We start from the raw sequence: 69,839 nt of genomic DNA, 5'->3' as shown, positions 1-69,839 counted from the left end.
TGTTAAGAGGTTTGACGTCACAGTATATCTTTGTAATCTAGTTCAGCGATTCCCAAACTGGGGTTCGCGGCCCCCGAGGGGACCGCAAGACAGGATAGGAGAAAGCCAGCCGTTCCGGGAACGAAAATTATCCCATCAGGATAAAATCCGCCCCGGGCGGGAATCGAACCCGCGGCCTAGCGCCTACGAGGCAGACACGCTACCAACCAAGCTAACTAGTCTGGCCGTTAGAAATGATTAGCTCATCCCAGAGAGGATTTGGCTGAAAAATTACTGGTTCAATTTCAATCCCTGGAGACATTCAGGCTATGCCACTAACTGCCTGAATACAGTTACCATGGAAACAACAAAGAAGCAACTTGAATAATTATTATTAAGAAGCCACAACAATGAAAAAAGAAAGCTCCTTATCGTGTTCAACATCAACCTAACCCTATAATAACAGTGGTCACTGCTCTAATTGTGAAGGCTCCCTTTTGGGTTAAAGTAATCCTATAATGACACTGCTTATTTGTGACAGCTCCTTTTTTTTTAACAATTTTCCATTGACGTGACTTCCGAACAAGTACCGCAACTTGTAAGTATAAATTTTTTGACCATTTCTAAAATCTTTGTTTAGTCCGTCCTTCCTTTATTATTACAATAGTAATAAAAAGGTATAAGGGACGGACTATTGTATTCGCTTCGGTGTCTGTCACTCTGTCGGTCTGTCTGTCCCCATAGAAGGACTTATCCAAACCTGGTTCACTAATGCGCCCACCCATTCTTTCTGGTTTCAGCCTCACCCGGTTCACAATGGGGTTATTCTCCCTAGTGGGTCTCATCTACCTCATTTACATCATCGTCCAGGGCCTCTTCCTATTGGCTGTCGATTGTGACCTGTACTTGTTCTTCATAGAGAAGATCAACAAGAGGTTGAATTACTTCAACAATAAAGTCGTCTGGATCACAGGTAAATTGACTTTTTTTTTCGCTTTCGGGACGATAATACCTTGGCAGTTACAGTTTCTTCTATCAAATAAATGCGTCTATCTATTGAAAGACCAGGTGGGAACACCTGGCTGGGAGACAAATCTTCGCGTATGGACCGGGCTTTAGATTCCATAGAGAAGATGACAGAATGACAGGAGTGGAAAATAATCACACATCAAGTCTCATCTTACGGTTAAAGGGGGTGACACCTTAAGGAGTGTCCTTCAATTATTTATTGTGAGTCTGATAGCACACTAGACTGTGAAGTACTGTGAACAAATTGGGGAAAACCCTCAGGAACTGAGCATCAGATGAAACAAGAACCGACTTGGTGGCGTAGTGGTCAAGTCGCTCGCCTGGTAAACAGAAGGACGCGGGTTCAATCCCAGTCGAAGTATGAAATTTTACCCTCACTTATTTGAGAATTTGAGCAAACAATAATACAGCTTAAGGGTTAGGTGGTAGAGGACGCCTCCGGTATTAACGTCACCAAGTGGTTACCTTAATTTTCATGCAAACGAGCAGTGACCAGTGTTATTATAGGGTTAGGTTAAATACGAAAAGGAGCTTTTCTTTTCCACGGACGTGACTTCTGCATAATTGCCCTAGTTGGGTAACTAGCTAAGTAGTAACTATAACTACACTTCATATCAGAAGTTGACATGACACCCATATCCCATATGAATCAGACATTAAAATAAATGACCTTACGTGTACTTGAACAGACAGCATAAATAAGCACTATTGTTACCTTAACAGACAAGTTTTCCCAGCACTGATAAACTAGTCTGTACTGACTTGCCAAATGACAAGTCTGAGAATCTCTCAAAATACTTGATGTGTTTCGTTTTGCTTTACACCAGTAGGTATAAGTGGTTCCAAACATGCAACATACGGCCAGCACTGATAAACTAGTCTGTACTGACTTGCCAAATGACAAGTCTGAGAATCTCTCAAAATACTTGATGTGTTTCGTTTTGCTTTATACCAGTAGGTATGAGTGGTTCCAAACATGCAACATACGATCCCAATAAAGTTCCCTCATCAGATGGGCGAGAAGAGACACAATACTTCAATACGAGAACACCAGAAAGTAATCAGTTAAAATAAGAACTTTGACTACTTAGTTTGAAACTACACTTCTGGTTGTGCACTAGAAAGCGTAAAACAGCGCGGTATTTGCTACAGAAACCTTCCATATCCTTCAATACGAGAACACCAGAAAGTAATCAGTTAAAATAAGAACTTTGACTACTTAGTTTGAAACTACACTTCTGGTTGTGCACTAGAAACTCTAGAAAGCGTAAAACAGCGCGGTATTTGCTACAGAAACCTTCCATATCCTAATCTTCTTTTTCTTCGCGTTTTCCCGTGTACAGACGGGGTTGGCGTTTTTCGTCAGTTTCTCAATCAGTCCTAACTAGGGTGATTGCTGTGGGCTGCCGTTTGCTTTTGGCTACAAATTTTACGAGTGAATGCCCCTCGCACTCAACCTTTGCTATTTATTTAGCAAGGGAAATTCAGGCTGGTATACTCCTTGTCCCCAAGCCAGACTATTCCATGTCCTAATAATTGACATTTCATTTCACCCCACAGGAGCATCCAGCGGGATCGGCGAAGCGCTGGCTCTCCAACTGTCCAAATGCGGCGCCAAGCTGGTTCTCTCCGCGCGATCCAGCTCCAACCTCGAACGCGTCAAGAACCTATGCGTACAGGCCGGTGCTCACCCGCAGTCCATCTACACTCTTACGCTAGACGTGACGCAAACGAAGTACCACCGGCGCTGCTTCGATGCGGTGATCCAGCAGTTTGGCTGCCTCGACATTCTAATCAACAACGCCGGGCGATCGCAGCGCGCCGCGTGGGAGGATATCGAACTAGAAGTAGACCGGGAGCTGTTTACCTATGCGTACAGGCCGGTGCTCACCCGCAGTCCATCTACACTCTTACGCTAGACGTGACGCAAACAAAGTACCACCGGCGCTGCTTCGATGCGGTGATCCAGCAGTTTGGCTGCCTCGACATTCTAATCAACAACGCTGGGCGATCGCAGCGCGCCGCGTGGGAGGATATCGAACTAGAAGTAGACCGGGAGCTGTTCGAACTAAATGTGTTTAGTGTGCTGAGTTTGTCGCGGATAGCGACGAGTTACTTCCTGGCGAGGGAACAGGGGGGTCATCTGGTGGTGACGTCCAGTATTGCGGGAATTGTCGGAGCGCCGTACTCTGGATCTTATACAGGTAGGTGATTTTCTTTTTTACATACTATTCTTTAAACTCCCTCAAGTGTACGGTTTTTGAATCCCAGGCCTATAGGTCTCCTGTGGAGAGGTAGATTCGTAGAAGCTTAACCCATCCTCTAGGGCTGTTTGCCCCTACACCTAAGCCTCGGAGTGGGCTTTGGTCCTTTGCGTGAGCAGGCGCATGAGAAATGCCAAAAACTAGCTATAGCCCTCCCGGCATACCTGTTACAGAAGTGTCTATAGCCGGTCTAAAGAAATATGTATAAAGGATATGGGTTACATGGGTACCATATTTGTGAAGTCAGGTCAGTTACCTCCGTGCGTTTTCGATTGTTACTCGATCAAATCAGTACTTCAGTAGACACTAGACGACCAGAGATTAGACACATTCTAACTTTGTGATTAAAACTCCAAGTCTTCAAGAGCATAGACGAAAGGCAAAATCGCAATCTTCCTAAAGAAATATGTATAAAGGATATGGGTTACATGGGTACCATATTTGTGAAGTCAGGTCAGTTACCTCCGTGCGTTTTCGATTGTTAGGAAGTACTGAATTGTTCCTCGATCAAATCAGTACTTCAGTAGACACTAGACGACCAGAGAACAGACACATTCTAACTTTGTAATTAAAACTCCAAGTCTTCAATAGCATAGACGAAATGGCAAAATCGCAATCTTCAACAAGACCAACGCGACGTGTCATTTCCACGATTGAAGATAACAATTTCACTATTAACTGGAAAATGATAAATTTCATTATTGCCTATTGTCATGTCCAATTTTAAAATGACACGTCCCCAATCCAATTTCAAATTGGCACGTCTGTGTCTCTTGACCTGACTCCTTCGTTTGGCCATTCCTTTTCAACTGGTTCTTCCATTACAAGCCGGAGATTTGTGAATTCGTCTCGCGTTAAGTACATCACGTTATGACTGAAATTGAAGATCTTGCTGATCCTGACAATTGACGTCACGGGCGATGACTTGGCAGAAATCTTCGAAGATCCTATAAATATACATTGCGAAATGTTCTTCCATTACAAGCCGGAGATTTGTGAATTCGTCTCGCGTTAAGTACATCACGTTATGACTGAAATTGAAGATCTTGCTGATCCTGGCAATTGACGTCACGGGCGATGACTTGGCAGAAATCTTCGAAGATCCTATAAATATACATTGCAAAAGTTATACCCATTTATTCATATAACTTGCAGATCATTTATAACTTGTAGAATTGAGTATTTGTTTCAACTCGAAAACACTTGAGACTTAGGAGGTGAAAGCCGGAAGGTGTCAATAGAGTTTAATATATTCCTTGATCATATGTCATCTTTAATCTCTATAAAAAGTAAAAAAATAAATAGGGATAGTAAAAATAAAACAGTATTAATTGAAAAACGTAAAAGATATCAAGGAGTTGATGACAATGGCGACGAAAATAGCGATGGTAACGATTTTATTGGATAATTACTTTAAGATCAATAGATGTGTTGTCTTTATTTTGATAAATCGATCTTGAACTTCGTTCGTAAGGTCCGTTGCACACACACCGGTTTTGGACGACCGATTTTTACCGGTCGTCCAAATTCCAATAAAAAACGTAAAAGATATCAAGGAGTTGATGACAATGGCGACGAAAATAGCGATGGTAACGATTTTATTGGATAATTACTTTAAGATCAAGAGATGCGTTGTCTTTATTTTGATAAATCGATCTTGAACTTCGTTCGTAAGGCCCGTTGCACACACACCGGTTTTGGACGACCGATTTTTTACCGGTCGTCCAAATTCCAATAGTGACCGGCACCGATCACCGGTCGGCGTGTGTGCAAGGTCCCATTCCGACGTGTGCTTCACTATTGGAATTTCGTCCAAAACCGGTGTGTGTGTGCAACGGGCCTAAGTGCTCGAAATTAATCGTGTCATGTATAGTGGGAACACTCTCATTTAAATTACATTACCTACAGGACATACGATCATACGAAAAAAAAATCTGATAAAACTCACGACAAGTGGGAATGGGCCTTATGAAGGGGAAAAAATAAGAAGCAATAGAAAAATAGTCACTCCTCCAGTAAAGAAATGACTTCAGCTGTAATGAAAGAATTGCCTCACCGGCTGTAAATATGGATTACTTCACCGCCACATAATCAGCTATGTTAAGACTTGAGACCACACCGCAGCGTTAGTCCTAGGTGAGGATGACACAATATAAAGCCCGGTATACAAGCAACCTACTACATGTCCTAAGGTGCTAAAATTTTGTTATATCATGTTATTTAACCCATAAAATAAATGTTGTTTAGACTGCTGGGGTAAAGGGACTTTTTAGTCTCATTCGAGCAGGATAAACAAGGTACATAATATTCTATTCTCTTCTCTTCTCTTCCCTTCCTTTCCCTTCCCTTCCCTTCTCTTCCCTTCTCTTCTCTTCTCTTCTCTTCTCTTCTCTTCTCTTCTCTTCTCTTCTCTTCTCTTCTCTTCTCTTCTCTTCTGTTGTTGTTGTTGTTGTTGTTGTTGTTGTTGTTGTTGTTGTTGTTGTTGTTGTTGTTGTTGTTGTTGTTGTTGTTAACTAATGCAAAGGAATTGATTATTATGTCATTTTCCTAAATTTACAATATTACCTATCTACAATATACCTAACAATTTACCTACCACTTAATACCTACTACCTACCCATGTACTGATTGTTAACCCTCTATTAAAACTGTACCTATATATATTGGAATTTTTTTTGTTACTTTTAAAACCAAATGAAGTGTGTTGAAAATGTTTGTGTCCTTTTTTACGAATAGGTTATTATTATTGGAACTTGAGACCACACCGCAGCGTTAGTCCTAGGTGAGGATGACACAATATAAAGCCCGGTATACAAGCAACCTACTACATGTCCTAAGGTCCTAAAATTTTGTTATATCGTGTTATTTAACCCATAAAATAAATGTTGTTTAGACTGGTGGGGTAAAGGGACTTTTTAGTCTCATTCGAGCAGGATAAACAAGGTACATAATATTCTATTCTGTTCTACATGTCTCCCAACGTGTAAACGAGAGATTTTTTTTTTAGAAGGAACTGTAACGGCTATAGGAGAAAGCCAGCCGTTGCGAAAACGAACATTTTGCGTTCAGGATAAAATCCGCCCCGGACGGGAATCGAATCCTCGACCTAACGCCGGGAATAGAGAAATTTGTGGGTTTATCAAATTTATCAAGCGCCTAGCCAGAGTTAGCTTGGTTGGTAGTGCGCCTGCCTTGTAAGCGCTAGGTCGCGGGTGAGACTCTCGCCCGGGGCGAACCTTATCCCAAATAGATAAGGTTCGTTCTCGGAACGGCTCGCGGCTGTGGCTTTCTCCTATCCTGCCCTTCTTTCTCTCTTCGCTTTCGGGACGATAATACCTTGGCAGTTACAGTTTCTTCTATCAAATAAATGCGTCTATCTATTGAAAGACCAGATGGGAACACCAGGCTGGGAGACAAATCTTCGCGTGTGGACCGGGCTTTAGATTCCATAGAGAAGATGACAGAGTGACAGGAGTGCAAAATAATCACACATCAAGTCTCATCTTACGGTTTAAGCGGGTGACACCTTAAGGAGTGTCCTTCAATTATTTATTGTGAGTCTGATAGCATACTAGTCTATGAAGTACTGAAGTACTATGAACAAATTGGGGAAAACCCTCAGGAACTGAGCATCAGATGAAACAAGAACCGACTCGGTGGCGTAGTGGCCAAGTCGCTCGCCTGGTAAACAGAAGGACGCGGGTTCAATCCCAGCCGAAGTATGAGATTTTACCCTCACTTATTTGAGAATTTGAGCAAACAATAATACAGCTTTAAGGGTTAGGTGGTAGAGAACACCGCCGGTGTAACCTCACCAAGTGGTTACCTTAATTTTCATGTAGGTCTTCTTCTTTTACTTTGTCTTTTCTCACCCAAGTGGGGTCGACATTTCGTGTTTGGGTTTTCTAAGCTGCTCGGTTCTGGGCGAGGCTGCAATCCAAGTTTTTCTCCTTCAAATCTTCTTTGGTCTTCTCCATATATCTCATTTTTATGTCGGTACTTTACTGAAATGTGAGCTGTACCTACTACGGTGCAAATCGGGCTTTAAATAAAGCTGAATTTGTAGATAAATACGGTTTATTGTTTAAAAACATTAATGATGACATCTTCACTGATTAGGGCGTAGTAAGGTAGGTCCTGCGATGTTTCTTTTATGTAATCATACTGAAATGTGAGCTGTACCCACTACGGTGCAAATCGGGCTTTAAATAAAGCTGAATTTGTAAATAAGGTTTATTGTTTAAAAACAATAATGACATCTTCACTGATTAGGACGTAGTAAGGTAGAGTCTGCGATGTTTCTTTTATGTAATCATTGATCACGGAATCTACACTCGATGACACAGGGCGTGGCCGTGGCACACCTTCCACTTCGCGTCTTCTACCGACACGTTGTTTACTTGTGTTGTTTACATTTCGGGAACACACAATGAAATTCGTTCCCATATTGCGACACAAGGTACATAATCATTCGATCTTATAGAACTTGATTGTTAAATCGCTTAGCGTTTGTTTCGGGACAGGTTTGGAAAAGAAGTTAAAAATAGGTACATATTAGGTTTAAAAAATCTAAATGTTTTGTCTCCTTTCGTCTTCATTACTTAAATCGACATGTTCATTCCTCTTCATTTCACAAACTCCGCCAGTCCATCACTTCATTAACAAACCACGTGGGCAGACGTTTCATACGGGTATCCAGCAATCAGCATTTAAGCAATTATTGATCAGGGAGCACAGCACAGCAGTTATTAGTACATTACTTTAATAGAGATGAACGCGAGTAGAGACTAATTTGTCGTTATTAAAAGATATTACAATCCACCCCTCCTCTAGATTCCCCCCTCTCTCAGGGTCGCGTACAAGGGGGTCTCATCCGGTACCATTTATTCTGGAGCTAGGCTCTTCAAGGAGGCCCGGAACTAGCAGAGGCATCCATTTGGTTCCTAATTCAACGGAAAGCCCATTATTGGTATTGTGGTGGGTCCAGACCATGGGGACTTTTGAGACAAGAAAAACTGTTTTTACATGTATTTTTCCTATGGCGCACATTAAAAGTGGACACACTGTATACCTACTCCTACTACCTACTGTAACCAAGGTACCGATTGTTAACCCTCTATTAAAACTGTACCTATATTTATTGGAACTTTTGTTATCTACTTTTTAAAATCAAATGAAGTGTGTTGAAAATGTTTTTGTCCTTTTTTTTACAAGTAGGTTATTATTGGACTTTGTTACTTTTTTAACCAAATAAAGAAGTTTATACTCAAAATGTTTTGGTGTATCTTTTTACCTCCTTTTATGTTGGCGTGTACTATTTTCATTTCAGAATCGATAACGCACAAATAAGGTGGTTAGTAAACTAACCACCGCCCTTGAAATGTGAAAGAAAGTGTGTTTTTTCTGCCCCTCAAAGAGTTTAAAGTAAAATAAATAAATGTCTTTCTTTGTGTTATTATTTCACAACTTTGGTGCTCACTGCAGCATTGTAGGATTTTTCCCAATACATATATATCGCAATAATCCAGCTCCCAATTACCTACCATGCTGGCACCGGTCGCTATGCGCATTTATATTACATAGCTACTCATTTTCCTCACGAGGCTGAGTGGGCCCCGTAACAGCCAGTCACGGAATCAAACATTTGCATTATACAAATTTCTTGACCCCGCCGGGAATCGAACCCGGGTCTCCCGCGTGCAAGGCGAGCGCAGTGACCACTACGCCATGGGAGCTGACTGACCACTACGCCATGGGAGCTGACCAGTCTTTTGTTAAAGATGTTGTTGTTCTGTTTGAATCATTGCGTGAATAATTGGCTACCCTCCCTCAAAATTGATGGAATGATTGGGATTGGAATTTTTTCGGTGAAGGAGCTCAGACGAACCAATTTATTCAAACATAGGATATCAAAATGTGTGATAATATTGAAATTTGACATGGGAGTTTTGGCATCTCCACTAATAATAATTAAATGCAGTGGCGTAGCGTGGTCTAAATTCAAGTGTAGGGCCTTGTAGGGCTCATGAAAGATGTTGTTGTTCTGTTTGAATCATTGCGTGAATAATTGGCTACCCTCCCTCAAAATTGATGGAATGATTGGGATTGGAATTTTTTTCGGTGAAGGAGCTCAGATGAACCTTTTTATTATTCAAACATAGGATAAAATGTGATAATATTGAAATTTGACATTGGGAGTTTTGGCATCTCCACTAATAAGAATTAAATCATTGCGTGAATAATTGGCTACCCTCCCTCAAAATTGATGGAATGATTGGGATTGGAATTTTTTCGGTGAAGGAGCTCAGACGAACCTATTTATTCAAACATAGGATATCAAAATGTGATGATATTGAAATTTGACATGGGGAGTTTTGGCATCTCCACTAATAATAATTAAATGAAACATGGAGTTTTGGCATCTCCACTAACAAGCTTACGTTCAGACTTTCAGAGAGTCATTTTTGGAGGACAAATTAACAGGAGGTACAGCAGCACCCCAAGAAATCTTCTTCTTCTTCGCCTTTTCCTGTGGTTAGACGAGGTCGGCGTTTTTTTTTTTTCTTCTTCTTCTTCTTCTTCTTCTTCTTCTTCTTCTTTTGTCAGCTCTCAATCAAGGAGCCCTCAATCAGGGAGCAGGGAGATCGTCAGAAGAAGAAAAAGTCAGAAAAGCTGACGGAATCATTGAATATTGGATCGTTAAATAATGAAGCATGAAGGTAGGTACTTGAAAAAAATACTAAAGATCCATTGTACTGATAAGACCTGCATAAACGTTGACAAATAACGCTATGATCAAGTAGGTAAAGTAGGTCTGCGCCCTATTATTTCAGCGTTAAGCAGATGGGAACACCAGGCTGGGAGACAAATCTTCGCGTGTGGACCGGGCTTTAGATTCCATAGAGAAGATGACAGAGTGACAGGAGTGGAAAATAATCACACATCAAGTCTCATCTTACGGTTTAAGGGGGTGACACCTTAAGGAGTGCCCTTCAATTATTCATTGTGAGTCTGATAGCACACTAGACTGTGAAGTACTGTGAACAAATTGGGGAAAACCCTCAGGAACTGAGCAGATGAAACAAGAACCGACTCGGTGGCGCAGTGGTCAAGTCGCTCGCCTGGTAAACAGAAGGGCGTGGGTTCGATTCCAGTCGAAGCATAAAATTTTACCCTCATTTATTTTAGAATTCGACCAAACTAATGGAGCTTTAAGGGTTAGGTGGTAGAGAACGCCGCCGGTGTGACCTCACCAAGTGGTTACCTTAATTTTCATCTAGGTCTTCTTCTTTTACTTTGTCTTTTCCCACCCAAGTGGGGTCGACATTTCGTGTTTGGGTTTTCTAAGCTGCTCGGTTCTGGGCGAGGCTGCAATCCAAGTTTTTCTCTTCAAATCTTCTTTGATCTTCTCCATATATCTCATTTTTATGTCGGTACTTTACTGAAATGTGAGCTGTACCTACTACGGTGAAAATCGGGCTGTAAATCTTTAAATAAAGCTGAATTTGTAGATAAATAAGGTTTATTGTTTAAAAACAATAATGATGACATCTTCACTGATTAGGGCGTAGTAAGGTAGATCCTGCGATGTTTCTTTTTGACGGAATCATTGAATAGACGAAAGCATTGAATATTGGATCGTTAAATAATGAAGCATGAAGGTACTTGAAAAAAATACTAAAGATCTATCGTACTGATAAGACCTGCATAAACGTTGACAAATAACGCTATGAGTAGGTAAAGTAGGTCTGCGCCCTATTATTTCAGCGTTAATCGCGGATAGCGACGAGTTACTTCCTGGCGAGGGAACAGGGGGGTCATCTGGTGGTGACGTCCAGTATTGCGGGAATTGTCGGAGCGCCTTACTCTGGATCTTATACAGGTTGGTGATTTTCTTTTTTACATACTGTTCTTTAAACTCCCTCAAGTGAACGGTTTTTGAATCCCAGGCCTAAAGGTCTCCTGTGGAGAGGTAGATTCGTAGAAGCTTAACCCATCCTTTAGGGCTGTTTGCCCTTACACCTAAGCCTCGGAGTGGGCTTTGGTCCTTTGCGTGAGCAGGCGCATGAGAAATGCCAAAAACTAGCTATAGCCCTCCCGGCATACCTGTTACAGAAGTGTCTATAGCCGGTCTAAAGAAATCCTGGCGAGGGAACAGGGGGGTCATCTGGTGGTGACGTCCAGTATTGCGGGAATTGTCGGAGCGCCGTACTCTGGATCTTATACAGGTTGGTGATTTTCTTTTTTACATACTATTCTTTAAACTCCCTCAAGTGTACGGTTTTTGAATCCCAGGCCTAAAGGTCTCCTGTGGAGAGGTTGATTCGTAGAAGCTTAACCCATCCTTTAGGTTTGTTTGCCCTTACACCTAAGCCTCGGAATGGGCTTTGGTTTTCTGCATAAGCAAACGCATGAGAAATGCCAAAAACTAGCTATAGCCCTCCCGGCATACCTGTTACAGAAGTGTCTGTAGCCGTCCTAAGAACTATGTATAAATGCTATGGGTACCATATTTGTGAAGTCAGGTCAGTTACCTCCGTGCGTTTTCAATTGTAAGGAACCATCCTCAAGCAATTCAGTAGACGACCAATACTATCAGACAGCAGAAAGACATCCTATAGATCTATAGAACAATTGACTAAGACCAGAACACGGACAACAGTCATATTCTTTGTAATTAAAACTCCAAGTCATCGAAAGTACAGACGAAATGACAAAATTGCAAACTTCAACAAGACTAAAGCGACGTGTTTTTTTCCATGATTGAAAATAACAATTTCACTATTAACTGGAAAATGATAAATTTCATTATTGCCTATTGTCATGTCCAATTTTAAAATGACATGTCCCCAATCCAATTTCAAATTGGCACGTCTGTGTCTCTTGACAGTCTTGACCTGTTAAAGGAGAAATGTGTAAATATACTTACACATTTCTTTCGAATGAACAAGAAATAAATGGAAAACAATGCTTGGAAGCAGGTAACCAATGAACAAGCGTTATTTACTAGGTCCAAGTACTAAAAAACGAACAAAAGCCCAACACGTAACTACCAATCTACTAAAAATGAACAAGCATTATTTGTTTGGCCCAGGTTCCCAGGTATGAAAAACGATCAAAACCACAATGTGTACCTACCAATCTACTACTGAAACTGTTTTTAGCTAAATCCCCTCTAGGGAAAATGTTTTTAGCTAAATCCCCTAGGGATGATCTATTTTAGTTATAAGGTTAGACTGAAACAGTCCTCTCTAGAGTAGCCTTTGTGTCAGGCTGACCACTATTACGTTATCAATGTATAATAAGTAAATAACCATTTACTAAAAAAACGAACAAAAGCCCAACACGTAACTACCAATCTACTGAAAATGAACAAGCATTATTTGTTTGGCCCAGGTTCCCAGGTATGAAAAACGATCAAAAGCACAATATGTACCTACCAATCTACTACCTACTGAAACTGTTTTTAGCTCCCCTCTAGGGGAAATGTTTTTAGTTAAATCCCCGTTAGGGATGAGCTATTTTAGTTATAAGTTAGACTGAAACAGTCCTCTCTAGAGTAGCCTTTGTGTCAGGCTGGTTTGAGATATTGGGAAAAATCCTACAATGCTGCAGTGAGCACCAAAGTTGTGATATAATAACACAAAGAAACTGCATTTACATTACAATCTACTGAAAATGAACAAGCATTATTTGTTTGGCCCAGGTATGAAAAAAGATCAAAAGTACAATATGTACCTACCAATCTACTACTGAAACTGTTTTTAGCTAAATCCCCTAGGGATGATCTATTTTAGCTAAAAGTTAGACTGAAACAGTCCTCTCTAGAGTAGCCTTTGTGTCAGGCTGGGTAATCTATCTATGGCTGAAACTTTTGTCTGTTTGATTTTCGTTGTATTTAGAATGCCGGCAGGCACATAATCCGAGGATTTGAATCAAATGATTTACCAATCATTCTGGCTGGTTGGTCTTAATTCAGAGTCTAAAATGCAGGCTAATTCAGTCTATTTAGCTTCGAAGGAAGAGCGCCTGCTTTGTAAATGCTAGGTCACGGGTCTGATTCCCGAACAAGACGGACTTTGGATTCCCGCCCAATTTTACTTGGATTAATTTCAATCTCAAAACTGTGGTCCCTAGCTCCCTATCATAGGCATCTGAGTAAGAATCTAAATTAGTTAAATTAGCAACCTGCCTCAGTGGTATAGAATAAGATAGGAATTGATGGCCTTACTCACCCAAATTATGAGAAGTTGAAAACAGGTGGTAGAAGATTCGGTAATTCAGAGAAGATTCTTCTTTAGAATGCTGAAAAAAAGGATACTTTGGGTCGAATTTTAAAACCGGATTACCTTTTAGGGGCGGTTAGGCTTAGAGTGTTTGGAGAGGTTTTAAGATTTTTTTTTTTTTGAAACTACTTTCAGTTCCTGTCTTAGTTAGTCAAACTAATTGTGCAACATTACTTTCCCACATAGAATAGCTCTCCTAGAACCTAATCCTGACCAGGATTAAATGGTAATCCGAGTTTAAAATTCGGCCCTTATTCTGGAGCTAGGCTTTTCAAGGAGGCCCGGAACTAACACAGGCATCTATTCAGTTCCTAAATCAACGGAAAGCCCATTATTGGTACATATTAGTGCTTTATTTAGACTGTCGAATTAGGACATGTAGTCCACTAGTCCCATTATCTCAACAGTTCAATTGGACTCCGGGCTGAGTTAATCCCGAGTCCCACTGTAGTGCAGCAGATTCGTAGAAGCTCAACCCGTCCTTTAGGGCTGTTTACACCTACACGTAAGTCTAGGTGTGGGCTTTTTGTAGTGCAGGTCACAGTACAGTCAAAATACCTACCTACCTATTCTTTTTTTTTCTCGAATAAGGAAGGTTCTATTTTTCTAATACCTTTTTCTCCCTCCTTTGTTTTTCTCTTTTCTTTTAATGTCAGCTATTAAGCTGACAAAAAACGGTTGGGTGGAAGAGCTCACTAGGTGAGAATCCTGCCATTAAAGCCTAAAAAAAGGCGTTTTAACCCTGGAATACCAGGTTATTCACGCCGATACCTATTCTTACTAGCGATTAAATGAGACTATTCACATCTGTCGAATAAGATGGGTACTCACTACTCACTCCCATCTAATATCGTGCAAAAAATTGGCTGGTAGTCCCTTACCCCCCTACACCTAAGCCTTAGAGGGGGCTTTTTGTAAACGGCCCTGCCTCCTCTCCCTTACCCCCCTGATATCACCGTCTGTTCCAAGTGTCCCTTAAGGAACATGTGGCTTCCCTGTGAACGGGAGCAAGTTCAGTTGTTTTCCCAATCTAACAAGGAAACATCATACCGGGGCTCATTGTGTTTGCATATGGAGTGTGCAGTTGTTCACGGAAAATGGCCAGCTGTTTCGAGAAAAACGCAACAGTCGAAGAGCAGCCGTCCCCGGTATGTATTGACGAGGGGTACCGAGCAATTTGATGAAAATTTTATCGGATGTTTTAGGTAGTCGAATCACCTTTGGGTGCGAACGACCTAATGTCCGTTGTGTTAAACTGGAATCAACTTTGTACAAGAGTTGGATACATAGGGGTACCGAGCAATTTGATGAAAATTTTATCGGATGTTTTAGGTAGTCGAATCACCTTTGGGTGCGAACGACCTAATGTCCGTTGTGATAAACTGGAATCAACTTTGTACAAGTGTTGGATCCATGACTTTTTTGACTTTCATTTCGAATCCAGGACTTACTTAAAGTGTATGAAAAGCTGGTGGCTATGAGCTAGTGATGTTCTATTCCATTACAAATCACATGATCCTTGATTAAGGGCTTTGACATCACTGATGAATCAAACCGGAATTTTCAAATTTCGTCTAGCGGACTCCCTGTGCTCTCAGATTTAGTCATACAGGTGAAGGCGAGGCGGAATTAAGTTAGGGCAAAACAGCACTTAACTAGATATTGGACAGAAACCATTCAGTACAAGCCGAAAGGTCTGCATTGGGTGTCCTCACACATGGACCTCATCGAGGCCCAAATTCGCCACTACACACACAACGGTAGAGACAAAAACCCAAATACCTGTATATCACCTCCTCAAACTTCCCCTCTCTAGCGGTATCTCCTCACAAGGCTCATCATATAATCTCCTCAAGGTGAACAACTCGTAAATGAAATGGGGACAGAAACCATTCAGTACAAGCCGAAAGGTCTGCATTGGGTGTCCTCACACATGGACCTCATCGAGGCCCAAATTCGCCACTACACCCACAACGGTAGAGACAAAAACCCAAATATCTGTATATCACCTCCTCAAACTTCACCTCTCCAGCGGTATCTCCTCACAAGGCTCATCATATAATCTCCTCAAGGTGAACAACTCGTAAATGAAATGAGAAACTTTAATATCATCATCATGAGGATCATCAGTGATTTAAATACCACGGTGAAAACAAACGAAACGAATAGGACTGGCGCAGAGATTTACTTGAGATGGAATTCTTGAACCAGAGCCGTAGGTGAGAGAATTGACTAAAACGTTTGAAAGGGGAAAGCAAAACATTTGTATCCACGTACTTCATTGCTGTATAGCGTGAAAATGCCGTATTCTTTGAGGGTATTAAAGGAGAATGACTATGTAAGCACGAACCCTGACAACATTTTTGGTACGATATATCGTAAGGCCAACAATTACCCAACCAAAAATGTTGTTAGGGAAGATACTCTTTATATACAATCGGTGAAAACAAACGAAACGAATAGGACTGGCGCAGAGATTTACTTGAGATGGAATTCTTGAACCAGAGCCGTAGGTGAGAGAATTGACTAGAACGTTTGAAAGGGAAAAGCAAAACATTTGTATCCACGTACTTTCATTGCTGTATAGCGTGAAAATGCCGCATTCTTTGAGGGTATTAAAGGAGAATGATTATGTAAGCACAAACCCTGACAACATTTTTGGTAGGTACGATATATCGTAAGGCCAACAATTACCAACCAAAAATGTTCTTAGGGAAGATACTCTTTATGTACAATCGGTGACAAGCTGACAAGCTACCTAACATCCACTAGCCTGAGTTGGCCGGGAAAAACCACCAATACAAGATTGCCCAGATGGTCACCTCTCTGGATTCCAACCACGTGTCATGTTATTTAACATCAGTGATCCATGGGGAACTGGTGGATTCGACTGTCCATTGTCGCGCCGAGCGCCGTTGCGATGGCTAGTTGAATCCTATGAAAGTCGTCAATGAACTTTTGTGTCCAATCTTACGACATTAAATCATTATGCAGTCCATTGGTGTATTGGGTTATTGGGTCTCAGCGTTCTTTTCATGACGTTGTTGTGTTTTACTCCATGCCAAATCAGTACAGTACGTCCTACGTTCTACATCTTTATAATTGCTTTTGTGGTTTCATTACGTCCCAATTCCAGTAACTCCAGTTCATTGACTGAGTGGGCTGTGTTTTTTTGTGATATAATCAAATTTCTTTTCTTCCTCAATCATCAATTCATCAACAATCTCTAGAAATGTATAAAACACTCAAAATCTAACAGAATGAGCGAAATTACTGAAATGAGATAAACATCTGTTGTGAAATCGATCATACTCAATAATCTCAATTGATAACTAAGTACCTATTTACTATTTTTCAGTATGATGAAGTGTTGGTTTTTGGTTTTTTGTTCCTAACAATCGCTGTCTGGACTGAGAAAATGACTTTGATTTTGAAAAACCCTGTGAAAAGTAAACAAGAAAAAAACATTTATGAAAAACTAATGCTGGTCGATCATGATTATCAAATGCAATGTGTGTCATTCAATAGCTTTTAACGGATGAAAGTGAGCAGCTGCCTTTGGATTTTGATCAGCTTTTTTCCCAACTGATATGAACACTTGGACATTTGTTTGTTTGGTTGTAATATTTAAATATGGGTAATGAGGGAGTTTTTATCGAGATTTCTCCCTAATAAAAACAACGGATTGTGTGTCAAGTCAAATGAGTTGGACTTGTTTTGAAGAGTTCTGGTCGTTTATTTTGGAGAAAATCACAATAGTTATAAAAGTTCTATCATAAAACCAATAATAAGGAAAACCTCATTTCATTTTTGATTGATAATAGGAGAGAGTAGTTAGATACTTAGTACTCGTACAGGAAAAAGCCACCTATTCCTTTCATCTAATACCTTTTACTTTGAAAGGTAAATTTCTGATGTCAATTTCAAATTTCGAGTTCAACTATTGAAAATTTCTGGTTGTAACTTGTAACCCCTCCTCTCAATTATAAAACCAAAAACCTGTCAATACCATGGTGCCTTCCTGGAGCCAATCTAATTGGGGGGAAAACAATGTATTGAAACATAGAAATCGATTTGGGCATCCTCAATAGTCCATCTTAATTTGGGTACCCTCCAGGGCTTCGTGTTTTGATGTCACAAAGGCGTTTGACTCGTTAAGGTTCCACAAGGTCGCTTTGTTTTTAGGGTGTCAAAGAAATTGATTGAAGGTCCCCTTGGCACCTTGGCAGCAATAAGAATTCTTCCATGTTATTCAATCATTTGAATCGCTTGTTTGTACAGAATTGGAGAGGGTAATTTATGGCCTGTTTGCAGGGTTCGTCTGTTTACGTGTTTGCAGGGTAATTTACAATTCATATCCGGTCCCTGTTGAAAAAGAACTATGTAGATGTAATAAAAGAACTGGAAACAATGAAGAAAATGAAGAACGACTAATAAAAGAATTAGTAGGAGTTCTCATACCAAATCCCATTGTCAAATCATCTCTAGTTAGTTCTTCTGATGTTAGTTCGGTAAGTTGCGTTCTTGGTCTCTTTAATTTTTCAATAACAGTAAAGGGTATATCAATTTCATGGCATTCAATAAAGAAACACTAGTTCAAAACTTCAAAGAATCGAAATCAATTTAATCAATGAGGAGTTACACATATGTAGGTAACTGATTTAAAATAAAAATAAGATATTATTTTTTTGGCACACTATAATAAATATAAATAAAGATATTATTTGGTGTAGTGGCCTCACTACCTAGATATCAAATAAAACAAACAAATGGATAGGTGGATAAATAAATAAATACAAGAGAGACAATCAATAACAAAGGAGGAAGGAGGAATTTTAATTGTGTTGAGCATAAATGCCTACTTCGGTTCCGACCTCATCAATGGTCGTGGGAAAAGAATGTTGATTCTTTTTTTATCCTTCATGACCAGTGGTGTATTATTTATTTCTTCTTCTTCGCTGTGGCGCATCCATGGAAGCTAATGAACGCCGATTCTTTCTACGGTTTTGTCAACCCTCTTTTTACCATCTATCGAAAATATAAGCGATTTTTCAGCCGATCGCGTTATTTTAAAACCACCTAAACGCAATCATTTATCCTACCCCTCGATACCGTCCTAGGTATCTAATGTGCTTCCTCCCTTTTTCTTCCCTTGTCTCTCAAGACTTCCAGGATTTTCAGTTTGAAAGCCCCTACCTCCAGATTGGCATACTGTATTTGAAGCTTCCCCTCACCAGCAGATCGGCATAAATATTTGGATTTATAGCTTCCCATATTTCTACGCCGCTATTTTCGACCAATAACTTCTTGTAAACCTGAGTGGATCCACTACTGGTGGTATCCTGGTAGAAGCGTTGTGTAGATTGTCTTGGTGGTATCTTGGCTTTGCTTGGTTCCACTTGATTTGGTACAATATCTTGGATAATAGAGAGACGAGTTTCACTTTTGTTGTTATATCTTCAAAATAAAAATTGAATTTTCGACCTTTTACAGTTATTTTTTCGGAGTTTTGACGTCAGATTTGGATTTTTCCCAACTTTTAACATAGGAATCGGCCATTTATTTATAATTTTTACCCATATGCAACCGCTCCATTAAATGGGGAAAAAAAAACATGGTTAAACTGTCTCTTCCTGCTTCGTTTTACTAGTTTTATATGCGAAAAATACACTGTTTAACTCTTCCTTAGTTGACTTGCAGGCAAGTTTGGCACTAGTTTAGGGGGCACGGTTGGTCCAGTGGTAGCGCGCTTGCTTGCCATGCAGAAGGTCCCGGGTTCGAATCCCATCATCGACGAAAATTTGTACTCTTTTTTCGATTGCAAATATTTCAACGGGTTACTTTCTGGTGTTCTCGTGTTGAGCCAGCACCTAAATGGGAAGTATTGTGTCTCTTCTCGCCCATCTGATGAGAGGCATACTACGGGATGGGCATGCTACGACACAGACCACATGCGTCCAATGTAGCAGTTGTTTCATTGCTACGAAATAAAAACGGCGGTGAAACACTCATCTTTAAAAAAAAAATCTAAAAAAAAAGACCCTGATAGTTACAGTTCCCTCTATGAAACCTCTAACCTCTTCAATAGAGTCCCTTTACTGTAGTTCTTGTACATTCCATACCTCGGCTGCGATTGAACCCAAGTCCTCACAGGAGTTCACCAGGCGATCGTCTTGACCACTACACCACCGAGGCTGATCGAGACAAGAGAGTAACCTGAAGAGAAAGCAAAAGCAAAAGATGAGGCCGAAGATTAAATCGTCTCCCCACAAGACTACCATCAGGGGGGCTTGAAGTTGAACAAGTTATCTATTTTGTATGTTTACAAGAATCACAACAATAGAAGAAGATGGAGAAATTTGTAGTCTGGTTTCAAGTTTCAAAATGAAGATGTTAACTGTCCCGGGTTAGGCTTGTGATTTATTTGAGGTAGAAAGTTGGAATGGGATTGAGACAAATCTAGTATTCCAGTTTAAAGATAGATGTAAGAGTACGAGCCTACAGAATGCCTTGGAAGTTTGTTAGTATAAGTCTTAATATGACTGAACCCGGAATTTGTTAGGTATTTGGTCACAAAATACTTGAAGCCACCCAGCTAGCTTTGGAGCTAAACGAATTTAAGCAGGACAGAATGTAATAAACTAATTAGTAATAGAAAGTAACAAAGGAAAGACATTTTTATAATTAGGTTAAATACGTAAATAGGGTACAATACCCCACTATGTGCATGAAATACTCTAAAAAGAAACATAGTTGTGCGTTGTTAGGACACTAAAATAGGATAGAATCAGGAATGAAGGAATTCAAGGAATCAAAGAGATAAAATTGGATTTCAGAATAATAATCCAAAACACCATTTTTCAAAATCAAGCCCCCCCAAAAATTTAGGCAAGAACCGCCTATGGACACAGGGCGTGGCCGTGGCACACCTTCCACTTCGCGTCTTCTACCGACACGTTGTTTACTTGTGTTGTTTACATTTCGGGAACACACAATGAAATTCGTTTCCATATTGCGACACAAGGTACATAATCATTCGAGCGATCTTATAGAACTTGATTGGTAAATCGCTTAGCGTTTGTGTTCGGGACAGGTTTGGAAAACAAGATCGTGTTTTGGCACTAAAAACTGACCATCGAAATTTTGACCCGATTACATTACTTTCCTTCCTATAGGATAAGGAAAGTAATAGGTACATATTAGGTTTAAAAAATCTAAATATGTAGTTGAGTATTGGAACGTGCTTTTCAATGCATTGGTAAATTGGTACACATACGTAACTGCTAAGTAACAAAACGTAAAGGTTTTTAGTTTCACCTACTTCTCTTCTGGTTCCAGGTTCCAAGCACGCCATTCACGGCTACTTCGACGCGCTCCGGCGGGAAAGCGTTTGTGTTCGGGACAGGTTTGGAAAACAAGATAAAAATAGGTACATATTAGGTTTAAAAAATCTAAATGTGTAGTTGAGTATTGGAACGTACTTTTCAATGGATTGGTAAATTGGTTTCACCTACTTCTCTTCTGGTTCCAGGTTCCAAGCACGCCATTCACGGCTACTTCGACGCGCTCCGGCGGGAAAAGCAGGACACCAAAAAGCTCACGGTCACCCTCCTCTGCCCCGGGCCCACTCTGACCAACTTCCTCAAGGAAAGCTTCACGGGCCAACCGGGCGTCAAGTTCAACCAGTCCGCATCCGTCCAGGACAAACGCATGTCGGCGGAGCGCTGCGCTTACCTCTCTTCCGTCGCGATAGCCAACCGGCTGGACGAAGCGTGGATGGGCAAGTTCCCGATCCTGCCGATGGTGTATATCGCGCGCTACTGTCCGAATATTGCCCACGTGTTGAGCCGATATGTGAGCGGGTCGGCGATTCAGAAGCTGCGGGACAGTAAGACCACGGTGGACCCGGCCAAGCACGGCCAAGGCGGGAGTAGGCCGACCTCACCCTCATCACCCACGTTCAAATGAGAGGCCGAATAGAAGGCCCGGCTCTGCGGCCGAGTGGTTGCAAGGACTGTTGATCAAAGGTATCAGGTGGAAATCCCAACCCGGGGCGGAAATTTTCACCCATGTTCAAATGAGAGTCCGAAAGCCCGACTCTGCGGCTAAGTAGGACCAAGAAATGTTGACAGGGAGGTCTCAGCTAGAGTCAAATTCAGCCCAGGGCGCAAATTTTCTGACCAAAATCTGTCTCTTCAAGGAGGGATAAAATCCGAAAGCCCAAATCTGCGGCCACTGTTGACTGGAGGGTGTCAGGTTCAAATCCCATCCAAGGTGGAAATCCCAACCCGGGGCGGAAATTTTCACCCATGTTCAAATGAGAGTCCGAAAGCCCGACTCTGCGGCTAAGTAGGACCAAGAGGTCTCAGCTAGGTTCAAATTCAGACCAGGGCGCAAATTTTCTGACCAAAATCTGTCTCTTCAAGGAGGGGGTGAAATCCGAAAGCCCAAATCTGCGGCCAAGTGGTTGCACTGTTGACTGGAGGGTGTCAGGTTCAAATCCCACCCAGGGCGCAAATTTTCTGACCGCAGTTGGTACGTTCCCGGAGGGTCCTGGGTTTGCGTAACAGCACATGTGAAAGAATAAACTCTTGGCTATCCCATTTTGATCTCCGAGGTAATGGGCTCATTTTGTGTGGAAGGAAAATTTGGATAATGTTAAAGGAGAAATGTGTAAATATACTTACACATTTCTTTCGAATGAACAAGAAATAAATGGAAAACAATGCTTGGAAGCAGGTAACGAATGGAACAAGCGTTATTTACTAGGTCCAAGTACTAAAAAACGAACAAAAGCCCAACACGTAACTACCAATCTACTGAAAATCACAGACATATCCAGGTGATTTGTGGAACCCGTTTTCACTTTTTAATTCTTTTTCAAAACTTGCTAACTTGGTACAGAGATAGAATTACCATTCAAGTGATTCAAGAGCTTGTTATATGGATTAATAGTCTACAAGACTACTAGCAATGGGCACAGAATCTTCAGTTGCTGTTCACATAAATGTTCGTGGATGAGATTGTTTGTGTTTCACATAATTCTTCATTTGTTCTACGATGTAATTTTATATGTGGAATTGTTTAAATACGTAAATAGGGTACAATACCCCACTATGTGCATGAAATACTCTAAAAAGAAACATAGTTGTGCGTTGTTAGGACACTAAATAGGATAGAATCAGGAATGAAGGAATTCAAGGAATCAAAGTACCTAGGTTAGTTCTCATAAAAAAGAATATTGATGGATAGTTGGATTAGTTGAATATCGAATATTTCCAATTATTCTCAATTGTAATTCTCTCATTACTGCACGAAAGTTTGAAACGTATCCTAGACAAAACAATCGAGTTCTTCATGAATATTATCATTGTACCTTGCTCTGTATTGATGCTGCTCAATAAACCCATTCATTGCATCAAAAATACCATCAAATCACACCCCTTCAAGTAAACCTTCTATCAAAACCAAAGATCTTACTGATGAAAACAAAATAGGAAACCAATAAACCCTCTCATAAAAAAGAATATTGATGGATAGTTGGATTAGTTGAATATCGAATATTTCCAATTATTCTCAATTGTAATTCTCTCATTACATATAGTTTATTAAATCTCTTCAAATCCCATAGAGGCAATTGGGATTAGGAAGATCGCAGTAGGAAATCCCGCATTCATTTTTCACAATAGTAAAATAACTAAATATCACAGCACAATAGTACAATGGGGCACATATAAACAGCAATCTGCAATTAACCAACATTTGTAGAAGCCGCTTTTACCCGTGTGAGAACGGGACTCGAGAAAAAATCTCAGTGCCTAGGCCTACCTCTACTTCTATTGTTTCTGGACAACATTGTACTTGTAACACGTGAGAACTGAGGAGGGGCAATGGATATTAAGTAGGTAATCTGATTGGAGGGGGAAGGCGTATATAAATCCGACACATGCGTGGAGGGGAATCATTCAGAAATTAGATCTCGAGTAAAGCGCATCTCCGTTTTGTTCTTCTCGAAAACTGTGCCAGTGAACTTGTGTCGAAATCTCGTGTTTACGTAATTTAATTTTTATCAATATTTTATCTTGAATATTTTTTCCTTTTAATTAATTTTATCTGATTTTTCTCTGTGTCTAATGGAATTCCGGATTTTCTGATTTTTCATCATCATTACTTGGAAATAATGACATTACTAATGATTGTGTAAGGTACCTATTAGAGATGTTTTAAGATAGGTAACTGACAGTTAGTAAAAAGCCCGCGTCAATCGGGACACGGGAAAACAAAATGAAACAATATTCAAACAGGGAAAACAATAATAAATTCAAACAATAAACAAAAAACGTTTATCGAAAGCGATCTGCACAAGGTGCAAGGACAACAGAAACCATCGGGCGCATACAATAACGGCGAGAAACCGGGTAAAATCGAACAGAATGAGCGAAATTACTGAAATGAGATAAACATCTGTTGTGAAATCGATCATACTCAATAATCTCAATTGATAACTAGGTATTTACTATTTTTTATTTTTCAGTATGATGAAGTGTTAGTTTTTGGTTTTTTGTTCCCAACAATCGCTGTGTGGACTGAGAAAATGACTTTGATTTTGAAAAACCCTGTGAAAAGTGACTTCAATAGAGTGGGAGGTAAACATAATTATTGATTTTGGCTCAAGATATTTTAGAAGCTGAAAGGGGGCTTACTTAGGTAAGTCTAGTTTTTTCTTGGCCTTCAAAAGAATCCAGAAGAAATTTGAAAAGAAGGCGAAAGATGAGACAGAAATTATCGCTTAATTATAAGGTCAGTATGTGCCTGATTCGATTCGATATCCATTCAAAGTAATTTTTATAAATGTTATAGGTACCGTCGCGCCGAGCGCCGTTGCGTTGGCTAGTTGAATCCTATGAAAGTCGTCAATGAACTTTTGTGTCCAATCTTACGACATTAAATCATCATGCAGTCCATTGGTGTATTGGGTTATCCAATTATTGGATCTCAGCGTTCTTTTCATGACGTTGTTGTGTTTTACTTAATGCCAAATCAGTACCGAGTACAGTAAGTCGTTGAATCCTATGAAAGTCGTCAATGAACTTTTGTGTCCAATCTTACGACATTAAATCATTATGCAGTCCATTGGTGTATTGGGTTATCCAATTATTGGATCTCAGCGTTCTTTTCATGACGTTGTTGTGTTTTACTCCATGCCAAATCAGTACAGTACGTCCTACCTACGTTCTACATCTTTATAATTGCTTTTGTGGTTTCATTACGTCCCAATTCCAGTAACTCCAGTTCATTGACTGAGTGGGCTGTGTTTTTTGTGATATAATCAAATTTCTTATCTTCCTCAGTCATCAATTCATCAACAATCTCTAGAAATGTATAAAACACTTCATTACTAATGATTGTGTAAGGTACCTATTAGAGATGTTTTAAGATAGGTAACTGACAGTTAGTAAAAAGCCCGCGTCAATCGGGACATGGGAAAACAAAATGAAACAATATTCAAACAGAGAAAACAATAATAAATTCAAACAATAAACAAAAAAAAACGTTGATCAAAAGCGATCTGCACAAGGTGCAAGGACAACAGAAACCATCGGGCGCATACAATAATGGCTAGAAAGCGGGGTGGGCTGTGTTTTTTGTGATATAATCAAATTTCTTATCTTCCTCAGTCATCAATTCATCAACAATCTCTAGAAATGTATAAAACACTCGAAAAAATGAGAGAGAAAAACATTTATGAAAAACTAATGCTGGTCGATCATGATTATCAAATGCAATGCGTGTCATTCAATGGAGAAAAAAACATTTATGAAAAACTAATGCTGGTCGATCATGATTATCAAATGCAATGTGTGTCATTCAATAGCTTTTAACGGATGAAATTGAGCAGCTGCCTTTGGTTTTTGATTAGCTTTTTTCCCAACTGATATGAACACTTGGACATTTGTTTGTTTGATTGTAATATTTAAATATGGGGTAATGAGGGAGGTTTTATCGAGATATCTCCCTAATAAAAACAACGGATTGTGTGTCAAGTCAAATGAGTTGGACTAATTTTGAAGAGTTCTAGAAGTCATTTATACTGGAGAAAATCACTATAGTTATAAAAGTTCTATCATAAAACCAATAATAAGGAAGACCTCATTTCATTTTTGATTGATAATAGGAGACGAGTAGTTAGTTAGTTAGTACTCGTACAGGAAAAAAGCCACCTATACCTTTCATCTAATACCTTTTATTTTGAAAGGTGAATTTCTGATCTCAATTTCAAATTTCGAGTTCAACTATTGAAAATTTCTGGTTGTAACTTGTAACCCCTCCTTTCAATTATAAAACCAAAAACCAACCTCAGTGGTGTAGTGGAGAAAGCGGGTTTTTCGCGACTCTCAAAACGCATTCGACAGAGTCACAGAGACTCGCCAGCTGTACACCTCATCTGCAATGGAGTTTCCCAGATGTCTCGCCCGTGAAGCACAACTGGGAAAAGTCGAGAAAAACAAATGGAAGGGGGGATGTAACCCATTTCCAATCATTCCCACCGTTTAAACAATGGCATTTCGCAAGGAGGGGTCCGGGGGTCACATGGATTTTCATCACAGCTGATCATGAGATGCAGTTGTCCCTTCCGAGTCTTTTTCGAAGCACCTTTTCCGTGAGGGTTTTCATATTCAGATGGCCTCGTTTTTCGATCCAGCTGTCTGCGCTTACCTTTTCACAGACATATCCAGGTGTTTTTTTATTCATATACCGGGAAGGACGGTTGTCTTCCGTGTTGATTGGGAATTCACATGGTCTGCGGGTCGATGATAATGAGAGGGGGCACGGGGGTCGATATTCAGGGGGTTAGTTGGTGCAGGTGTCGCGAAAAAAAGGACGAAAAAAAATCGTTATGAAAATGAAGTACTGTCCTCTTAAGGAGTTTTTAAAACTGATTTTTTTTTTTTTTTTTTTGCTCCATTTTATCTACATACCTATATATTTTCCGTGTTTTGCTGTTGGTATTTCTGGACTGACTTTCCTTCATTCTTTCCTTTCTTTCTTCTTCATCTCGTTCAGTTGTATTTAATCTTTGCTTTCAGCCTTTTTCTTCTGTACCTACTTGTACTTAACCTCTGTCTTTTGTCTCCTTTCGTCTTCATTACTTAAATCGACATGTTCATTCCTCTTCATTTCACAAACTCCGCCAGTCCATCATACTAAAAAAACGAACAAAAGCCCAACACGTAACTACCAATCTACTGAAAATGAACAAGCATTATTTGTTTGGCCCAGGTTCCCAGGTATGAAAAACGATCAAAAGCACAATATGTACCTACCAATCTACTACCTACTGAAACTGTTTTTAGCTCCCCTCTAGGGGAAATGTTTTTAGTTAAATCCCCGTTAGGGATGAGCTATTTTAGTTATAAGTTAGACTGAAACAGTCCTCTCTAGAGTAGCCTTTGTGTCAGGCTGGTTAATCTATCTATGGCTGAAACTTTTGTCTGTTTGATTTTCGTTGTATTTAGAATGCCGGCAGGCACATAATCCGAGGATTTGAATCAAATAATTTACCAATCATTCTGGCTGGTTGGTCTTAATTCGGAGTCGAAAATGCAGGCTAATTCAGTCTACTTAGCTTGGAAGGAAGAGCGCCTGCATTGTAAATGCTAGGTCACGGGTTCGATTCCCGAACGAGACGGACTTAAAAAAAAAAAAAAGGTTTGACAGAGGAAACTGTAACTGCTAATAACTGTACTTTTTTAAGCGAATGCAAATATCAAGTTTTTTTTTAAAGAGGTTTGACAGAGGGAACTGTGACTGCTAGATCGTCCCGAAATCGAAGAGAGAAGGAAGACAGGATAGGAGAAAGCCAGCCGTTCCGAGAACGAACATTATCCCATCAGCATCAGGATAAAATCCGCCCCGGGCGGGAATCGAACCCCCGGCCTAGCGCTTACAAGGCAGACGCACCACCAACAAAGCTAACTAGGCTGGCGAGACGGACTTTGGATTCCCGCCCAATTTTACTTGGATTAATGTCTATCTCAAAACTGTGGTCCCTAGCTCCCTATCATAGGCATCTGAGTAAGAATAAGATAGGAATTGATCTATGTAGGCCTTACTCACCCAAATTATGAGAAGTTGAGAACAGGTGGTAGAAGATTCGGTAATTCAGAGAAGATTCTTCTTCAGAATGCTGAAAAAAACAGACAAAAAGAATCTAAATTAGTTAAATTAGCAACCTGCCTCAGTGGTATAGTGGTCAAGACACTCGCCCGGTAAACAGGAGGACGTGGGTTCCATCCCGACCAAGATATGGAGTCAAATTATTATGTAGTCAAATTCTCAAAATAATAAGGATAAAATTTTATTCTTGACCACTACGCCATCAAGGCACAAATAAGTAAATAACCATTGTTGTTATCTTTATCATCTATTTTTATTGAATTTGTCAATTATGTTAATTTACAATAATTATAGAGATAGAGCGATCAGTGTGTGAACTATGAAATGTGAAATGTGAACTGTGAACTGTGAATGGATCTCGTTCTTATAATATAAGATTGCACACTAGACCATAAAAGGAATATTCCTACCCAAATTTCAGCTTTCTAGGTGTTGTGGTTCTAGAGATAGAGCGATCAGTGTGTGAACTATGAAATGTGAAATGTGAACTGTGAACTGTGAATGGATCTCGTTCTTATAATATAAGATTAGTGCTTTATTTAGACTGTCGAATTAGGACATGTAGTCCCATTATCTCAACAGTTCAATTGGACTCCGGGCTGAGTTAATCCCGAGTCCCACTATAGTGCAGCAGATTCGCAGAAGCTTAACCCGTCCTTTAGGGCTGTTTACACCTACACGTAAGTCTAGGTGTGGGGCTTTTTGTAGTGCAGGTCACGGTACAGTCAAAATACCTACCTATTCTTTTTTTCTCGAATAAGGAAGGCGTTTTAACTCTGGAATACCAGGTTGTTCACGCCGATACCTATCCTTACTAGCGATTAAATGAGAGTATTCACATCTGTCGAATAAGATGGGTACTCACTACTCACTCCCATCTAATATCTTGCAAACAATTTGGCTGGTAGTCCGTTACCCCCCTACACCTAAGCCTTAGAGGGGGCTTTTTGTAAACGGCCCTGCTCCCTCTCTCTTACCCCCCCTGATATCACCGTCTGTTCCAAGTGTCCCTTAAGGAACATGTGGCTTCCCTGTGTACGGGAGCAAGTTCAGTTGTTTTTCCCATTTCGGGAAGAAAAGACCCTGATAGTTACAGTTCCCTCTATGAAACCTCTAACCTCTTCAATAGAGTCCCTTTACTGTAGTTCTTGTACATTCCATACCTCGGCTGCGATTGAACCCAAGTCCTCACAGGAGTTCACCAGGCGATCGTCTTGACCACTACACCACCGAGGCTGATCGAGACAAGAGAGTAACCTGAAGAGAAAGCAAAAGCAAAAGATGAGGCCGAAGATTAAATCGTCTCCCCACAAGACTACCATCAGGGGGGCTTGAAGTTGAACAAGTTATCTATTTTGTATGTTTACAAGAATCACAACAATAGAAGAAGATGGGGAAATTTGTAGCCTGGTTTTAAGTTTCAAAATGAAGATGTTAACTGTCCCGGGTTGGGCTTGTGATTTATTTGAGGTAGAAAGTTGACCCACAAGACTACCATCAGGGGGGCTTGAAGTTGAACAAGTTATCTATTTTGTATGTTTACAAGAATCACAACAATAGAAGAAGATGGAGAAATTTGTAGTCTGGTTTCAAGTTTCAAAATGAAGATGTTAACTGTCCCGGGTTAGGCTTGTGATTTATTTGAGGTAGAAAGTTGGAATGGGATTGAGACAAATCTAGTATTCCAGTTTAAAGATAGATGTAAGAGTACGAGCCTACAGAATGCCTTGGAAGTTTGTTAGTATAAGTCTTAATATGACTGAACCCGGAATTTGTTAGGTATTTGGTCACAAAATACTTGAAGCCACCCAGCTAGCTTTGGAGCTGACCGAATTCAAGGAGGACAGAATATAAACAAACTTAATAAACTAATTAGTAATAGAAACTAATTAACGAAAGTAAATTTAAAACGGTGAATAGGTCAACAATATGCCACTATGTAAATGCCCTAAAAAGAAACATAGGTATGCCATGTTAAAATACTTAATAGGATAGAATCAATAATGTAGAAACCCAATAAGTAGGTTAGTATTCATAAAAAGAAATATTGATGAACATAAAACATTCTCAATAATCTCAATTATTTTCAATTGAGAATCTCTCATAGTTTATTAAATTTGTTCAAATCTCATAGAGGCAATTGGGATTACAAAGATCGCAGTAGGAAATCCCGCATTCATTTTAGTAAAATTCACAATAGTAAACTCTCTAAATAACTAAATATCATAGCACAATAGTACAATGGGGCACATTATAAACAACAATTAACCAACATTTGTAGAAGCCGCTTTTACCCGTGTGAGAACAGGACTCCAGAAAAAATCTCAGTGCCTACCTCTACTTCTATTGTTTCTGGACAACATTGTAACACGTGAGAACTGAGGAGGGGCAATGGATGTTAAGTAGGTAATCTGATTGGAGGGGGAAGGCGTATATAAATCCGACACATGCGTGGAGGGGAATCATTCAGAAATTAGATCTCGAGTAAAGCGCATCTCCGTATTCTCCGTTTTGTTCTTCTCGAAAACTGTGCCAGTGCACTTGTGTCGAAATCTCGTGTTTACGTAATTTAATTTTCATCAATATTTTATCTTGAATATTTTTTCCTTTTAATTAATCTTATCTGATTTTTCTCTGTGTCTAACTGAAATTTATTTTGGATTATTTTTAACTTGCCTGTGGATTATTTTTTGATTGTGAATTGGAAGTTTGGTGTTTTCATCATCAAGTGATCCTTGGATTTTCACGTTTTGTGAGATTATCGATTAAAAAATATTTTGTCTATAAATTTCTCTTTGAAAATTTAACATTTTTCTAACTATTTATGTGTGAAGTTTCAAGTGAAATAAATTAAAATTTAAATTATTTTTCTCCCTATTTTGAAGTAATTTTTAATAACTATCTAATCATGAAGGCCATACCAGCTGAAATTTTGTCTAACAATAACAACATCATCAATGGTAAAATCAACAAACCAAATAACCACAAAACCAAAAACATAGAATTACACGCTTGATTAGATTGTGTTTGTACAACATTAGTACGGTCCGCATTATCGATATTGGGTACTTCGGTTCCGACCTCATCAATGGTCGTGGGAAAAGAATGTTGATTCTTTTTTTATCCTTCATGACCAGTGGTGTATTATTTATTTTTTCTTCTTCGCTGTGGCGCATCCATGGAAGCTAAGTAGTGATGTTCTATTCCATTACAAATCACATGATCCTTGATTAAGGGCTTTGACATCACTGATGAATCAAACCGGAATTTTCAAATTTGGTCTAGCGGACTCCCTGTGCTCTCAGATTTAGTCATAGCGAGGCGGAATTAAGTTAGGGCAAAACAGCACTCACCTAGATATTGGACAGAAACCATTCAGTACAAGCCGAAAGGTCTGCATTGGGTGCCCTCACACATGGACCTCATCGAGGCCCAAATTCGCCACTACACCCACAACGGTAGAGACAAAAACCCAAATACCTGTATATCACTCAAACTTCACCCCTCCAGCGGTATCTCCTCACAAGGCTCATCATATAATCTCCTCAAGGTGAACAACTCGTAAATGAAATGAGAAACTTTAATATCATCATCATCATGATATTTATGGGCATTAGAGTGAACTTTTGAGTTGTATGGCCGCCATACACGCCATACATACACGCTACGCCACTGATTAAGGGATGGATTAAGGGTTTTATGGACAGCTTAGTTAACTTGGAGGTTATTACACTAGTTAGCATCGAGAGTAGAGCGTCTGCCTTGTAAGCGCTAGGCCGCGGGTTCGATTCCCACCCGGTGCGGATGTTATCCCGAAACAGATAATGTTCGTTTTCGGAACGACTGACATTCTTCGATTTTTTTTTTTGAACCCAGACCTCTTCGTGTGGAAAACGAGTACACAACCGTCAGATTCAGTGCTCTTGGAATTGTCACAGTGAGGATCATCAGTGATTTAAATACCACGGTGAAAACAAACGAAACGAATAGGACTGGCGCAGAGATTTACTTGAGATGGAATTCTTGTACCAGAGCCGTAGTTGAGAAAATTGACTAAAACGTTTGAAAGGGAAAAGCAAAACATTTGTATTGTATCCACGTACTTTCATTGCTGTATAGCGTGAAAATACCGTATTCTTTGAGGGTATTAAAGGAGAATGATTATGTAAGCACGAACCTTGACAACATTTTTGGTACGATATATCGTAAGGCTAACAATTACCCAACCAAAAATGTTGTTAGGGAAGATACTCTTTATGTACAATCGGTGACAAGCTACCTAACATCAACTAGCCTGAGTTGGCCGGGAAAAACCACCAATACAAGATTGCCCAGATGGTCACCTCTTCGGATTTCAACCACGTGTCATGTTATTCAACATCAGTGATCCATGGGGAACTGGTGGATTCGACTTCAAGAATTAAAATTCATTGCCTCATCATCTCGATTTTAAATTCTCTTAAGAGCACACTCAAAACAGAAATAGACAAAAAAATGTTTGAGAAGAATTGTGAAATGTAGAAGTGTACTTTGTATGGGTACCCTATCACACATTCTAAACACTCTACAGCACCATTCAATTCACAGAAGGTCTGCAGTACCTACTATTCAATACTATTCAATTTACAGCCTTCCATGTTACGTTCGCTATTCAATTACCACCACGTAGTGTAAGTGCCACATTGACCGTAATGAGGTCTCGAAGTACCACTAGTACCAGCGTAGGGCGAAGAGAAACATCTGCACAACATGGACAATCTTCATCGGGCTAGTGCCAGTAAGAATCGGCTATTAAAATGTACTTTGTATGGGTACCCTATCACACATTCTAAACACTCTACAGCACCATTCAATTTACAGAAGGTCTGCAGTACTATTCAATTTACAGCCTTCCTAGGTTACGTTCGCTATTCAATTACCACCACGTAGTGTAAGTGCCACATTGACCGTAATGAGGTCTTGAAGTACCACTAGTACCAGCGTAGGACGAAGAGAAACATCTGCACAACATGGACAATCTTCATCGGGCTAGTGCCAGTAAGAATCAAGGGCCTATCTTTGAAACTAATGTCCATAGAATTATTACTAGTCACAGGAGCAGGCCAGAACTCAAGGAATTTTGGGAATACTTAGATACTCCTCCTAAATTGTATAATTTGCAGGAAGTTTGAAGATTACCTGGACTTTTACATAATTCTTCATTTGTTCTACGATGTAATTTTATATGTGGAATTGCTTGCACGAAAGTTTGAAACGTATCCTAGACAAAACAATCGAGTTCTTCATGAATATTATCATTGTACCTTGCTCTGTATTGATACTGCTCAATAAACCCATTCATTGCATCAAAAATACCATCAAATCACACCCCTTCAAGTAAACCTATCAAAACCAAAGATCTTACTGATAAAAACAAAATAGGAAACCAATAAACCCTTTTTCAAAAACCTCCGTTTTTATTATTTTTATCACTCCAAACAATTTCTATATTTCTATCAAACACATCTCCAAACTCTTTCATGTCGCTTCCTTTCCTCACAACAAATTTCATTGTAGTAGGTTTTTTTTTTTAGTTTCATTCATAAAAAAAGTAGTAAGATCAGTTTCATTCATTCGGATTTTTTTCCCACCACCATGATCATCACGTGGTATCGCTGCAGATGTGTGCTGATTTCTTCACATGCTTGTTTTCATCCCTTATCGTTTCTACATGTGTCCCAACATGGGTTCCAGGTGGGGCTACTACCCCTTGTGGGAAAGGGCGCCCCTTTTTTGTACGATTCCTTTTGTGGACTCGGAAATGTCCGGGAGAGGGGGGTTTTTGAGGGGGTTCCTTGCATGAGATTCTTTATGCTTTTGTGCTTTTTGTGTGAGAGAGATTTCGTTCATCTTTTCCCCAAAAGAAGAGGAAACTCGTTTTCTTACTTTTCGAAGACATCTGGATCTTTCGATTCTTTCGGCAGCTGGGAAGGATTTTTCTTTCTCACAAAAGGCTGATTTCGTAAGACTCCCCAGATTTAAAGTAATCGAAAAGGGGGGGGGGTTGCTTAGCAAATTGCTTGCTATGTATGGGGATGGGGGGCTTTTACAACTGATCCATCTGGCCCCCGTTTTATATCACAAAAAAGTTCATGAAGAGATCGTAATTGAGAAATTACATAATCCAAAATAAATGGACTTACCTTCCGTACAATGTTCCTTTTGAAAATCTTAGCTGTACTTTAGTTTGCGATCAATCTACTTCAACTTTGGTATTAGCCTTAGTACTTGGATGTTCTAGTTTCTAGTTCCTTATGTTCACGAATTGTGTTCTATGGTTTCAGTAGAGTTTCTAGCTCTATTATCCTACTGATGACTCCAGTCATCACGTGGTATCGCTGCAGATGTGTGCTGATTTCTTCACATGCTTGTTTTCATCCCTTATCGTTTCTACATGTGTCCCAACATGGCTTCCAGGTGGGGCTACCCCTTGTGGGAAAGGGCGCCCCTTTTTTTGTACGATTCCTTTTATGGACTCGGAAATGTCCGGGAGAGGGGGGATAAGGGGTTTTTGAGGGGGTTCCTTGCATGAGATTCTTTATGCTTTTGTGCTTTTTGTGTGAGAGAGATTTCGTTCATCTTTTCCCAAAAAGAAGAGGAAACTCGTTTTCTTACTTTTCGAAGACATCTGGATCTTTCGATTCTTTCGGCAGCTGGGAAAGATTTTTCTTTCTCACAAAAGACTGATTTCGTAAGACTCCCCAGATTTAAAGTAATCGAAAAGGGGGGGTTTGCTTAGGAAATTGCTTGCTATGTATGGGGATGGGGGGCTTTTACAACTGATCCATCTGGCCCCCGTTTTATATCACAAAAAAGTTCATGAAGAGATTGTTAATAAGAAATTGCATAATCCATAATAAATGGACTTACCTTCCGTACAATGTTCTTTTTGAAAATCTCAGCTGTACTTTAGTTTGCGATCAATCAACTTCAACTTTGGTACTAGCCTTAGTACATGGATGTTCTAGTTTCTTATGTTCAAAAACATAGAAAACGAAGAAATCCAAATGTATCTGTCTAAACTCAAAGAGCTGGTTCCGTTCATGCCTAAAAATCGAAAGTTGTCTAAACTAGAAGTGATTCAATATGTGATTGAGTACATTTGCGATCTTCAATATAAAACATAGAAAACGAAGAAATCCAAATGTATCTGTCTAAACTCAAAGAGCTGGTTCCGTTCATGCCTAAAAATCGAAAGTTGTCTAAGTTAGAAGTGATTCAGTATGTGATCGAGTACATTTGCGATCTCCAATACGTAGAGTTTCTAGCTCTATTATCCTACTGATGACTCCAATATCTACTAGATCAAGAATCTCCTATGTTCCCAGCTCTCTATCCATTATATTCATTCATTGGTCTCACTAATTTCTCGATTCCCCCCGCAGCAAAGTTTCCTTCATTACACGCTTGATTAGATTGTGTTTGTACAACATTAGTACGGTCCGCATTATCGATATTGGGTACTTCGGTTCCGACCTCATCAATGTTCGTGGGAAAAGAATGTTGATTCTTTTTTTATCCTTCATGACCAGTGGTGTATTTTTTTTTCTTTTTCGCTGTGGCGCATCCATGGAAGCTAAGGAACGCCGATTCTTTCTACGGTTTTGTCAACCCTCTTTTTACCATTTACCGAAAATATAAGTGATTTTTCAACCGATCGCGTTATTTTAAAACCACCTGAACGCAATCATTTATCCTACCCCTCGATAACGTCCTAGGTATCTAATGTGCTTCCTCCCTTTTTCATCCCTTGTCTCTCAAGACTTCCAGAATTTTCAGTTTGAAAGCCCCTACCTCCAGATCGGCATACTGTATTTGAAGCTTCTTCCCCCCACCAGCAGATCGGCTTAAGAGCTAAGGAACGCCGATTCTTTCTACGGTTTTGTCAACCCTCTTTTTACCATCTATCGAAAATATAAGCGATTTTTCAGCCGATCGCGGTATTTTAAAACCACCTAAACGCAATCATTTATCCTACCCCTCGATACTGTCCTAGGTATCTAATGTGCTTCCTCCCTTTTTCATCCCTTGTCTCTCAAGACTTCCAGGATTTTCAGTTTGAAAGCCCCTACCTCCAGATCGGCATACTGTATTTGAAGCTCCTTCCCCCAACAGCAGATCGGCATAAGTATTTGGATTTATAGCTTCCCATATTTCTACGCCGCTATTTTCGATCAATAACTTCTTGTAAACCTGAGTGGATCCACTACTGGTGGTATCCTGGTAGAAGCGTTGTGTAGATTGTCTTGGTGGTATCTTGGCTTCGCTTGGTTCCACATGATTTGGTACAATATCTTGGATAATAGAGAGACGAGTTTCACTTTTGTTGTTATCTCTTCTATACTTTGTCTTGAGAGGTTTTATCCTAGTTCCGTGGTGGTTCAACAGGGCCGGCTATTTTGGGATATTGGGACGGACTATTTCGTCTTCAGCTGTTTTTGAGGGGGTTTCTGTCTTTTATTCTTTAGTTGTTTTGAATGAAGTTTTACCAGGAGTTTGATGTAAAATTTGGCTTTTTCTTGTCCAACGAATTGTTTCTTTGTCCACAATTAGCACTTAAAAGTCACCATACCATAAAAAACACAAACGCGGCGATTGTGGGATATTGGGACGGACTATTTCGTCTTCAGCTGTTTTTGAGGGGGTTTCTGTCTTTTATTCTTTAGTTGTTTTGAATAAAGTTTTACCAGGAGTTTGATGTAAAATTTGGCTTTTTCTTATCCAACAAATTGTTTCTTTGTCCAAAATTAGCATTTAAAAGTCACCATACCATAAAAACCACAAACACAAAATACTCGTGCATGTTTCTGATAATTTTCGAGGCAGTAATTGATTTATGAATCAACCAATCATAACACTTTCACAATAGCTATCAAAAGTTCTTAAAAATTTGCAGCTTTCAGTAGTCATAAAATTTAGCGTAGTGCATTAAGCAGGGAACGACATTTGTGACAAGCATTTATGCTCAACACAATTAAAATTCCTTATAAAACCAAAAACCTGTCAATACCATGGTGCCTTCTTGGAGCCAATCCAATTGGGGGAAAAACAATGTATTGAAACATAGAAATCGATTTGGGCATCCTCTATAGTCCATCTTAATTTGGGTACCCTCCAGGGCTTCGTGTTTTGATGTCACATAGGCGTTTGACTCGTTAGGTTCCACAAGGTCGCTTTGTTTTAAGGGTGTCAAAGGAATTGATTGAAGGTCCCCTTGGCACCTTGGCAGCAATAAGAATTCTTCCATGGTATTCAATCATTTGAATCGCTTGTTTGTACAGATTTGGGAAGGGTAATTTATGGCCTGTTGGCAGGGTTGGTCTGTTTACAGGGTAATTTACAATTCACATCCGGTCCCTGTGGAAAAAGAACTAGATGTACCTAATAAAAGAACTGGAAACAATCAAGAAAATAAAGAACGACTAATAAAAGAACTAGAAATAATAAAAGAACTAGTAATCAACAGTTCTTCGGCGCTCAGGATTCAATTTGTAAACATGGTAACATTCTTTTTATATATTCTTCGGCAATCGAGAGAATTCTTTTCTTGCAATAGCCAACTGTGATAGTTATTCTCGATTACATTATTATTCACACAAATATTTGAAAACAATTTTGTTTTAGTGACGAGATGGGGAAAAGAAATCGACACAGGATCAAAATGTCACATTGATTCTTATGATGTTCGGATTTCGAATCTAATCTAACACATTGATGTTCGGGTCTAACTCTAACTTTCTATATTATTTGATTTATATCTCCAATACGCCCTGGAAACCCATCCCACTTTGGACCCTTCGGCCGTGGAATCTGCCGCCATTGCCATGCTGTCTGCAAATGCTGCTAGCTCATCAGACGAATCAGAAGAGATCATCAGTAGGACATCTTCAAATAGTAGACAACCTCTAGGAGTTCTCATACCAAATCCCATTGTCAAATCATCTCTAGTTAGTTCTTCTGATGTTAGTTCGGTAAGTTGCGTTCTTGGTCTCTTGAATTTTTCAATAACAGTAAAGGGTATATCAATTTCATGGCATTCAATAAAGAAACACCAGTTCAAAGAATTGAAATCAATTTAATCAATGAGGAGTTACACATAATATGTAGGTAACTGATTTAAAATGAAAATAAGATATTATTTGGTGTAGTGGCCTCACTACCTAGATATCAAATAAAACAAACAAATGGATAGGTGGATAGATGAATAAATACAAGAGATAAATTTTATGACTTGACTTGGACTCGAACCACCAACCTCCAGATCCAGAGTCCACCGCGCTAACCACTGCACCACTGAGGTTGGTGACAATCAATAACAATTTAGAACACAACCATTACATGCGGATTTCAAAACAAGAATTAAAATTCATTGCCTCATCATCTCGATTTTAAATTCTCTTAAGAGCACACTCAAAACAGAAATAGACAAAAAAATGTTTGAAAAGAATTGTGAAATGTAGAAGCAACATAAAGACACCGAATCTATTACAATAATAAACAAAGTAAATTTATGTTTCACACTCTAAGCTTTTAAATAGCGAACATTTTTGTTCATCGCGGATCTGGCATATAGACAAAATTTGTAGAATAGACGTCATGTTCCAATGATACCTACACAAGATTAAATTCACAATTTTTTTTGTTTCTACACATGAAATTTTGTTCGCTCGAAATCATAAATCTCGACATTTTATTTCAACATTTGGAGATGTAGAATTTCATTAAATCTGATGTGAGAAGTGAATAACTAAAATAATATATGAACGCAGAATTAACAGAAGTGTAATCAACTTATCATCAGTCAAGTTGTTCATTTTTATAAGATCTTGTTCTAAAAATTTGCTCTCTATTTTGCTATTCTGTTTCTGACAGAATTGCTTTTAGTAAATCATTGCCTATGTCTAGTACATCATCAATGAAATTGTGTAGGTTCTATGGGATTAACAAGTCAGTTTTCCTCGTTTCTCAACCTACTCCTTCGATAACTTTTCTCAGCCTACATGAACATCAAGACAGCTGAGAGCACTTAACTTATCATTCACCTGATGTCAATATATGAACGCAGAATTAACAGAAGTGTAATCAACTTATCATCAGTCAAGTTGTTCATTTTTATAAGATCTTGTTCTAAAAATTTGATCTCTATTTTGCTATTCTGTTTCTGACAGAATTGCTTTTAGTGAATCATTGCCTATGTTTAGTAAATCATCAATGAAATTGTGTAGGTTCTATGGGATTAACAAGTCAGTTTTCCTCGTTTCTCAACCTACTTCTTCGATAACTTTTCTCAGCCTACACGAACATCAAGACAGCTGAGAGCACTTAACTTATTATTCACCTGATGTTATAACGGCACTGGCGCCGGCGTCTATCATAGAATTATTAATTGTGTCGCAACTCCGTCTTGTTCTACAGTAATTGGTCGATCTTTTGTATCCGACAATTGCCGTCCTATTTCACAAGTCTATTAACCGTTTAACAACTCATATCTGAAAAAAATATCACTGCTATTAGTAGTTTTATTACATCGAGAGATGTATTGCAACATTCCTGACTTCTTCGGCGCTCAGGATTCAATTTGTAAACATGGTAACATTCTTTTTATATATTCTTCGGTTACAGTAATTGGTCGATCTTTTGTATCAGACAATTGCCGTCCTATTTCACAAGTCTATTAACCGTTTAACAACTCATATCTGAAAAAATATCACTGCTATTAGTAGTATTATTACATCGAGTGATGTATTACAACATTCCTGAGTTCTTCGGCGCTCAGGATTCAATTTGTAAACATGGTAACATTCTTTTTATATATTCTTCGGCAATCGAGAGAATTCTTTTCTTGCATTAGCCAACTGTGATAGTTATTCTCGATTACATTGCATTGGTTATCGATGATTGTTGTCAGTTAATTTATTGCTGAGAACAGAACCTTGTGGAATACCTGGGAACATGTTTTTCTTTTCCCCTGTCTTTGAAGAATGCTTCCGAGGTTTTTCTTCATGGAATCGTGCAATAGTTCTGGTATTGCTTTGAGATTTTTTCCCTTCTTCTTGTAGATAATTGTTTCAGCAATTCCTGAATCATGATGTACTGAGCAGTGTTAATTGATCCACCATTCTCAGTCTACCTGGGAACATGTTTTTCTTTTCCCCTGTCTTTGAAGAATGCTTCCGAGGTTTTTCTTCATGGAATCGTGCAATAGTTCTGGTATTGCTTTGAGATTTTTTCCCTTCTTCTTGTAGATAATTGTTTCAGCAATTCCTGAATCATGATGTACTGAGCAGTGTTAATTGATCCACCATTCTCAGTCTCAAACAGTTCCTTACTGTTCTTTATGTTTCCCTATTGAGCAATAGATCTTTCAAGTGACCTTTGAACATTGTTTTCTCTTTGTTACTTTTTCCATCCTTTTCTGAAAGCTCTCAATTGAATCAGGGTCTTTCAAGTGCCAAATATTAGTACAATTTTATTGTTCCATTTGTCATATTATGTAGACATTTGACTCGGAATCATCGTCTGTTGGGTGTTTAACCTCCTTTACAACTTCTTCAAGTGACCTTTGAACATTGTTTTCTCTTTGTTACTTTTTCCATCCTTTTCTGAAAGCTCTCAATCGAATCAGGGTCTTTCAAGTGCCAAATATTAGCACAATTGTTCCATTTGTCATATTATGTAGACATTTGACTCGGAATCGTCGTCTGTTGGGTGTTAAACCTCATTTACAACTTTTTCCCCGCGCCAGGATGCTGATGGAAATTATCTCCGCCCAGCGCCCGAGAGGTCTGTGTGTGACGACGTTTGGTACTTTTGTCTGCTTCATTCTATCGATAATATTTATGTAGAAACAGATTCGTATTATTCTAAAAGACAGTTTGGTCAGATTTTTTTGTTCCGTCGATCGATATAACCTCTCTTCTCGCACAAACAATGAGTAACCCCTTCGTCCAATTTTTCAAGAGGTTTGATAAAGGACATTGCAACTTGCAACAATAAAGGTCCTCTCGCCCCGAAAATCCCGAAATCCAGAGAAGGAAGACAGGATAGGAGAAAGGTAGCCTTTCCCACTTTCCCAGAACGAACCTTTATTACTTTCTTCTTTATTAAAAAATCCGGCCCGGGCGGGAGTTAGCTGTTAAATCCAGAGAAGAGTTTACTGTGATGTAGCTTGTATAGAATCTGTAGGGGGACTCCGTTCCTACATAGGAATTATTATTTTTTGTTGTCTGTGATTTTTTGTTTTCAAAGTATTTTATTTCAAGACCAAATTGATAGAAATGAGAGATGGAAGGTAATTTTGAGTTAGAGGGAGTGAATAGGTATTGAGATCGCTTGATAATAGTCGAATCATCAAAAAAAAGCATTGTTCATTACATAAAATTATGCTGTGTAACTTCCTCAATGATTGTAGTTTGTAGTACGTCCCTTAAACCTCAACAGGATGTTGATGTTTACTCTCTAGTCTAACAAGATAATTTGTTTCAAACCGTTTATCTTTTGTTTGTTTTGATCTCTATTGGTTTGTTAGAGATACCTACGACCCTTTGTTGTTCAGTTCCATTCTCTTATATCTCTTCCATACTGGTAATTATGAGGTTCTGAATTCTGACGCCTTCGCGCCGCATGTGCAATCGTGCGGAAAATTAACAATCATGTTTTTTGGGGGGGCTGGATTTCTCCAATATTCATTCGATACGAATTTTAATAACTCGAGGTTAAATTTATTTTGTTCTCCTGAATTTTTTGGCAGTAACAAAATTAGTTGGGAGATTTTGTTTGTCCGAGTTTTGAAATTAAACATGATTTTCTAACTATCCGGGCTTCTTTATTTATTATAATTTATTTTTACAATTTTTCATGTACGAGCAGGTACATTTACTTAAGTAAAGGTAGAAACACACTATCATCTATCATCACGTCACGTGAAGTCATGGGAATCGGAAAGATGTAGTTCAGCAGCAAAGTTTCCTTCATTACACGCTTGATTAGATTGTGTTTGTACAACATTAGTACGGTCCGCATTATCGATATTGGGTACTTCGGTTCCGACCTCATCAATGTTCGTGGGAAAAGAATGTTGATTCTTTTTTTATCCTTCATGACCAGTGGTGTATTTTTTTTTCTTTTTCGCTGTGGCGCATCCATGGAAGCTAAGGAACGCCGATTCTTTCTACGGTTTTGTCAACCCTCTTTTTACCATCTATCGAAAATATAAGCGATTTTTCAGCCGATCGCGGTATTTTAAAACCACCTAAACGCAATCATTTATCCTACCCCTCGATACTGTCCTAGGTATCTAATGTGCTTCCTCCCTTTTTCATCCCTTGTCTCTCAAGACTTCCAGGATTTTCAGTTTGAAAGCCCCTACCTCCAGATCGGCATACTGTATTTGAAGCTCCTTCCCCCAACAGCAGATCGGCATAAGTATTTGGATTTATAGCTTCCCATATTTCTACGCCGCTATTTTCGACCAATAACTTCTTGTAAACCTGAGTGGATCCACTACTGGTGGTATCCTGGTAGAAGCGTTGTGTAGATTGTCTTGGTGGTATCTTGGCTTCGCTTGGTTCCACATGATTTGGTACAATATCTTGGATAATAGAGAGACGAGTTTCACTTTTGTTGTTATCTCTTCTATACTTTGTCTTGAGAGGTTTTATCCTAGTTCCGTGGTGGTTCAACAGGGCCGGCGATTGTGGGATATTGGGACGGACTATTTCGTCTTCAGCTGTTTTTGAGGGGGTTTCTGTCTTTTATTCTTTAGTTGTTTTGAATGAAGTTTTACCAGGAGTTTGATGTAAAATTTGGCTTTTTCTTGTCCAACGAATTGTTTCTTTGTCCACAATTAGCACTTAAAAGTCACCATACCATAAAAAACACAAACGCAAAATACTCGTGTATGTTTCTGATAATTTTCGAGGCAGTAATTGATTTATGAATCAACCAATCATAACACTTTCACAATAGCTATCAAAAGTTCTTAAAAATTTGCAGCTTTCAGTTAAATCCCCTTTAGGGATGTTTCTTCTAAGCCAGATCCTGAAAAAAGTCCAGATTGACAATCGAACATTCCCATAAAATTATGCTGTGTAACTTCCTCAATGATTGTAGTTTGTAGTACGTCCCTTAAGCCTCAACAGGATGTTGATGGTTGATGTTTACTCTCTAGTCTAACAAGATAATTTGTTTCAAACCATTTATCTTTTGTTTGTTTTGATCTCTATTGGTTTGTTAGAGATACCTACCCTTTGTTGTTCAGTTCCATTCTCTTATATCTCTTCCACACTGGTAATTATGAGGTTCTGAATTCTGACGCCTTCGCGCCGCATGTGCAGTCGTGCGGAAAATTAACAATCATGTTTTTTGGGGGGGCTGGATTTCTCCAATATCCATTCCATACGAATTTTAATAACTCGAGGTTAAATTTATTTTGTTCTCCTGCTTGATTTATAAGTTTATTAGGGCCATTTTGACCATTTTCACATGGTTTTACTTCACTTGAGGTTTCTCTTTGTCTGGGTCAAATTTCGTAACTCTTGAGTCACTTTTAAAGGGGCGATTAACTTGAAAATCCCTTAATTTGGTAGCTTGGTTCAGTAGCTTTATTTAAATGGGCACTAATTATCCGGGCTTCTTTATTTATTATAATTTATTATTACAATTTTTCATGTACGAGCAGGTACATTTACTTAAGTAAAGGTAGAAACACACTATCTTCACGTCACGTGAAGTCATGGGAATCGGAAAGATGTAGTTCAAAAGTTTTCCCATAATATTGTTGGTGATTTCGTTCAGGATTGGGACGGACTATTTCGTCTTCAGCTGTTTTTGAGGGGGTTTCTGTCTTTTATTCTTTAGTTGTTTTGAATGAAGTTTTACCAGGATTTTGATGTAAAATTTAGCTTTTTCTTGTCCAACAAATTGTTTCTTTGTCCAAAATTAGCATTTAACCATAAAAACCACAAACACAAAATACTCGTGTATGTTTCTGATAATTTTCGAGGCAGTAATTGATTTATGAATCAACCAATCATAACACTTTCACAATAGCTATCAAAAGTCCTTCAAAATTTGCAGCTTTTAGCACTTCTTCGGCGCTCAGGATTCAATTTGTAAACATGGTAACATTCTTTTTATATATTCTTCGGCAATCGAGAGAATTCTTTTCTTGCATTAGCCAACTGTGATAGTTATTCTCGATTACATTGCATTGGTTATCGATGATTGTTGTCAGTTAATTTATTGCTGAGAACAGAACCTTGTGGAATACCTGGGAACATGTTTTTCTTTTCCCCTGTCTTTGAAGAATGCTTCCGAGGTTTTTCTTCATGGAATCGTGCAATAGTTCTGGTATTGTTTTGAGATTTTTTCCCTTCTTCTTGTAGATAATTGTTTCAGCAATTCCTGAATCACGATGTACTGAGCAGTGTTAATTGATCCACCATTCTCCGTCACATAAAATTATGCTGTGTAACTTCCTCAATGATTGTAGTTTGTAGTACGTCCCTTAAACCTCAACAGGATGTTGATGTTTACTCTCTATTCTAACAAGATAATTTGTTTCAAACCGTTTATCTTTTGTTTGTTTTGATCTCTATTGGTTTGTTATAGATACCTACCCTTTGTTGTTCAGTTCCATTCTCTTATGTCTCTTCCATACTGGTAATTATGAGGTTCTGAATTCTGACGCCTTCGCGCCGCATGTGCAGTCGTGTGGAAAATTAACAATCATGTTTTTTGCTGGATTTCTCCAATATTCACTCGATACGAACTTTAATAACTCGAGGTTAAATTTATTTTGTTCTCCTGATTTTTTTGGCAGTAACAAAATTAGTTGGGAGATTTTGTTTGTCCGAGTTTTGAAATTAAACATGATTTTCCAATTATCCGGGCTTTTTTATTTATTATAATTTATTTTTACAATTATTTTTCATGTACGCGCAGGTACATTTACTTAAGTAAAGGTAGAAACACACTATCATCACGTCACGTGAAGTCATGGGAGTCGGAAAGATGTAGTTCAAAGTTTTCCCATAATATTTTTGGTGATTTCGTTCAGATTCAAGTGACCTTTGAACATTGTTTTCTCTTTGTTACTTTTTCCATCCTTTTCTGAAAGCTCTCAATCGAATCAGGGTCTTTCAAGTGTCAAATATTAGCACAATTGTACCATTTGTCATATTATGTAGACATTTGACTCGGAATCATCGTCTGTTGGGTGTTAAACCTCCTTTATAACTTCATATTCAATAAAATCCAAACTAGAGGTATCCACAAAATCTTCATCTGTGTGTATGTCGGTGTTTTCTATCACTCCCCTTTGTTTCAGCATATCAGTTATAATTAAAATATGAAACCCGATAATCTTGACTCTGACGACTTCATTTATATTTATATTGACTTCATTAAAGTCGGGTAACACATTTGTGTTTATGATTATGATACTTTCCAAACTGTTCAAAACCATTTACTTCCAAACACATGGGGCTGCAAGCTATCACTCCACCCTCATATTAGTGTTATTTATGAAGTTTATCCGATGTTTCTTTTAGAGCGTGTTTATTTTTACGATCAATTAAGCGACGAGGGTTTTCGAAAGTGTCAACAAATGGACCGACATTTTGTTATCACCAAGCCGTGAACCTTTGCTGGTCCGACGATTTTTTTTTCGTGAGAAAAAGTTGGATTTCTTCTTAATATTCTTTTTTATCTCTTTTAGAGCGTGTTTATTTTTACGATCAATTAAGCGACGAGGGTTTTCGAAAGTGTCAACAAATGGACCGACATTTTGTTATCACCCAGCCGTGAACCTTTGCTGGTCCGACGATTTTTTTTCGTGAGAAAAAGTTGGATTTCTTCTTAATATTCTTGTTTATTATCCTCCTTTTCTCTCCCTCCATGTCCTATCGTCCTCCTTTTCTCTCCCTCCAGAACGGTTCTCATCACGCTTACTTCAGAGAAATTCAATTTGTATCCCTCTCGTTTTCCCTATCTTCTGTCCCTTTACTTTCTGGATCCTTCCCTAGTTCCGAATAGAATATAATAGTAATAGAAGTGGAACCCATCTCTAGCACGCTTACTTCAGAGAAATTCAATTTGTATCCCTCTCGTTTTCCCTATCTTCTGTCCCTTTACTTTCTGGATCCTTCCCTAGTTCCGGATAGAATATAACAGTAATAGAAGTGGAACCCATCTCTAGCTATTAGGACAAAAATATGGAGTGTCAAGTCACATGTGGAGCAGTCCGAAAGATTGCACGGTTGTATACTTTTCCTGCTACTAGAGTCACAGGAGCAGGCCAGAACTCAAGGAATTTTGGGATGAAATACTTAGATACTCCTCCTAAATTGTATAATTTGCAGGAAATTTGAAGATTACCTGGACTTTTTTGTCCTTTTAGAGATCAACCAAAGATTCCTCTGTGGCCTCTTTCGAGTAACGCCACTGGTTTGTGCTACCTAAATATAATACACACACTATGTATCTAGAATTTTGGGAATACTTAGATACTCCTCCTAAATTGTATAATTTGCAGGAAGTTTGAAGATTACCTGGACTTTTTTGTCCTTTTAGAGATCAACCAAAGATTCCTCTGTGGCCTCTTTTGAGTTCAAGCCACTGGTTTGTGCTACCTAAATATAATACACACTATGTGTGCATGTGAAATGAGGTTTACACACCGGAATAGATAATTACAGTAATTTGTGGAACCATCTCTAGCTATTAGGACAGAAATATGGAGCGTGAGTCAAGTGTGGAGCAGTCCGAAAGATTGCTTCTTTATCATTTTGTATTTATATGAATGAATTTTATTGTACATAGGAATTATTATTTTTTGTTGTCTGTGATTTTTTGTTTTCAAAGTATTTTATTTCAAGACCAAATTAATAGAAATGAGAGATGGAAGGTAATTTTGAGTGAGAGGGAGTGAATAGGTATTGCGATTGCTTGATAATAGGCGAATCATCAAAAGAAAAAGCATTGTTCATTATTTAAATTTTGACATTTGACTTTTGAGTTTTTGGCTTTTCCAAGAGCCTTTTTAGTATTGTTTGTAAGAGGATTCTATTAATTTGGTCTTCCTGGTGCACTAGGTTTTTCTATTTTTGGTTGACGGCCTACCTTAATGTCTAATGCCAATTACAATGATTTTGTCATAGATACCACATGTTTTTGTGTTGCCTTGTGGAACCCGTTTTCACTTTTTAATTCTTTTTCAAAACTTGCTAACTTGGTACAGAGATAGAATTACCATTCAAGTGATTCAAGTGCTTGTTACATGGATTACTAGTCATATTATAGTCTACAAGACTACTAGCAATCGGCACAGAATCTTCAGTTGCTGTTCACATAACTGTTCGTGGATGAGATTGTTTGTGTTCACAATTTTACATAATTGTTCATTTGTTTTACGATGTAATTTAAATTGTGGAACTACTTGCACGAAGTGTGGAACCCGTTTTCACTTTTTAATTCTTTTTCAAAACTTGCTAACTTGGTACAGAGATAGAATTACCATTCAAGTGATTCAAGTGCTCGTTACATGGATTACTAGTCACATAGTCTACAAGACTACTAGCAATGGTCACAGAATCTTCAGTTGCTGTTCACATAAATGTTCGTGGATGAGATTGTTTGTGTTCACAATTTTACATAATTGTTAATTTTTTTTACGATGTAATTTTAATTGTGGAATTACTTGCACGAAAGTTTGAAACGTATCCTAGACAAAACAATCGAGTTCTTCATGAATATTATCATTGTACCTTGCTCTGTATTGATACTGCTCAATAAACCCATTCATTGCATCAAAAATACCATCAAATCACACCCCTTCAAGTAAACCTATCAAAACCAAAGATCTTACTGATAAAAACAAAATAGGAAACCAATAAACCCTTTTTCAAAAACCTCCGTTTTTATTATTTTTATCACTCCAAACAATTTCTATATTTCTATCAAACACATCTCCAAACTCTTTCATGTCGCTTCCTTTCCTCACAACAAATTTCATTGTAGTAGGCTCAATAAACCCATTCATTGCATCAAAAATACCATCAAATCACACCCCTTCAAGTAAACCTTCTATCAAAACCAAAGATCTTACTGATAAAAACAAAATAGGAAACCAATAAACCCTCTTTCAAAAACCTCCGTTTTTATTATTTTTATCACTCCAAAGACATTTCTATATTTCTATCAAACACATCTCCGAACTCTTTCATGTCACTTCCTTTCCTCACAACAAATTTCATTGTAGTAGGTTTTTTTTTTTTTAGTTTCATTCATAAAAAAAGTAGTAAGATCAGTTTCATTCATTCGGATTTTTTTCCCACCACCATGATCATCACGTGGTATCGCTGCAGATGTGTGCTGATTTCTTCACATGCTTGTTTTCATCCCTTATCGTTTCTACATGTGTCCCAACATGGGTTCCAGGTGGGGCTACTACCCCTTGTGGGAAAGGGCGCCCCTTTTTTGTACGATTCCTTTTGTGGACTCGGAAATGTCCGGGAGAAGGTCTGGACCGGAATCGCACAATTCACGTAAAAATGAGACGAGATTGCCTCGTTTGTGGGTTTGTGTTGTTGAAGGCATCAAACAGTCCGAGGAATTTGTTTGATCCAAGTTTTAAGTACAAATGCAAAGGCTTCCTCAACATGGTTCTAGTAGTCCCTTTTTCGCCGGCCTAGTTAGCTTGGAGGGCAGCGCGTCTGTCTTGTAAGTGCTAAGTCGCGGCTTTGATTCCCGCCCCCGTCAGACTTTATCCTCAACGGGCAGGGTTCATTCTCGGAACGGGTTGCTCCGATTTCTACTCTGTCTTCCTTCTCTCTTCGCTTTCGGGAAGAAAAGACCCTCATGCGTCCAATGTAGCAGTTGTTTCATTGCTACGAAATAAAAACGGCGGTGAAACACTCATCTTTAAAAAAAAAATCTAAAAACTTTTTTATCATGCTGCTTTCTAAAGAAGTCTTTGGGAACACTTGTACTCTTTTAGATAAAACATTCCTACATATAAATCTCCTCTTCTGATATCAAATCTGATCACGGCGACCAAGAGGCAAAAGAGAAACGCAACTCCACGCATAAAACAAATCCACAGTTACAAAACCCTCACAAAATGACCAAGTGTCCATTACGACCAGCTGTGTCCATTACACGTAACGTGAGAACCTTATCACACCTCCTGGCTATCTGAAATGACCAGGCTATTAAACGATGTTGTTTATGTTCCTAGAACCAATATCAAATTGACGATGATGGAAGAAAGAATAAATAAGAAAACGAAAGAGCAGAAGAAGAAGAAGCTTTAGCCGACCTTAAACCACAAGAGACGAAACTTTACGTCTACGACAATATCGGACCAGCATGCTGTCTGGGAGTAGAACAGGAGAACCCTGGACTAAATCCAGAAGAAGCAGTTCTCAGAAGCCTTGGTGGGATGTAGTTCAAAGTTTTCCCATAATATTGTTGGTGATTTCGTTCAGGACATCCAGACTATCGCGTTACGTGACGTGATAGTGTGTTCCAACCTTAACTGTCATTTGTGTGAACTTTCCTTGCCTTTTCTTTCTTCTCAATTGTCTTTTGATGACTAACGAGTCCTGTTTCGTTTCTTCTGATTTCAGAGCTCATCCTCAATGGTCGACAAAGTTAGTTCGTCTTCAGACTCACGACAAGTGTCCGTCTAAGACCCACGGGCGGGGCGACCGATGTTGTTTATGTTCCTAGAACCAATATCAAATTGACGATGATGGAAGAAAGAATAAATAAGAAAACGAAAGAGCAGAAGAAGAAGCTTTAGCCGACCTTAAACCACAAGAGACGAAACATTACGTCTACGACGATATCGGACCAGCATGCTGTCTGGGAGTAGAACAGGAAACCCCTGGACTAAATCCAGAAGAAGCAGTTCTCAGAAGCCTTGGTGGACATCATGGTGAAGACCAAACTAAAATCAAAAGTGTAGAAGCTGCAACTTCTAAAAACTTAAAAGTAGAGGCAATGTCCATGATGAGTTCTAACAATCTACCGAATTCTACAGCGGATCCACCGGTGAATTACCGTTGTGAATTTGGTGTTCAAAACGGTGAATTGTCGAACTCAACTTTTGAGATGTATGTTGAAGTTCTCATGAAACGAATAGTGGCGGATTTCACCAAACTTATTTTTAGCCCCTAACAGCCTGTTAGCTTAACAGACCTTCTAATGACTGAAAAAAATTGGTGAAATTCCCTAGGTGAGTTATCTGAAGTATCTCATCTGCTTGTTAAATTAGCAGCAGTAAAATTTTCAAAGTACAGAGATAAGATATCTACATAACTAAGTACAACTAAGAAAAGTAGTAATTTTTCCAGGTAGAATAGAGAATAAGAAAAATAGTAATTCCCATTTTCAAACCCATTTTCTTGTGAATCATTTACAATTTTGGCTTCGTTTTTCGTTTTATTTATTCTTTGTTTCGTTACCATTTGCAATATTTAATTCTTTATCATTTTGTATTTATATGAATGAATTTTATTGTACATAGGAATTATTATTTTTTGTTGTCTGTGATTTTTTGTTTTCAAAGCATTTTATATTTTAAGACCAAATTAATAGAAATGAGAGATGGAAGGTAATTTTGAGTGAGAGGGAGTGAATAGGTATTGAGATCGCTTGATAATAGTCGAATCATCAAAAGGAAAAGCATTGTTCATTATTTAAGTTTTGACTTTTGAGTTTTTGGCTTTTCCAAGAGCCTTTTTAGTATTGTTTGTAAGAGGTTTCTACTAATTTGGTCTTCCTGCTGCACGAGGATTTTCTATTTTTGGTTGACGGCCTACCTTAATGTCTAATGCCAATTACAATGATTTTGTCATAGATAGCACATGTTTTTGTGTTGCCTCTTCCAAAATTGGCTCTTTTATAACAAAAATTTGGTACAAATTTACATAACTCTTTTCTTCGTCAACCAGTAAAACAGAAAAACTTAATGCACAATTTTTTCATTAGAATCTATTTCCCCCAAACATATTTGTAAATTTCTTTATCTATTTTCATGTATTTTTCACCTAAATGTTTTTAAAAGGAACAAAAGAAAATAAAGTTCTATAGTTGAAAAAAGAAATATTCAATTTCCCTAAAATTTAACCGGAAATCTTTTTCTTTTCAAGAAAACCCAATTTCTGACGATTATTTTCAGCCACAAAGGAAAGGAATTTCAGCCACAAAGGGAGATAAGGGGGCTTTGGGATTCGTCAAGATTTTGTAATGGTACTTTGGAAGTCTTCTTTGAACTAAGAGAGTTGACCCCCCCTGGGACCGACCCTGGCTCCGCCTGAAATTTGGCGATCACTTAAATAAATGGTTCGTTCTGGGAAAGGCTACCTTTCTCCTATCCTATCTTCCTTCTCTGGATTTCGGGGCGAGAGGCGGGGCCTCAAAACACACGAAAAATATTCAGCCGTTCCGGAACTTTACAAACGGACTGCATTAGGCAGAAAAGAACCACCCATAAGGCATTTCCCCTTACGGGTGGTTCTTTTCTGCTTCATGTTGTCCAATTTTGTGATGGTACTTTGGGAGTCTTCTTTGAACGAAGTGAGTTCCTAAGTTCTACGTAGGTAATTTTTATTCCCTGGCTAAGCACTAGGTCGCAGGTTCGATTCCCACCCGGGGCGGATTTTATCCTAAACAGATGAGGTTCTTTCTCGGAACGGCTGATTTTCTCTTGTCCTGTCTTCCTTCTCTCTTCGCTCTCGGAACGATAAGACCTTAGCAGTTATAGTTCCGTCTATCAAACCTCCGTTCCAGGACCGATTTGCTGTCCGTGTCCGTCATATTGGCATGGCACCTTAAAAAGACCAACACTGTATAAAAGAGAACCAACACTGATTTGACCCCGGGCCCCGCGGGGGGCTTATCCGGCCCTGTACGTCGCAGGTTCGATTTTATCCCACCCGGGGCGGATTTTATCCTAAACAGATGAGGTTCTTTCTCGGAACGGCTGATTTTCTCTTATCCTGTCTTCTTTCTTTCTTCGCTCTCGGAAAGATAAGACTAGCAGTTATAGTTCCGTCTATCAAACCTCAGTTCCAGGACCGATTTGCTTCCGTGTCCGTCATATTGGCATATGGCACCTAAAAAGGACCAACACCGTATAAAAGAGAACCAACACTGATTTGCCCAATCAAGATAACAATGGAGCCAACACGCGTTCAGATCACCAAAGATCACCTTGAGAGCGGAACAACAAAAACTGACCGACCAGTGTTTGACCTCCTCATTTCCATATTATGGAAATTCTCCGCGCCAGGATGCTGATGGAAATTATCTCCGCCCAGCGCCCGAGAGGTCTGTGTGTGACGACGTTTGGTACTTTTGTCTGCTTTATTCTATCGATAATATTTATGTAGAAACAGATTCGTATTATTCTAAAAGAGAGTCTAGTCAGATTTTTTGTTCCGTCGATCGATATAACCTCTCTTCTCGCACATAACCCCTTCGTCCAATTTTTCAAGAGGTTTTTTTTTAAATTTATTTAAATAACATTTTACATAATAGAGATCTTTTCCTAAGCTGATAATATTATGAAAAAGCTTCTAAGAGCTAAAGGACATTGCAACAATAAAGGTCCTCTCGCCCCGAAATCAAGAGAAGGAAAACAGGATAGGAGAAAGGTAGCCTTTCCCAGAACGAACCTTCATTCTTTATTATAAAATCCGGCCCGGGCGGGAGTTAAATCCAGAGAAGCTGAGAAGAGTTTACTGTGATGTAGCTTGTATAGAATCTGTAGGGGGACTCCGTTCCATTCGAGTATCCATAAGGACTATCCGAGGTATTTCGTTCATCATGTTGTCTCTAACATTGCTAGACTCACATACCTTAATTAAGGATATATGTACAATTGTACATAGGTAGTAGGTACATACGTCAAAGCTTCAGATAGACAGGATGTCCATAAAGCATAAAGCTGTCCATAAAGCAGGACAGGATGTCCATAAAGCTGCGTCCGTTCCGTGAACGAACCTTATTTGGAGAAGTTCAACCCGGGCAAACCTAGTGCTTACAAGGCTCCAAGTTAGCTAGGCTGGTGTCAATAACGGATTTTACAGGTTAATTTCCCAGAGGGCAGGACAACTCAGACAAGATCCATTGATTCACACACCGATGATCTGACTGATCGCTCTATCTCGAGAACCACAACACCTAGAAAGCTGAAATTTGGTAGGAATATTCCCAGTATGTTCTACATGTGCGGTAAGACAGGATTTTCTCTATCTCGAGAACCACAACACCTAGAAAGCTGAAATTTGGTAGGAATATTCCCAGTATGTTCTACATGTGCGGTAAGACAGGATTTGGAGGAAATCTACACCGTTCTCGAGTTATGATCAATTTTCTGTGGTGAAGCACGGGCAACCTGATATTGCAGATGTAAAACACATGCGTGCTTACTGGAACTTGGCCTGGCACACTGTCAGATTGAACTGTGAACACCCTGTATACCAAAGTATTTTTCATGGCCAAAAATCTGGTTTGTTTACTAACGCCAGATGTTCCTTTCATCTTGGTTGAGATTCCTGTATACCAAAGTATTTTTCATGGCCAAAAATCTGGTTTGTTTACTAACGCCAGATGTTCCTTTCATCTTGGTTGAGACCCTGTATACCAAAGTATTTTTCATGGCCAAAAATCTGGTTTGTTTACTAACGCCAGATGTTCCTTTCATCTTGGTTGAGATTTTTTTCCATTAATATTATTAGCTTCGAATATAACTTGTAGTCGAGCTTTACTGTCTGCGAGCACCTAGGCGAACGACCTTGGATGAAATACCTGTGCTTTGATTGAAGTTAGAGGTCCGTCTAATTCATTGGGAGTAGGTATCTTGGCTTGGACCCTTGGAGTGTTTTGAATTGCTTGTTCTTTGAGATTGGTTTTGAATTGGTTGTTTAGTTCTTGGCTTTGTCTAGCAGATTCTATCATATTTCTAGGATTCGCAGATTCGTATGAGCTCTCAAGTTTTAGGGCTGTTTGCCCCTATAGCCCTATACTAGGGCCTCAGAGTAGACTTTTTGTGTAAATTTAGGTATTTCTAGGAGTTTAGTTCTTGGCTTTGTCTAGCAGATTCTATCATATTTCTAGGATTCGCAGATTCGTATGAGCTCTCAAGTTTTAGGGCTGTTTGCTGTTTGCCCCTAAACTAGGGCCTCAGAGTAGACTTTTTGTGTAAGTTTGGGTATTTCTAGGTTGATTTAGATTCAAAGAGTATTGGAGCCAGCCTAGTTAGCTTAGTTGGTAGTGCGTCTGCCTTGTAAGCGCTAGGCCGCGGGTTCGATTCCCGCCCGGGGCGGATTTTATCCTGATGGGATAATGTTCGTTCTCACTTGGCTTGGACCCTTGGAGTGTTTTGAATTGCTTGTTCTTTGAGATTGGTTTTGAATTGGTTGTTTAGTTCTTGGCTTTGTCTAGCACAGAGGTTCTCAACCGGTGGTACGCGGATACATTTTAGGTGGTACGCACTATAACTGTAAAGGTGTGTCCACACATAGTCGACCGGCCGTCGATCGATGTCGACTGAACCGTCCACACTGCCTCGACAACATAGATTCACATCGACGCCCGGACGGACGGTCGACTATGTTTGGACACATTTTAACATCGGAGGTCTTATCGTCAAGAAATCAAAGGAGGACAGGGTATAGGAGAAAGTCAGCCGTTCCGAGAACGAACCTTATCGGGTTAGGATAGAGTTCGCCCCAGGCGGGAATTGCGGCCGCGACCTAGCAGGCTGACTTGTACCTTTCTCTGAAAAAAGAAAGGAAAATATGAGAAAAAAATATCAAAATGACTCAAATGTGACCTACTGTAATTTGGAATCAAGGTCTTCTATATTTCGGTTTAGTCTGGATCTAACATTCAAACTTTTTCTTTCGTTTTTTGGTTAATAAATTTGGCCCAATGCAGAAATGTTCATTAAATGCACCCAAAAAGTCCAAAAACAGCAACAAGGGCCATAAAAATTAATTAGGCACGCCATAAAAATCTCACAACGTTTCAAAAACAAGTACTTTTTCTTTTGAAAGAGATATTGTGTATTTTGGAGGGGGAAAATTACCTAGATAGTAATCTAATGATTGAACATTATTCTTTATTTCTTTGACTAATTTAAGGTACTTGGGGATCCGTCGCTGTATAACTACAGAGGTGTTTAGTGACGGGGGTTTTATTCTCCATTCGGTGACAACCTACTTGCCTCCTCACAACTAGGTACGTATAGTAGAAGTGTAGAACTACATATAGTTTGTCCAGATCAATGTGGCAGCAAAAAAATAGGCATTGTTGCCAAATTACCGGCACAACTATAGTTGTGCCATGGCCTGCCAGGAAACCACACAAGCACAACTATAGTTGTGCCATGGCAGGGAAAGAGTTAAGTAACTTTGCGCAAGGTTGGTATTCGGATGGATGACCACAGGGGCAATAGCATGCTGCTGGCTTTTCCCGGCCTCATTCAGGCTGGGTGAGGTTAATGTGAGGAGACGGGTAACTTGTCACCGAATGGAGAGTGAAACCAACGTCACTAAAGACCTTAGCAGTTATCTGTGACGTTAAATCTGCATTAAACCATTGAACATATCACAACATCTTGAAGGATGTCTCCGTAATTTTGTGAAGATTCCCTCTCTCTAACAAATCACAAGCCACCAACCTGAGATTGTTAAGAACACATTTGGTAATACGAGCTGATTATGATGGCATTGATAGAGAGTCAGGTAAGGTGATATCCACCTTACCTGTTCTGGAATCCAACCTCTGAACTTAGAGCTACCTCTGCATTTTAAAGTTTATCAAAAATAGACCTTTACCTCAATTGCAACAATGTAAGGATTTCCTGCAATCTGATTGGTTCCTTCAGTTTGGTTGATGACTCATTGCTGTCACATTGATCTGGATGAACTATAGTAGAAAGTACTAATTAAGAAATTTATCAAATAAGGATTAAGGGAATTTTAAGGGATTTTCCAAAAAATTGAGGGATTTCTGGGATTTTTTTGGGCTTTGTCTGGGATTTTTTGTGGTAGTCCCGTAAGAACACTGCCTCACATAAACCCAGCTTTGAGTAGGGCCTGGAAAAGCCAGCAGATCGCGATTACCCGTCCAGAATATTAGATACTAAACAAGTGATCCATTGAAACTCTGCGGTCTTATCGTCCAGAAAGCGAAGAGAGAAGAAAGACAGGATAGGAGAAAGCCGGCCGTTCCGAGAACGAACCCTATCCGTTCGGGATAAAATCCGCCCCAATAACTAGAGACAAGTGATCCATTGGAACTTTGCTGTCTTATCGTCCCGAAAGCGAAGAGAGAAGAAAGACAGGATAGGAGAAAGCCGGCCGTTTCGAGAACGAACCCTATCCGTTCGGAATAAAATCCGCCCCGATAACTAGAGACAAGTGATCCATTGGAACTTTGCTGTCTTATCGTCCCGAAAGCGAAGAGAGAAGAAAGACAGGATAGGAGAAAGCCGACCGTTTCGAGAACGAACCCTATCCGTTCGGGATAAAATCCGCCCCGGGTGGGAACTGGACTGGCGTACGTAAAAGAAAAGTGAAGAAATTCACCATTCTGCGGCATTTTTGACGGAGCCTTTTGCATTCGAACTTTTACCCAACTTTTCGGTCACATTCGGATTCTTTTTTTCGCCTAAAAACTTGCATATTTATGATCTCAGGTGCACCACAAAGGCAATAAAATTTAATTAGACTTGGACCCGAAACTTTACAATCATAAAACCTCGTTAACGACCTGACCGAAAAAAAAGTTGCAATATTTGTGCAATTTTCTAAAAAAAACGAGTCTGAAAAAAAAAAAAAAAAAAAAAAAAAAAAAAAAATTTGAAAATTTGTGGAATTTTTTAAAAAAAAAGAGGCTGAAAAAAAAAAAAAAAAAAAAAAAAAAAACAGAAATTTCGGGACTTGCAAAAACATATGAACTGTGGTCTCCTAATGAATGCAGAAAATTATACAGGGTGCTCCAAAAACAAAAGGCAAGTTTAATGCCCGTTAAGTCCGTCCCTATAGATCTTTAGGACCTATGGGGTAAGGTCGTCATGAACAGTGATGAAAGAGAGTTTACAACCGAAAGTATTTGACGAAAACTCGTTTTTGTCCCTGCGCGAAAACTCGTTTTTGCCCCTGCGCAAAAACGTGTTTTCGTTAAAAAGTTCAGTTAACAGGTTAACACTAATTTTGGTTGCAAAAACTCCCTTATGTCGACGAAGGGCCGTAAGCGTAACTGACGTTCATGACAAACACAAAAAGCCCACTCCGAGGCTTAGGTGTAGGGGCAAACAGCCCTAAAGGATGGGTTAAGCTTCTACGAATCTACGAATCTACCTATAAGAACAATAATTAGAAGTCTGATGAACATGGAATAGTGTTCTTACCGTTATACATATCTATTATCTACATACCTTCAAGAACTGTGATTCCTGACAACAATTCAGTGATCTATCGCCAAATACGGAACAAACAACTAACGAACTAACACTATTAAACACTATGCTAGAACTACTAGAACTAGAACCAAACTAAACCACATCCAACAACAAAAGCCCCATCTCTACTTTCGGGGAATAACAAGTAACAATCAATTCAAAATCACACTAGAACCAAATGCTAGACCCCCAACAAGCAAAATGTCCAAGACACAAGTATCCAAGTACCAGAGGACTTCATTCTAAGCGTGTACCATTTATTCGTCAATCTAAAAAACGTACCATTTATTGGCCCACCACCCACCAGTGGGTCTACGCCACATAGGTATAGGAAACTGTAACAACTAAGGTCTTATTCCGAAAGCGAAGAAAGAAGGAAGACAGGATAGGAGAAAGCCAGAGAGAAAAGGAAATAATCCAAGAAGCAGGAAGCATTTGATTTGCTATTAACAGAGGCTGGCATCTTAACCAGTTCCTCAGTAAAATCGTCAATAAATTGTCCTCACGATGCTGAGTGTACCCCGAATCAGTTAGTAACTCGTGATTCGACTGTGGCTTAGAAAAAATTTCGACTGTGAACATGTGGGAAAATCAATTTGACTTGTTTCACTCATGACCAAGACGTTGCTGCTGGGAAAATCCTCAAAGCACGTATTTTACCAGGTATCTGGTCTAGGTAGGTAACTAATGTAACTATAGGTGGTTAATACCTAGTTAATGTTTTTTATAAGCTGTAAGGCCTTGAATTTTTCACGGTAAAAATTCAGGAGGTAGGTACCTACCTATTCTTAAGTATTCGTACAATGGGAATTAGTCAGACTTACCAATATACCTATGCAGGTACATAAGTAGGTACCTACCTACATTTTTTTTAGTACATGAAAATAGCTATAGATATCCTAAGTTGCCTATTCTGTACCTATTTATGTCAATTGGATCCGGATTCACCTAGTTTTATACATAGGTATAATATACTTACCTATCTAGGTACATAGGTACCTCTATGCATCGAATTACCTACCTATGTATTTTCCTACCTACCTACATTATGTACTCGGAAACGACATGACCTTCTGCCTGCATGAGAGAGCGAATTTTCAGATGACATCTAACTAACTGACTGCCAAGGTAATAATTCCAGTGTAGGCCTAATGGTGTAGAAAATGTTGTATTTTAGGAGTTTTCTATATAGAGGAAATTTGGAGACAGACTCGAATATTTTGTTGGTAGGTATCATCTACCTTTTCTTGCTACCTAAAAAAAGTCACCCATGTTTTAAACAAGGTCTCGAATATTTTGTTGAAAATTTGCTCGTCTGAGAAGCTTCATTCAGACTAAATCTTGAGTCTTTAGTGTCTTTGCCGATTTTTGTCATAATTCCCCCTTGATTGATCTTTGCCGCTGAATTTGTCAAAAAATGTCAGGCCATTTGGCTATAAAATTGAGAGGTTGAGAGGTAAAGTACACTAAGAATTGATGAATATCACCTGAATCACGTGCAATATGTGCATACTATGAAGTTTTTATCATTTCATCAGAATCCTTTGATCTTGCCGAAGTCGACTGATGGTCGACTGTAGTGCAGATATACATCTTAATACAAGATTACAACAAATGGTAGAATAATTGAAAGAAGGCAGTGGTATTCACCTAGGTACCACGCAACAGTATTGAAAAAAGACAAGGAAATGCCATACCAACCACTAGACTTCTACAGACAAAAACAGGACAAGGAAGAGTAACAGGAAGAAATATACCAAAGTACTTTTGTTGGATACAAAAAAAAAAATAATAAAAAAAAAAAATAATAATAAAAAATGCTTTTTTAATTCAATTAATTTTTAAATACAATAAAGTTTGCAATAAAAATATGAAATTCAATTTTAGTTATGCACTTGGAAATCTTCAGATAAGGTAAGTATAAGTAGGTAATGATTTTTGGTCTCATTGGAGTGTTTTAATATTTTTAATGCTTCAGCAATGTATTAATTTGATACTTCAGTTATCAACTTATCATATTAATTTTCGTTATTTCAACTATCATATTTCTTTTCGTTTTAAGCCATAACTCGAATTGGTGCTTACGTATAGTTAGGTATATAGGTACTTGCTTTCTTGCAGTTATCTAAAAAGAGAAAATTCAAAAATTGCTCAAATAACAACCGCATAAAGCTGACTTGCATAGTCGGCAAAAAATGATTAAGAATATTAGAATACTTATACCTATTTACTCTGTTTCATAAAAATTGCACAAATTGCAGAAATATCCCCGAAAAAAAACATTAGGTATGGAGAAGACTTAACTGCAATTCTTTGCATTTCGTAATCTTGAGTCTTTAGTGTCTTTGCCGATTTTTGTCATAATTCCCCCTTGATTGATCTTTGCCGCTGAATTTGTCAAAAAATGTCAGGAAATTTGACTTTAAAATTGAGAGGTAAAGTACATTAGGAATTGATGAATATCACCTGAATCATGTGCAATATGTGCATACTATAAAGTTTTTATCATTCCACCAAAATCCTTTGATCTTGCCGAAGTCGACTGATGTTTCGAGAAAGATTTCAATCCTGTTTTTCAAGAGAGATTTGAAAATATCTGTCCAGATGACGATGACGCAAGGAATGTCCCTTTTCCGACAAGGAGAGGAAAAATTCCACAAGCTATGACCCAGCCTTATATGGAGGTCAAAATTCCGAGATGTCCAGATTTGGCACCGAAAACTCAACTTGTCCCTTTGGGAACTGGGCTCCTCATTTACATATAGGTGAACTATCAAGCCTACTAGTACTAAGTAAAAACAATATAAATTTGCTACTAGCTATGACCCACCCAAAAGTTTTTCAAGAGAGATTTGAAAATATCTGTCCAGATGACGATGACGCAAGGAATGTCCCTTTTCCGGCAAGGAGAGGAAAAATTCCACAAGCCATGACCCAGCCTTATATGGAGGTCAAGATTCCGAGATGTCCAGTTTTGGCACCGAAAACACAATTTGTCCCTTTGGGAACTGGGCTACGCATTTAAGGTGAACTATCAAGCCTACTAGTACTAAGTAAAAACAATATAAATTTGCTACTAGCTATGACCCACCCAAATGTAGGTATAGCTTTGCTAAAGTAGGTATACTTTAGTAAAAGAGAATCTAAATATGTATTCTATTCCATTTTGTACAGTTTGAAATATTAAAGATGATAGTGATGGTTTTACCTACCACACACCTGACCCACCATGGCAGCGCCAAAAGTAGGTATAGCTTTGCTAAAGTAGGTATACTTTAGTAAAAGAGAATCTAAATATGTATTCTATTCGATTGTGTACAATTAAGAAGCGCGGTAGCGCTCCGCCCCGCCAAGTCAAAAAAGTTTAACCGTTTGAAATATTAAAGATGATAGTGATGGTTTTACCTACCATACACCTGACCCACCATGGCAGCGGTAATGTCGAGTAGCAGAATATTTGATGCCATCACTGCTAGCACCCAACTGGAAATATTAGGTGCTCATCTTTGAAGTGAATGAAAAAAATAGATAACTTAGCAATAGTAATGAATGGGAACAATATTAGCAGCGAAACTCTTAGAACTTGTCTAGTTGAAGGTAGAAATTGGTTGAAAAATGATTGTTAATGGAAAATCACAAATCACCACTTGAAATAGTGTCAGTAACACTATTTTTTATTCGGTAACAGATACGTCTGTTAGTAGGGCTCATTTTTTAGAGGCGAGTTGACTACCAACGTAAATACCAAGGAAGCCAAACCGAAACGCGTTACAGAAAACAATACAGTCACTCCAGATTGATATGGGTCAACAAATCCAATTGGCTATTCATTCCATACATCTTGGTAGGCGTCCACAACGAAGAACCGACCATCGACCCTAGCCTAGTACCGACCCAAGAGAAAACAAACCATGCTAATGAATAGAAGTGTCCTCAACGGAGCCTTGGCCATAGTACCGACCCTTGCAAAAAATCAAGAAATTGAGCTGAGCATTTTTTCTGCGGTGGTCTATGGTCGCCATTGTGGCAGCGCACTTAGACACTGACAAATCTTCAAAACCCATACCAGCTCAATAGATAGTAATGAATGGGAACAATATTAGCAGCGAAACTCTTAGAACCTGTCTAGTTGAAGGTAGAAATTGGTTGAAAAATGATTGTTAATCGAAAATCACAAATCACCACTTGAAATGGTGTCAGTAACACTATTTTTTATTCAGTAACAGATACGTCTGTTAGTAGGGCTCATTTTGATTTTGTATCTGCTATACACCGGGGTGATGGTCTCTAGCTCTAGCCATGTTAAATTGGCTGGCTCGTTCTGAACCGCAGTAAACCATCGTGAGGACTTGTACTTGGTCTTTAAAGCAGAGAAAACCCTTTGAGGAACTGTCAGCTTGCTAGGCTGGTTAGGGTTAGCTGTTCTCCTGCCTGTTTATAGTCCCACAGCCAGACTGACAAATCTTCAAACCCACCAGCTCAATAATAACTTCACAAGTTCACCTCCACAATTTTTTCGGTACATTGTACTTGATTGTACTCAGGTGGTACTCGTGGCCTTTGAGGAACTGCCAGCTTGCTAGGCTGGTTAGGGTTAGCTGTTCTCCTCCCTGTTTATAGTCCCACAGCCAGACTGACAAATCTTCAAACCCACCAGCTCAATAATAACTTCACAAGTTCACCTCCACAATTTTTTCGGTACATTGTACTTGATTGTACTCAGGTGGTACTCGTGGAATGTTGGTAACTGTCACGTACCATATTATGTTCAATGTTTTGTTCCTGTCGGGTGTGGTTTTGTTAGGAATGTCATCAGAGAGGTTTCTAGTTTCTAGTTGGTATTTTGGTACCTCTCGCCTTCTCGTCTCTTTGTATTATTTCGGTGATTTGGTCAGACGCGTATTTATGACCGATCTTATCACACAGAAATCACATTGATTTACCACAGAGACGTACCATATTATGTTCAATGTTTTGTTCCTGTCGGGTGTGGTTTTGTTAGGAATGTCATCAGAGAGGTTTCTAGTTGGTATTTTGGTACCTCTCGCCTTCTCGTCTCTCTGTATTATTTCGGTGATTTGGTCAGACGCGTATTGGCGTATTTATGACAGATCTTACCACAGAGAAATCACCACAGAGAGTTTAGGTCTTTACCAACTCTCAGTAAGATCGGCCATTAGTGTCACAAGCTCCCTGAAAAAAGTTCTCGTAATCGGCTACGCCACTTATTCGGTGTCTCATACATGCCTGTGCCTATTGTACGATTCCTATTCATCATCTTGGCTTATGAAGTTCTTTGAATAATTGTTCTGCCGCCTAGTGCTATGTGAAGGAATTCGGGTGAACACTCTAGTGTGAGTAGACTCAACTGACCATTGTCCGACCAAGTCGAATAATTCTTGGGTACCGGAGTTCAAACTACTGAGACAACGGAATGCCATTCCGGGAATGGTGATTGAAGACGTTGAAAATTTTAGAAACAAAGAAGAAGAAATTGGAGTTGAAGTATAACACCAGATATTCGAAATCTTGGGTCAAGTGAAGAAGTAAACGGTGATAGATATTCGAAACTTTGGAACAAATGAAGAAGGAATGCGAAATTCAAAATTTTGAAACACTTGACGAAGGAATGATTGTTAGATTTCGTTCATGCCGGGCTGCGGGGGGGGGGGGGATCGAGCTAATTTTTTTACCTAAACTTAGAGTAATGATCTGTCTAAAGACCAGACTGGAAGACACAGAGGCTCAATACGAAGAAGATACAATCAGAATTAGTCAAAAGGCCCCAGACTTAAGGCGTTAATCTAAAATTTTCAGACAATCTTTTCTTTTAGATTCACTATAACGGCCTAAAATGACTGTCTAAATTAGTCTAGAATGTGAGGAAAACTTACTTTTCCACATAACGAGCTGAGTTGTGAGAGCGAGAAAGGTTGGTAACCCAGGAAGTGACTCCAATAAGGGTAGGGACCGACAAATCAAAATAGAAAGTACCCGACTAGAAATTGAATTAATTCATGAATAAAATGATAGAAAAATAAATGGAACACAATGTCCAATTCTTGAAATGATTTTGAAGGGTTTTGTACGCGGACCTTTATACGTTCTATTCAAGAACTATTGAAATTAATACCTTCTAATATAATTAATTTTATCTAATACATATAACATAGATTACTACGGCGGTCATTTCAGCTGTTCTCTACAAGAAAGGCTGCTGCAACAGGACACAGGTGCTCTCAAAGGGTTCCACTTTTGGTCCACGGGTTTAGAAATCCTTTACCAGAAAAAAAAAGGGTTTCCACCGGGCTCACTGCTAGCAATCCTATTTGTATTTTTTTTCTATTAAATAGTTTAGTCAATAACTAATAACACCAAGAAAGGCTGCTGCAACAGGACACAGGTGCTCTCAAAGGGTTCCACTTTTGGTCCACGGGTTTAGAAATCCTTTACCAGAAAAAAAGGGTTTCCACCGGGCTCACTGCTAGCAATCCTTTTTGTATATTTTTTCTATTAAATAGTTTAATCAATAACTAATAACATAACAAATTATGCAAGACACTTAAAGATCCCAAGTGATCCTTCCCCGATAATCATTACACTCAAGCTGTTTCGGAATCTCAAGATGTTTCCTTGGTAGCGCGTCTGCCTTATAAGCGCTAGGTCGTGGGTTCGATTACCGCCCGGGGCGGATTTTATCCGGAACGGATGTTCTTTCTCGGGACGGCTGACTTCCTCCTATCTTGTCTTCCTTCTCTCTTTGATTTCGGGACGATAAGACCTTAGCAGTTACAGTTCCCTCTATCAAACCTCTTTTTTTTCTTCCTTTTTTCAAGTATTCCAATCAAGCTGTTTCGAAATCTCAAGATGTATCCGAAGATGTTTCAGAATGAACCAAAATTTCAATCATCTTCCTCGGACCACCTTTCTTCGCGCCGGTTGACTTCCGTTGCCAGCCGTCCAATTCGTCCAAACCATCTTACATCTTCCCCGGCAAAGGAAACGCCACCGGTGACTTTCTCGATGGAAAAACACGAACACCTGGATTTTACAGCTGTGTTGCAACATCTTTCCGAACCAGGTGGAATGCCAGCGGTTTCCATAGAAAATCCCCCTCTACTTTGTACTTTGATACTTAAATTAGAATATTGTGATATTTCTTATTTCTTACGCAATGCTCCCGAGTCAATCAGCCCTTTTTTTAAGGAACCCCCTCTCATCAATGTGAGTTTTTTTTTTTTCTTGAATTTTGTGTTAAGAAAGCTAGCAGATGTCATCTTACCGTGTATTTGTAGATCTTACCCTTTTACTGTACAGGGTATGGCGAGGACCTCGGTTGAGTTTCTGTTGAGGTGACTATTCTTTTACCTGATTTACTTTGTTCAGTTTTATGAACGACCAACAGTTTTATGAACGACCAACAGATTCATTAGTTGGTCTTTATCGGGCTGTTAAAATTATACGTCAGTTTAAACACATTTGAATCAATGCTAATTTGACAAGCCAATAACTTTAACAGAACCTGAGTGCACTCAGAAAAAGTCAGTAGAATTCTACTAACATAGATGCATAATTATACATAGATGCATAATTGCATACCCAGTCAGTCATCAAGGTAAACACACCGCGTTTAACAACGCTTGATCTTAGTGGTTTAAGGGAAATACCATGACAAAGCAACTGGCTAAAAGATTGACAGAAAGTTGTGACGGGCAGTTGTATGTATGGATTGTATGGCGCTTTGAAAAGTTCAGGGTGTCAACAGCGTTAAAGCGCCAACAGAGGGAGGGGAGGGAGTGTAGGGGCTTTAAGTTTCCTAAAATAAGATCTGAAAATGTACAAGTGGGAAAGATACCGTCAATAAGTGACATTGAGATAAAAGCAAACAATATTCTGATTGTAACAATCAGTCGGATGTCAGAAGTGGAAAGTAATGATATCCCAGATGGTTTTATCATCAGGGGTCTTCAAACAGAGAGAGTAGGGTATGACCCTTGGCCTAGGAGGAAACGTAGTCCCAAATTACAAAGATATTTAGAATAGAATAGAATATACCCTATCCTGCCAGAATGAGACTGAAAAGTCCCTTTACTCCCGCAGTCTAAACAAGGTCTTATGTATATATTTCATGGGTAAAGTATGGGTAGGTATTCATATTTAGTGGAGACGAGACGCCCATTTTTCCTATGATTGAAAATGACTTAGTAAGAGTCTAAATTGGTGAATCAAACCTCTCACCTCACCTCACTTTGACTATAGCCAAAACCCCATAGAGTCCATAGACCGTGTTCAGCATAAGCTTCTGAAATGAAGTTCTAAGCTAGTCAATTGCCAGCCTAGTTAGTTTGGAGGGTAGCGCGTCTGCCTTGTAAGCGCTAGGTAGCGGTTTTCCAGTCCGGGGCGAACGCGAATTTTATCCTGAACGGATAAGGTTCGTTCTCGGAACGACTGGCTTTCTCCTATCCTGTCTTTCTTCTCTGTTTGATTTTGGGACGATAAGACATTAGCTGTTACAGTTCCCTCTATCAAGGGAACTGTACGAGTTTGAGAACCACTCTCCTGTGCTACTGGCATGACAAGGCCCCACCCATCCTGTCTATGAAATCTGTGAACACTTCCGTTTAAGAGATGACATCCATGGAAAAGAGGTGAGGGAAGAGAGGGAAGGGCATTAGAGAAAAAGAGGCCGTCGTAACCCATTCTTCATGATGACAGCGATGACTACTCCATGTTCAAGATGTCCATGGTCCACTCCCTGTGGCACCTACTCAGGGAACTGTAGACCTTGAAAGTCCACCTGGGCCGAAAATACAATGAGACAACTTCCTTCACGTGTCGAATATTTTGGCTACCCTACGATTCATTAAACGATAACCTGATGCCTAATTAGCTTCCAGAGGCCCACAAAAAGCCCACTCAGAGGCGTAGGTGTAGGGGCAAACAGCCCTAAATGGGTTAAGCTTCTTTATACGAAGCCTAGTTAGCTTGGAGGGTAGCGCAACTGCCTCGCTACATAAGTCGCTTCCCGCCCGGGACGGTGTGTTTTCGGAACGGCTGACTTTCTCCTATCCTGTCTTCCTTCTCTCTTCGCTTTCGGGACGATAAAACCTCAGTTGTTTTAGTTCCCTCTATCAAACTTCTTTAAAAAAAAAAAAAAAAAAAAAAAAAAAAAAAAAGCTCAGGGTACTCAGTGACTATTCCGCTACTCAATGAATCTAGTTTCGCTACTCACCCGAGCGTGGCGAGAGTAAATGATGGAGTACGCGTAAATGTGTTTCCTGTGTAGGGTCCAGTGAGGACATAATTATGAATGAAAGTCATCCAGTGAGGGCGTATTTATGAATGAAAGTCAGATAGCTTGACTCTCAGATACGCAATGTTGATTCTGTTAATGACTGATTACTGATTTGTATGGGGCTCGATTTGATTTTGGGTGGGGATTGAGTAAACAAAACGATTTCAATCTTCTTTCCGGCACTGTGTAGGTATGATTTCGGTGTCATCAGTGCATTCATTCTTAAGTCTTAACTCTTTCAGTCTCTCATATCTCACGTCACCCAGAAAGATACACAATCCTACAAACAATACTGAAAGGATCCCTAGAAGGAAGAAGAAGAGGACGAGGGAGAAAACGAACATCTTGGATGCAGAACCTGAGAGAATGGTATCAAGAAACAAACACATCCCTATATCAAATAGAAATAGTTCAAGATCCAATAAGATCAGCCAATTTGATCACCAACGTTCAGTAATGGACATGGTAATAGAAAGAAGAAGAAGAAGAAGAAGAAGAAGAAGAAGAAGAAGAAGAAGAAGAAGAAGAAGAAGAAGAAGAAGAAGAAGAACACTTTCAGCAGTACCAAAAGTACAGTAGGTTCATACACTGGAATCCGGTCCGGAAACACGTCCTTTAATGTGTATAGGTATCTTGAGGAGTTTCGACTCCCGTGGTCCGTGGAAGTAATTTGTCTTCTTGGTTCTTGAATAACAAAATCTTGATCAAAACACCCGTGGCGCTGAATGTGTTAAAGTTTCCCTCAAAAGCTAACATGAAAGTCAACACTGCCCGCTGATGAGTAGAAAATCCCGGACTATCATTCTAATCCCTCCTCCCCTCATATTACTTTTTCCCTTCTCATTTCCCCCCACGATTGATCATTCTCTCTCCACTTTCCATCCCTCCAATACCTCTTACCCATATTTACTCCTTCCCCCTTTTCTTTTCCTTATTCCTTTTCATCCCTGACCGTTACTGATTCTCTCCTTTCCATCCCTCCAATAATCCCTACCTCCCCCTTCCTTACGTTCCCACCCACCTCCCTTTTCCAATGTCTGCGGGCATTACGTCTCCCTCTCCCTCCCTTACTTTCCAACCTACCTCCCTTTCCCAATGTCTGCGGGCATTACAACCCTCTACGAATCATCTCTCTAGCCTTCTAGGAGAATTGTGTGATGTATATGAGTTTAATGAACATTTGATGACGTCACAACAGACAGAGGGGGTGCACCCAGGATTACAGCCGATTCATCGAAGGCTTAGTGGGAGAAGCTTCCGGCAATGTTTTTTTCTGAGTCACCCTCTATGATATCGACTTTTTCTCTGTAAGCCCCAGAAATATTAACTTTTCCTTTGAAAGTCCCAGAAGAATATTAACTTTCTGGGTTTTGGACAGGAGGGCATACATAATTTAGGGAGAGGGAGAGAGAAGGAGGGAGAGAGAGAAAGGGAGGGGAAGAGAGAGAGGGACTGGGAGTACTTCAAAACCAAATTACATACCCGAATTATATTCCCAGTTAAAGACCAGCCTCGGTGGTGTAGTGGTCAAGGTACTCGTCTGGTAATCGGGAGGGCGTAGGTTCCATCCCAGCCGAGGTATGGAATTTTACCCCCAATATTGTTTGAGAATTCGACTAGTAATAGTGGTAGCCTACCGCTGGGGTAAAGGGGTAACAATTTAATCCTATACAAGCAGTATTAAGAAGCCCAATAATTCAGAAATTTACCAGTTGTCTAAATTCAAAATAATATCCAGTGGTTCGCAAAGAACAGGGTTTGGTAGGTATTAGTGGTCCGCCCCTCCAAAAAAGTTAGGAACCCCTGATTTAGAACCTTGGCAGTGCCGGTTTAGCCAAAGACTAGATTAGCAAGATAGGTGGGTTTGGTGAAGCTTTTAGCTTTTTAACGGTCAGACGAGCTTTCAAGTGATTGACAGAAAGCCAGCGGCTACAGCACTTTAAATGCATCAGTTCTCGATGGATTACTGAACGCTTGGTTGGTATCTGGAAATCTGGACGGGTGTCCGGTTTATACTTTGTGGGCTGTCTTGGTTGGAAAAGGGCCTCGGAAAACTCTGTTGGTTTGATATTTTCCATCTTTTAGGACCATTTCCACATCTTTTGGTACCAGTTCCATGCATGCACCAAATTTAGCCAAAATCACCTACTTGTTGAGAGCCAAATTGAGGCCCAAAAAACCCTAAAAAACAAAAATTTTCCTCCGAAAAAACCCGCAAAAAAAGGCCCCCTTCCCTTTTTTTTTTTTTTTTTTTTTTTTTTTTTTGTAATTGTAGTGATGTAGTGTCAAGATTGTAGGGGGACGAAGCCCCCGCTTTGGCTGCCAGGAGAGAGTAAAACTGTAAAAAAAAACACCTCTCTCTCTCTCTCTTTGTTTTCTCTCTTCCTCCCTTTTTCTTTCTTTCTATAATTCCCCTTCCACTTTTTTCCAACAAAATAATGTCTATGATTAGAGAAGGATTTATATAAATTAGACTTGGAATTGTTCAAGCGAAGGCACATGGACTGATGGCTGAACAGAATGCGAGGATGACCTGGCGTTTCAAATTAAGCACGTGCGTTCGTAATCGAATCAGATGTGGAATCCGCTTTGAAACGAATTGTCCGTGGCTTACTAATCAGTGCATGAGGTCCTAGAAGAGAACATTAGAATAGAATAGAATAACATAGCTTATACTGAAATCAACTCATAAGATACAATTTGACTAGTAATAGTGGTAGCCTACCGCTGGGGTAAAGGGGTAACAATTTAATCCTATACAAGCAGTATTAAGAAGCCCAATAATTGAAAAATCACCAGTTGTCTAAATTCAAATCACCAGTTGTCTAAATTCAAAATAATATCCAGTGGTTCGCAAAGAACAGGGTTTGGTAGGTATTAGCGGTCCGCCCCTCCAAAAAGGTTAGGAACCCCTGATTTAGAACCTTGGCAGTGCCGGTTAAGCCAAAGACTAGATTAGCACGATAGGTGGGTTTGGTGAAGCTTTCAGCTTTTTAACGGTCAGACGAGCTTTCAAGTGATTGACAGAAAGCCAGCGGCTACAGCACTTTAAATGCATCAGTTCTCGATGGACTGAACGCTTGGTTGGTATCTGGAAATCTGGACGGGTGTCCGGTTTATACTTTGTGGGCTGTCTTGGTTGGAAAAAGGCCTCAAAAAACTCTGTTGGTTTGATATTTTCCATCTTTTAGGACCATTTCCACGTCTTTTGGCACCAGTTCCATGCATGCACCTACCTTGTTGAGAGCCAAATTTAGGCCCATTTTTTTTTTTTTTTCATCCCTGACCGT

At 39.2% G+C, this 69,839-nt stretch overlaps 3 protein-coding genes and 2 long non-coding RNA genes across 7 annotated transcripts; 4 read left to right on the top strand and 1 right to left on the bottom strand.

Annotated features, from left to right (window-relative positions):
- Positions 1-779: 779 nt before the first annotated feature.
- On the top strand, positions 780-2,870 carry LOC103516672 (dehydrogenase/reductase SDR family member 7; the record flags this gene model as incomplete). Its single annotated transcript, XM_026829002.1, is given in 2 exon segments — positions 780-952; positions 2,569-2,870. Coding segments are annotated over 2 exon segments (459 nt in total), but the record flags the coding sequence as incomplete, so codon positions are not given.
- A 5-nt stretch (positions 2,871-2,875) lies between these two features.
- LOC113470505 (dehydrogenase/reductase SDR family member 7-like) lies at positions 2,876-21,775 on the top strand (the record flags this gene model as incomplete). Its single annotated transcript, XM_026828999.1, has 3 exons — positions 2,876-3,154; positions 11,097-11,154; positions 21,090-21,775. Coding segments are annotated over 3 exons (774 nt in total), but the record flags the coding sequence as incomplete, so codon positions are not given.
- LOC113470507 lies at positions 5,732-8,608 on the bottom strand. The gene is made up of 2 exons (XR_003393541.1): positions 8,503-8,608; positions 5,732-6,024 (listed from the first exon to the last, which is right to left on the bottom strand). It is a non-coding gene; the product is annotated as an uncharacterized LOC113470507 (long non-coding RNA).
- LOC113470506 lies at positions 11,400-20,942 on the top strand. Its single transcript, XR_003393540.1, has 2 exons — positions 11,400-11,500; positions 20,897-20,942. It is a non-coding gene; the product is annotated as an uncharacterized LOC113470506 (long non-coding RNA).
- Positions 21,776-30,203: 8,428 nt separating the features above from the next.
- On the top strand, positions 30,204-50,784 carry LOC103516670 (protein extra-macrochaetae). 3 transcript variants are annotated; one of them, XM_026829001.1, is made up of 4 exons: positions 30,204-30,734; positions 34,899-35,019; positions 37,532-37,746; positions 49,405-50,784. In XM_026829001.1, exons 1-4 carry the CDS (start codon positions 30,645-30,647, stop codon positions 49,465-49,467), a joined length of 489 nt encoding a protein of 162 aa, XP_026684802.1. In that variant the 5' UTR covers positions 30,204-30,644; the 3' UTR covers positions 49,468-50,784. The 3 variants fall into 3 exon arrangements, with proteins under 3 accessions (XP_026684802.1, XP_026684801.1, XP_008479874.1); XM_026829000.1 differs by lacking the exon at positions 34,899-35,019 and adding an exon at positions 34,762-34,882 and having other exon boundaries at positions 30,206-30,734; XM_008481652.3 differs by lacking the exon at positions 34,899-35,019 and adding an exon at positions 34,762-34,893 and having other exon boundaries at positions 30,210-30,734; positions 37,543-37,746.
- The last annotated feature ends 19,055 nt before the right edge of the window (positions 50,785-69,839 follow it).

Source organism: Diaphorina citri, unplaced genomic scaffold (assembly GCF_000475195.1).
Source record: "Diaphorina citri unplaced genomic scaffold, Diaci psyllid genome assembly version 1.1 scaffold1639, whole genome shotgun sequence".
Lineage (NCBI taxonomy): Eukaryota > Metazoa > Arthropoda > Insecta > Hemiptera > Psyllidae > Diaphorina > Diaphorina citri.
This window is presented reverse-complemented; position numbering and strand designations above follow the sequence as displayed.

Bases quoted from the DNA above. Each gene is read 5' to 3' on its own strand.
- LOC103516670 (XM_026829001.1), top strand. From the start codon at position 30,645: ATGAAGGCCATACCAGCTGAAATTTTGTCTAACAATAACAACATCATC. The intron at 30,735-34,898 runs ATAGAATTACAC...TCAATATAAAAC, and splicing joins ATAACCACAAAACCAAAAAC to ATAGAAAACGAAGAAATCCA. The intron at 37,747-49,404 runs GTAAGTTGCGTT...TTCTGATTTCAG, and splicing joins GTTCTTCTGATGTTAGTTCG to AGCTCATCCTCAATGGTCGA.